The 72,089-nt window shown below is 35.8% G+C and overlaps 3 protein-coding genes and 1 long non-coding RNA gene across 4 annotated transcripts; 2 read left to right on the forward strand and 2 right to left on the reverse strand.

Moving 5' to 3' along the window:
- Positions 1 to 28,291: 28,291 nt before the first annotated feature.
- On the reverse strand, positions 28,292 to 30,363 carry LOC113345347. The gene is made up of 4 exons (XM_026589129.1): positions 30,242 to 30,363; positions 30,027 to 30,145; positions 29,771 to 29,932; positions 28,292 to 28,666 (listed from the first exon to the last, which is right to left on the reverse strand). The coding sequence occupies exons 2-4, from the start codon at positions 30,141 to 30,143 to the stop codon at positions 28,598 to 28,600; spliced, it is 348 nt and encodes a 115-aa protein (XP_026444914.1). The 5' UTR covers positions 30,144 to 30,145; positions 30,242 to 30,363; the 3' UTR covers positions 28,292 to 28,597.
- A 962-nt stretch (positions 30,364 to 31,325) lies between these two features.
- On the forward strand, positions 31,326 to 34,893 carry LOC113345462. The gene is made up of 4 exons (XM_026589240.1): positions 31,326 to 31,358; positions 32,571 to 34,137; positions 34,269 to 34,390; positions 34,543 to 34,893. Exons 1-4 carry the CDS (start codon positions 31,326 to 31,328, stop codon positions 34,891 to 34,893), a joined length of 2,073 nt encoding a protein of 690 aa, XP_026445025.1.
- Positions 34,894 to 58,467: 23,574 nt separating this feature from the next.
- Positions 58,468 to 61,574, forward strand: LOC113345463. Its single transcript, XM_026589241.1, has 6 exons — positions 58,468 to 58,504; positions 58,680 to 58,847; positions 59,874 to 59,987; positions 60,356 to 60,393; positions 60,804 to 60,887; positions 61,554 to 61,574. Exons 1-6 carry the CDS (start codon positions 58,468 to 58,470, stop codon positions 61,572 to 61,574), a joined length of 462 nt encoding a protein of 153 aa, XP_026445026.1.
- A 657-nt stretch (positions 61,575 to 62,231) lies between these two features.
- On the reverse strand, positions 62,232 to 65,260 carry LOC113345340. Its single transcript, XR_003358085.1, has 3 exons — positions 63,719 to 65,260; positions 62,976 to 63,060; positions 62,232 to 62,422 (listed from the first exon to the last, which is right to left on the reverse strand). It is a non-coding gene; the product is annotated as an uncharacterized LOC113345340 (long non-coding RNA).
- Positions 65,261 to 72,089: the final 6,829 nt, after the last annotated feature.

Genomic DNA, 72,089 nt, shown 5'->3' on the forward strand with positions numbered 1-72,089 from the left:
AAACGATCATGACCATCCAACTTTTCCAACCTGGTTGGATGGTATATATTTATTTTTAGAAAACAAACAAAGAAATATTGTGAAGACCAGCCATCCTTCTTCCACATGAGGCGATCAACCAAGTGATGACTTGACCGTAGGGTCCTCAAACGATCACCCAAAGGTGGTCGATCATGCCTCCTTTTAAGACACCAATCCGCGACTTATGCAATCAGGATCTAAAAAAATGATGCTTCATACACATCGATTAGTTTGAGCTACTTAATTGCGATGCTTCACTTACATTGAATACATAGGCCATAAACAACTTAGTTGTTTCATCTAATAGCATCACGCTATTCTACGAGGTGGTCCCACGACCCACTTATTCGAGACATCAAACATGTCACAAACTGGGGAATGCTTACTGGGGTATTGGTCTAGCGGTTTACAGCGTGCGGCGTACAACGCGTCCATTCCGAGAACATGTCAGGAAAGACGGGCGGTTATCAGTAACGAGAGTAGTGGGAGAACGTGTGATCAGTCATTCCTCATAACGAGACACGATGATCACTACCTTCCAAACAAAACCCACTTCTCCACTACTTCACTTCCTCCACTTCCTAAGTGATCAGGGTGTTCTCAGTGACTTGAATAAATAGGTTTTCAACATATTCAAAAAGGAAACAAGTAGCCAGAAACCATTTTCTGATACGCAAGTCATAAACAGCCACACCTGCATAACTCAACATTCTGATCTCAAACACCTTTTCCGCTTCCCTCCCTAAGATCAACCCTTCTCCTTCACCTTGTGACCGAATTGAATCTGGATCGACAATTTCTTGGTTTAGGACACAGTCTTACAGATTGATTTCTTGAACCTAAAATCATTCCTGTGCAGTGCATTTGTTTAGGGTTTAGATTCGTTTCTCATTCAACACACCCCAAATTACCAAAAACAGCAGAATCAGTTTTTTACCCATAAACATCGATTCAATTACATTTCAGTTTGAAGTCTAATAGTAGGCTAGTGTCCTTAGTGATTTAATACGGTGTGGTGTTTAAAGATGGATCAGGTTTCGAGGTTTTTCTACAAATGGAGTTGTCATAGTTAACAAAATTATGATGTCTTGTGTTTTTCATTTCCCGTATTATATTATTTATCTTTATAATAGGAATAACACAAGTAATACGTAATCAGTCTAGATTGTTTAAGTCCTTGTTATTTGAGATAAAAAAAAAGACTTGCTCTTGTTGAAATCATATATTGCAAGTGTAAAAAACTATCTTGATTTCTAGTCAATGAAAGTCAAGTCTCAAACTAGAATTAAAGTATGGTAGTTTAGTATCAAACATCATTGAATGACCCTCAGAGATCAAAGATTGGAGAAAAAATGAAGAAATTTTCGAGAACTTCATCGTCAAAGAGGTATGTGAAGATTGACCCATCCTATTTACTCATGATATATATCATTCTATTTTATTTAACTATATCGTATGATTTAGTAATTTAACATTTCAAAGAAGAAATGTCGTGTTGAAGCTTGTCTTGGTTAACTCTCGAAATGTGATTCAAATAATAGATGTTCATATATCCTTAGCGATCTTAGTCAGATTACTGTGCAAGATCATAGAAGTTTAAGTTTATATGAAAATGTTCCAAAAGATGAGTTGATTGAGTGGAGTTTCCAGGTTGCCGCCACAATATTGGTTAATGAATGGTTAGAGATCCAATATCTAATGCATCTAAATAGTTATTGGAGCTTTCATGTTGTCGTGTTGGAGTCAAAAATTAAGGTATAATCAGATCCAACTTTAGATAAAAGACATACCTTGGTGTCCATAAAAATCTAAATCCATTGGAATGAGATCAATGCTTTGTAAATCCTTTTAAAAATAGTTACTTCTCCTTTTCTATTGTTCGACCATGTAAATGGCGTTCTTCCATGTAAGGCCCAACGAATCTACCATTTATGTAACAACAGATTTATTGCTTGAGCTTTATTTGTTTCCACCTTGATTTAACTCCGGGTCCAGGATGATATTTAAATCTCCTATAAGAACCCGCGGTTTTTGAACCTATTGTACTAGTTAGAGATATGAGACCATTGGGCAATTTTTTCATCAAGTTCAATGGCACCATAAACACATGTAAACATAATTTCCTTTTCACCAATATCGCCTCAAAATGACATATGTTTTAGTTTTTGGCCTTTAAATCCACGACTGAAAGAGAAACCAAGTGTTTTTTACATCTTATCAGTAATGTTTATTTCAGTGAAAATGTATAACATGTCTACTTTTCATTGAAAGTGTGCAAATTAAAAAAAAAAAGGGGGGGGGGGTTATTACTAAATATGTATGTTTCTCTAGAGAACTAATGAAATAATCTAAGAAACATGCTTTTCTAGATACTGAGCTTATCTGCTCTGCTCACTCTACCATTACCATGTCTATTGTGTAATGGTAGTTCAGAGTAACCACCTTCTTCTCATCAAACCAATTTCTTCTTATACATCTAAACTCTTTTCGTCTTGTTGTTCATCAAACCACTTTATTTGTATTCATCAAAACCAAAACCATCATGCTATTCATCAAACTCTTTTCTTCTTCTACTTCAAAACCTTCTTATTTTTCTTGATCAGAACCACATTCTCCTTATTCATGAAAACCAAAACCATCATCTTATTCTTCAAACCCCATTTTTTTTCTTCTTTAAAAACATAACCATGTTACCTAAACGGATGCATTTTTAAAAAGCGGGGGTACAACAACCTCATCCAATATTTCGCTTAGCAATATGTATGGACAAACTCCAATATACTTTTAAGAGAATCAACTAGACTCAATCTTAATAAAGTATATCAAAGAGTTATATCTCTCTTTCTCGATTCAATTCTTACTCAAGCAAATAGGAATTTGCGTTCTAATTAAATACAAGAGAAATAAACTTGCATGGTGCCAAAGACCAATATCCAAGGATCAATAAATTTCCAATTAACAACCAAAGGTTGGATTTCACAATTGATCGATACAACACACAAAATGTGATATTTCAATTATATAACAAAATATAATACAAAATAGAAATAACACGGACACCAGAAATTTTGTTAACGAGGAAACCGCAAATGCAGAAAATCCCCGGAACCTAGTCCAGATTAAACACCACATTGTATTAAGCCGCTACAGACACTAGACTACTACGAACTAACTTCGGTCTGGATTGTAGTTGAACCCCATCCAATCTCACACTGATTCAAAGTACAGTTGCGCTCCTTACCTCTGTGATCTCAGCAGGATACTACGCACTTGATTCTCTTAGCTGATCTCACCCACAACTAAGAGTTGCTATTACCCAAAGTCGAAGACTTTAATAAACAAAATCTGTATTACACAGAAAAGTACAGAGTAATAGATAAATCTGTCTCCCACAGAAATACCTACAAGTTTTGTTCCGTCTTTTGATAAATCAAGGTGAACAGGAACCAATTGATAACCCGGACTTATATTCCCGAAGAACATCCTAGTATTATCAATCACCTCACAATAATCTTAATCGACTCGGCGAAAGAAGATATTTTGGAATCACAAACGATGAGACGAAGATGTTTGTGAGTACTTTTATATCTTGACTATCGGAGATACTAATCTCAAGCCAATTTTTATGATTATACTCAACATGGTATAATCAGCAAGATCATATCACACAACTACGAGAAAGTAGTATCGGTCTGGCTTCACGATCCCAATGAAGTCTTTAAGTCGTTAACCAGGTTTTCAAGAAGAAACTTAAGGTTAAAGGAGAATCGACTCTAGATAATATAACTAGTATCACACAAAAGGTGAGGGATTAGGTTTCCCAGTTTCCAGAGTTCTCCCATTTACATTCTTTCAAATCAGGGTTTGCAATCAATGTTGGCTTAGTAAAAAAGCATTCAATATTCACTGTTAGATGAAAACCTGATTAGATTCAAGCTAATATCTTTCTACCGTTGGATCAGAAACTTAACTTGTTACACACAAATGAAATGCATGATTTTAGGTTTGTGTAACTGTACCCAAACATATACATTTGTTAGTTTAACAATAGTTAACCAAATGGTTAGTCATATGAGAACTTTCATATCAACCATATTCTTCTTCACCATAACTAGTTCAAATGACTCAAATGAACTAGTTAGAGAGTTGTTCAATTGTATAAATATTATATAACTACACAAGAAACAATCGAAGCAAAAACGATTTGATTCACTTGAATCGATTCATGATCTTTATATCCACGGTTTGCATTTTGCATTCCTTAGTTAACATAAATATAAGTTCACAAAAAATCTTCCTTAGAAATAACCAACTTATGTTCGCAGACTTAGTTCGCGGACTTAGTTTCCTGGAAGGAGTTCTCAAACTCCAGTAGATATTCTCGGGATGAGAACTTCCGCCAGTTCGCGGACTGAGTTCACAGCTCTTGTTCTGGTTTTCTTGATCAACAAAGTACGCATACTTCGGTTCAAGGAAAAATGATTTTATACATATATGTGTTGCCACACAATGCTTATATCCAACAATGGTTATATAATCTACACTCTTATTTCAATCATTGAAACATTCTTAGAGTACGTTATTATATATATGCTATTCACAAACTATTTTTCGTCAAAGCAATTTTAAAAGTGATTGAAACATATCATGACTTTCGTCACTAGGTAAAGATGAACTTGTCCAAAGCAAAAGCTTACGAACACATATTTCGAGAAATAGATAGGCGAGATAAACTCGGCTCGAAATAGCAAATGTGTATAATCAAAGTCTATACAGCAAAACAAATTTTTTCTCAAAATAGGAGATAGAGTAGATAGACTTTTGAGTGACAGATAAGTTCAAGTCTTCCACATACCTTTTAGTCGATGAAGCTCCACAAGTTCCTTGAGTAGTTCTTCGTCTTGTATGATGATTTCAATGGAGTTCTTGAGCTCAACTACACTTACTATCATTTTATGAGACTTAGCTATAGTAGACTATAAATCAAGACTTATATTTTTTATCACTAACATTGACAAACATGCTTGAGATAGCAACGCCTGCGAGTTCGACCGAGCAATGCTCTAACACATTTGAATGTGATTCTGAAGATAGCGCATTCAGAGGTCCAAACACTGTAATATTTTTACTTCAAATTTGTACCGGAATTCTTGTCCATATGAGATAATGTCCTATGAAATCATATATAAAACAATAATGTACATTTGTTATAAATTAATATGTTACATAATTTAAACAAAAAGGTAGGATATAAGTTTTTTTTTACATAATCTTAATTAAATTTTGAAAAAGAAAGGCACTTATTTTTTTAAACATGGATGCACACTGTGTGAGCATAAATTACCATGTATATAATTTCCGGTATTGATAGTGTGGATGCAGATACTTTGAATAATAATTCGTATCTAGTTAGTTATATTTCAGATAAAAGATTTAGATATTAGAATCCGATCTATATCTTCATACCATATTTGATATTTAAATGAAAATTCAGAAATATCATACATTTCAAACATCTAATGATACTCTTGTCCGACACTTTCACAATACACGCGATTCTTAGAATGATATTAAGTTGTTTTTTTATTTATATGAGAAAAAACGTTAACATATATAAAAAAAAACTATGGAAGGAATTACATTCCAAAAACTTATGTTTAATGAAAGATTTTTAACTAAAAAGGACATGAATCAGTAAGATATTTTTTAACACATCTAACTTGGGACACCATGAAACAACGATAATTAATGGTTTCGTCCCTAATCTTAAATTAGCCGCCAAAACCAATCTTATTTGATTTTCCAAAATAATAAATGCCAAAACCAAATAAAACTATGGTCCCGTATTTGTCATATAGGCATTTTATTTTTGGTACTCAGGTTTTGTCCAAGTTTTGAGTTTGGTCTAACATTTGTCCAGCTTGGTGTTTGGTATCTGGAAAAGACGTTTATTTGCATTGACTCATTTTAATTTTGAATTCCGTTTAATAATTATTAAAAATCTAAATAAAATATAATTATTAGAATAACATACTGTTATACCCTTTCACTTTACCAAATAGTCTCTAAAAACCTAATTTATTTCTACTTCATCTTCTTACGATTTGTGCAGACAAAGATTGGATGAACTGAAGTCTGTATAGGGGGTTTGATAAAATTAGATCTAGAAATAGAAGATTAGGATGAACTGAAGTCTGTAGAGGGGGTCGTTTTGTGCAGAAAAGATTGAATCTAAAGGTTGCTGAGATGGGAATTAGTTTGAGATGCTGCTACTGATGAAATTGATTCGATGAGGTTCTGAAATTGGTTAGGGTTTTGTTGCGAACAAGAAATCACTGTCGAAACTGAAGTTGTTGTTAGTCGATGTTGTGGATTTGTGATGGGATTTCAGCCCTGGAAGGTTGAGGAGAAGAATTAGGGTTCTAAACTCCAAGAGCTTGCTTCTGTTAGCAGTAGAGATTGATGATACGGAAGAATAAGGATACAATTACAGAGAAGGAGAATTGAAGATAGGTTTGCCTCAGATTTGAATTCTAAGTGAAATTGAAGTGTTCGTAGTGGGTTTTATATTAATCAGTTTGGATTGACATTTGGTCTTGATTGAGATGCAATTGGCATTTGTTGATATCAATTTTGGGGATTTCTAGCAGTGGATTGAAATTAGGGTTTACATCAATGAAAGATAAATTTGGGGGTTTTGTCAATTGATTCTGATTTCACAACAAGGAAGTGAAGATGCTCTTGTGATTTTAGGGTTTTCGATGTATGAATAATCTTATGGTTGAATGGCAGTGAAAAATTGATGTTCGTTTGGTTTGAAAATGGGTGAGATGAATCTGAATTTGGTGAAATTGATTCAACAAATCAATTAGGAGAAGGTTGGTACCTAGATTATATTCTCAGAGACTTGATATCAATGGTGGTTCGATCTGTAACAGTTGAAGACTGATTTCATGTGTAGTATTTCATAGAGCTTATGCGTAATTGGTGTGTGAGGTTTGATTAAACATGGGTATCGACCGAATTACTGAGATTTCGTTTCTTGAAATGTTAGTCGAACAGAGAGAAGAAAATTTGGACGGTTGAGAAGTTGGTGAAGGAAAGTTAGTTCTTTGGCCGGAGATAGGGAAGATGGTGAACGGGAGTTATATAATTCTGTAAATATGTGTGAAGATAAGGGTACATTGGTATATTTGTTTAGTTATTAGATTTTATTTAATGATTTTTATAATTACCAAACTGAAGTCAATATTTAACGTGGTCAACCGGTGTCAACGTTTTTTCCAAGTACCAAACACCAAGATGGACAATGTTAAAACAAAATCAAAACTTGGACAAAACCTAAGTATCAAAAACAAAATAATCCTTGTCATATTGAAGCAATGGTGTTTATAGTTTTATATTTTGTAATGGTTTTAAAAAGGTCATACAACAAGAATACGATTATTAAAATGCTTATATTAAAATAAAATAAAAAGGATTAACACAACTAATTGATAAAATTAACCGTTTTAATTATATGTCATGTTTTCACTCAATAAAGCATGATATGAGCTTGGTTATCGGAATCTTGACAGTTTTTCAGTTATATAAACTTCTGCTTCTCTTGTAGCAAAAAGAAAAAACTTCTACTTCTCTTATAGAATTTTTTTTATCATGATAATATTACTCATTCTCTTTTTTCTTTCTTTTTTTCTAATTTCAGTCCAAAATAAATTTTGAGACCTGAATAATGGGTTGATCATACCAGAATTCTCGAATGAGCGAATAATACTGGTGTTTTTAAAAGCTAGCTTGTACTTTTTTTCGGCTGCAACAATTTATAATACATTTAGGTTTTATATCGATTTTCTTTCTTGTGTGACATTAAATTAGATTTTTGTTAACATATTTGTGGATTTTTGTGGGAGAGCAAAACTGGATTTGAGGAGAGAGAAAATTGACTCGATAACTAGGACCTAGTTAACATATTATTCCAACTCGGACCAAAAGATCCCCAATAACCCATATGAGCCGCATGCCCATCTCCCACACAAATCCACCACCACCACCATCGCCCCATCTCCCATACAACTCCACCTCCATCACGTATGAGTCTACGATGGTCAATTAAATCTGCATTGGTAATCTTGTTCCTCCATTCATATTCTTGTTCCTTGGTCCTGGTACTGGTTCTTCACAAAAATATAGTCCTCCATCGATTCATATTCGTATCTGACGCAGTGTGTTGGTTTTGAGCCAACATAAATCATAGCTAATGAAAACGATTGAAAATCATGGGGAAGTACGAAGACCATCGAAAAACGAAAGAGACTTTTGGGGGAAAATGGAGAATTTTTATAGTAGTCGCAAACCCTTGTTTCAATTTTTTTTTTCTTTTTGGAGATGATTCTGTTTGACGATTTAATTTACTATCTATTTAATCTCGTATGCCAATATAGTTTATGATGAATCTTGTCTGTCTGACATACACATAGAGAAGTTGATTAATTTTAGTTTTTGGTTCGTTCTTTCACAAACAAAAAAAGAGAGAGGATGTTTTATCGCAAGAAGGTGGTTGTTGTGATGAGTTGTTCCTTATGTTTTCGGTGGAGTGAATGGTGGTGGTGGAATGACTTGGGAAAATGGGTGTCTTTTGTGTGGTCGGTGTATTAGCAGGGGTAACTTATACAGAGTTGGAAAGATATATTGACCGGGCCTTAACTAGCTACGCGCTCTTCTCGGATCTATTTTTGCTCTCCCTCTAATAAAAATCTTAAATTATGTGTAACTAAAATGCTTGCATGAATGCTACATTTTAATGGACGTTATCATTTTCTATTTTCTTGCGCGTTCTTCCATTGCTTTATATACTGGCGGTGTGGCATACTACCGAACTATCTTTTGATAGTGTTACAGTTTTCCAATTTTCCCAAGATAGGTACTAGACCAGAGTTTTAATTTTTTTTTCCAATTTTCTAATGTTGATAAACCCATTTCTAGGCCTGCACATCGGCCGGTCGGCCCGGTTTTTTGCCAGAACCGTCCACCGAGCCGACCATAGGTCGGTTTTGGAATTTGAAACCGTCACCGAGCCGACTACCCCTCCGCTCGGGTTTTAAATCACTCCCAGTCGGATCGTCCGGTCTCGTGTTTCCAGCCGGTTTCTGTCCAACAGATTCAACTCAACACAAAGAAATTTATCTCTTGATTTCATCTCCTCAATTAGTTTACTCAAATTATCTCATCAAACAAACCCAATAGAGATTCATCAATCAGTTTACATCTCAATTTACTTAACACGCAAATTCATCTATTCAATTAGAAAACACGTTAAAATTATTTTTTTTTTTAAAAAAACTATTTTCTTAACAACCCTAAATCAACACCGAAAAAATCATTTTCATCTAAAGAACAGTGATTCATCAATACAATTAGAAAAGAATGTAAGATTAAAAAATGAAGAATTTTCTAAGAACCCTAAATTGCAGTCTTCAAATATCAATCTCTAATTTTGCCCAATCAAAAGGTGGTGGTGCTCACGATGGTGGTGTAACAGCTGTTGTTGGTGTAGAAGGTGGTGGTGCAGACGCTGTTGATGTTGGGAAACATGAAGAAGAAAAAGCAGTAATTGAAGAAGGAGAAGGTGGTGATTGTAGTGCTAGCCATAATGGGGAGTGGTGGTGGGTGACAGAAAGAAGAAGAAAAAAAAAGAGAAAAGAGAAAAAAAAAGAGGCATTGAGTTCCGGTAATCTAGGGTTTTTATATGTATATGTGAGAAAGTGGAGGGAAGGGATTAAAACATATTATGAAATTAATGGTCAATACTACAGACGGCTTATTCGACTCGGCTCGGCGGGCTCTTTGACTGATACCGTGCGCCGAGCCGACCATCACTGGGTTATGACTTTCAATATCGTTTCCGGCCATAGGACATTCGGTACACCTCGGTTCGGCGCCGGTTCTGGCGGTTCCGGAACGGTTCCTCGGCACGGTCGGTTTCCTGTGCAGGCCTACCCATTTCTGGTATATTACAATAATAAAAGTAAGCTTTCGAATAAACATCTAATTCGTTGACACAAATGAATATTGAAAAGTTTTAAACTACCCCATTTCATTAACTCGAACTTATTATTATTATTATTATTCAGAATTGTACGAGTCACAATTCAACTCGTATTATTCGATTCAAATTCATACAAATCGATCTGACTCATATTAATTGTTGAATCGAATCTCATGTGAGTCGTGAATATTCTTTTTTTATGCGATTCCTAAGTGATTTACTCGGTGATTTATTACTGAAATATTACCTAATATAAAAAATAAGTTGCAGGTAATCGAACCACAACCATCCTTGTATAAGTTAGTGATAAGTGCTCTCTTTACATGTTTTGAGTATCAATTCTATATTTGTTTTAGTTATAGTTCTTGCATATTATGCTATATAATACTTACAAGTGGATGATGTATGGTGGCCAATTTCTGAAGTATATATATTTACGTAATTTTTATGTGATGATGCATGAAATGGAACTCTTCAATCAAACGAAACTGCAACTATAAGCTTTTTTATCCATTTGAATCTTAGAATTCACTTTTTTTTATTTGTTTAGTGCACAATGAAGTTTAATTTAAACATATATTACAACAGGGATGTTTTTGTCTCACCATACCACCATGCCCAAACCTTAGTGGGAATCAGATATATTTACTTTTAATGATCAGTGAAAAGGATTCAGATTCAGATATAAAGATACTTGTATTTAAGTGCACTTCCATTTCAGATACACTTGATCTATGAGTATAAATATCCTTCTCCAAGCTCAATGAATTAGCACCCATATCATTTTCTTATAAAACTATTGAAAAAGCGGGGGTCTAACAACCTCACCAAATATTCTGTTTAGGAAATTTGTATGGACAAACTCCAATATAATTCCAGTAGAATAAACTAGACAGTCAGACTCAATCAATGGATATATATCCAAGAGTTGTATCTATGTTTCACAATGTAATCAGCAAACCAAACAGATAGAAATCCTCGAGCCTGATTATTATGTGAAACAACTTGAACGATACTAAAGACAAATGTTCAAGTGTCAATCAATTTATATCAATAACAAAAGTTTTGATTATCTAATTGATTGAACTACGCACAATTTGTGATATTTCAATTATATATAAAATATAATGCGGAAAAGAAATAACACAGACACCAGAAATTTTTTTAACGAGGAAACAACAAATACATAAAAACCCTGAAACCTAGTCCAGATTTGAACACCACATTGTATTAATCCGTTACAGACACTAGCCTACTACAAGTTAACTTCGTATTGGAATATAGTTGAGACCTAACCAATCTCACACTGATTAAGGTACAGTCGCGTTCCTTGTGCCTATGAATACCAACAGGACTTTATGCATTTAATTCCCTTAGCTGATCCTACCCACAATTAAGAGTTGCTATGACCCAAAGTCGAAGACCTGATAAACCAATCTGTCTCACACAAAAAAGTCTATTGAATAGATAAATCTGTCTCCCAAAGAAATACATATGAGTTTTTTTACGTCTTTTGATAAATCAAGGTGAACATGAACCAATTGATACACCAGACTTATATTCCCGAAGAAAAACTTAGTAATATTAATCACCTCACAATAATCTTAATCGTATGGTAGCGAAACAAGATATTGTGAAATCACTAACGATGAGATGAAGATATTTGTGACTACTTTTATCTTGCCTATTGGAGATTAAATCTCGAGCAAATCTTAGTGAAGATATTACTCAATACGATGGAATAAATCAAGATCAAAACACGCAACTACAGAGAAAATAGTTGGGTATGGCTTCCCAATCCCAATGAAGTTCTTAAGTCGTTAACCTATAATGGTTTTAGGAAAAACTTAGGTTAAAGTAGACTCGACTCTAGTTAAAACTAGTATCACACATGAGGTGTGGGGATTAGGTTTCCCAGTTGCTATAGTTCTCCCTTATATAGTCTTCAAATCAGGATTTGCAATCAATGGTACCTTGGTAACAAAGCATTCAATATTCATCGTTAGATGAAAACCTGATTATACTCAAGCTAATATCTTTTAACCGTTAGATCGAACTTAGATTGTTACACACAAATGAAAAGTGACTTCATTTAGATATAGGTAACCGTACCTAAAAATTTACACCTTGTTGGCTCAACAATAGTTAACCGAGATTATCCATATGAACACTTTCATATCAACCTTGTTCATCTTAACACAACTAGTTCAAATGACTCAAATGAAACTAGTTATATAGTTGTTCAATTCTTTATCTTCTCATAGAAATATACAAGACACAATTTAAACAATATAGATTTTAATTCACTTGAATTAATACTTGAGCGTTATAGCCACGGTTTGCAAAGTATTTCTTAATTTATAAATGTATTAGTTCATGAACAAACCGATTTTATAACATAACCTACTCAAGTATGCAAACAGGCACACATACCTAAGTGGCCGGACTTGGTCCGGGTTCGTCGGTGTGCCAACGGGCAAACTTATGCTGGTACGCATACGTGTATGCATACTAAGTTTCCGTACTTTCAACCAACCAACCAGTACGCATACAAGTACTATGGTTCTAGGTCTTGTAATAACTTGCAACAATTAGCATACAAGTACGCATACTGTGCTATATCCAATCATGGTTAATTGTTCTTGTTAGAGCACTGCTCGGTCGAACTCGCAAGCGTTGCTATCTCAAGCTTGTTGTCAAGTTTAGTTTCCAAAACTATAAGTCTTGATTTCTGGTCTACTTATAGCTAAGTCTCGGATTAGAATAGAAAGTGCAGTTGAGCATTATACTTCACGAAGTTTATCGATTGAAGACGGAGAACTACTAAGCGGAGCTTGTGGAACTCCATCATCAAAAGGTATGCGGAGACTTGAACTCATCTATCACTCAAAAGTCTATCTACTTTATCTCCAATTTGAAACAAAAGTCAATATAGACTTCAATTATACACATTTGATATTTCGAGCTGAGTTTAACTCACTTATATATTTCTCGAAATATGTGTTGGTAAGCTTTCGCTTTAACCAGTTAATGTAAAGTGAAACTTCTACTTGCAATAATAATGTAAACTTGAATCAAAAACACCATGAAACAGAATTACTAACCTTTCAATTTAAGCTTCTTCTACCCTTAGAATAAGGAAGAAACAAAAATCAAAGTTCTTCTCTATAATACTTACCACTTCTACCCAAAATCAATTGGAAGTTAGAAGCTTATTGGGGCATCTCCTAACATCAATTCCACTCAAAGAGAAAGATTGAAGGAAAGAGGAAAACAAGGATTCTCTCCTAGTTTTTGTTAAAACAAAACTTGGGGGAGTAGAACTAGGGTTTTCAAACGTATAGTAGAGATGATGGATAGAGCAAGAAATAAAGCTAAAGAAAGGGGGAAAAAGAGAGAAATAGGTTAACAAGGGTAGAAGTGGTATTTTAGATATACCACTATGCATCATCCTCCCCTACACAAGAGAAATTCTCCCTCGAATTTTCAATATCGTCTTCCATAGCATTGTCACCCCAATATGGAACCAAATGCTTTACGTTAAACACATCGGGTGTGCGAATGGAGCTTGGTAAGTTGAGGCGATAAGCATTGTCGTTAATCTTTTCTTCAATTGGAAATGATCCAATCTTCATTGCCTTAAGCTTGTTGTATTCACCTACGGGAAAACGTTCTTTAGTAAGAAACGCATAAACAAGATCTCCTCCTTCAAACTCAACCACACGGCGCCTTTGATAAACCTTGTTCTTGTATTTCCTTGATGAAGCTTCTAAATCCTTACGAGTACTTTCATGTATAAGGTGGATTTGGGAAACAAATTCTTCCGCCTTAGCATTTGGCATTTTCAAATCCGGTACTAAAGATTAGTCAAGTGGTACTCTTGGATTGAACCCGTATACTACCATGAATGGTGAATACCCACTACTCCGGTTCACCGCATGGTTGTAAGCAAATTCCTCCTTACATAAAACTTGGTCCCATGTCTTCAAATTCTCCTCAACCAAGCAACGAAGAAGATTACCTAGGGAACGACTTACCACTTCGGTTTGTCCATCCGTTTGAGGGTAATAAGCGGTGCTAAAACTTAAATTGGTCTTGACCAACTTCCATAAGGTACGCCAAAAGTTTCCCACAAAACGACTATCTCTATCCGAGACGACGGAAGAAGGAATACCATGTAAACGGTAAATCTCTTTAAAAAAGAGTTGATCTACCATCACCGCATCCATTGTCTTTTTACAAGAAATGAAATGAGACATTTTGGAAAAACGATCTACCACTATAAATATTGAATCCATACTTCTTTGAGTACGTGGTAATCCCAAGATGAAATTCATGCCCAAATCTTCCCATGGACGAGAAGGAATAGGAAGTGGCATGTATAATCCCGCATTAGTGGCTGTTCCTTTAGATACTTGACATATATGACATCTCTTCACATATCGATTAATATCCTTCCACATTCCCGTCCAAAAGTATGAGCTTGAAACCAAGTTCCAAGTACGAGTAGTCCCTATATGCCCCTCATCATGAAGCTCCTTAATAATTTTCAACCTCAAGCTTGATTCCGGAATGCAAAGACAATTTTTACGGTAAAGGTACCCATTGAAATAACATAATCACTATTACATATTATCCCTTCATCAACCATAAGAGGACCATAATAAGTATCAACTTTTAAAAGCTCTCGGATGTCATCGAATCCCAAAATACGAGCCTGCATTTGTGTAAAAAGAGAAGTACGTCGACTCAAGGCATACGCTACCTTGTTTTGTACACCCGACTTATGATTGATGGAACAAGTGAATTGTTGCAATAAGAATCCCATTTACCATGTCTAGTGGAAAGCTTGTCTTGAGAATTAATATGCTTCAATGCCATGTGTTCCGAAAATAAGATGATCTGCTTGTGAATAAGATACGCCAATGTTTGAGTGCTTGGACAATAGCATATAACTCAACATCGTAAGTGCTATATGCAAGTGTTTCCCCATTTAAATTTTTACTATAAAATGCCACAGGTTTCCCTTCTTGACTAAGAACCGCCCGAATGCGTAGTTCAGAAGCATCACAATGAAGTTCCAATGGTTTATCAAAATTTGGTAATATTAAGATTGGAGATGTACTTAAATTTATTTTCATCAATTCAAAGGCTTCTTCACATCTTGAGTCCATGAATACTTTTCAACCTTCATGCATTCGATTATTAGAGCCATGATTCCGCTAAAGTTTGCAATGAATCAACGATAAAAATAAGCTAACCCATGAAAACTTCGAATATCAAACAAAGTTTTTGGCTTGGGACAATTCCTTATGCATTCCACTTTATCTTCATCTACCGAAATCCCATCCTTACTAACCACATAACCAAGGAACAAACTTTTTTCGTTCATGAATGCACACTTCTTCAAGGTAGCATAAAATTATTGCTCCCTCAAAATCATGAGAACCTCACGAAGCTGACGTATATGAGATTCCATATCGGGACTATAAACAAGTATGTAATCAAAGTAAACAACCACAAACTTCCCAATCAACGGCCGAAGTGCTTAATTCATTACTCGCATAAATGTGCTCGGAGCATTTGAGAGCCCAAATGGCATAACCATCCATTCATACAAACCGTCTTTAGTCTTGAAAGCGGTCTTCCATTCATCTCCCACCTTGATATGGATTTGATAATATCCATTTTTAAAATCAAGTTTGCTAAAAACACATGCTCCACTTAATTGATCAAGTAAGTCATCCAAACGAGGAATTGGAAATCAGTACTTCAATGTGATTCTATTGATTTCCCTACTATCCACACACATACGCCATGAACCATCTTTCTTTGGTACTAACAAGGCCGGTACCACACAAGGGCTAAGACTTGGTGTTATAAAACCTTTGGCTATAAGCTCTTCAACTTGGCGACGTAATTCTTCATGTTCTTTGGGACTCATCCGGTAGTGGGCTTTGTTGGGAAGACTTGAACTGGGTACTAGCTCAATTTGGTGTTGCACATCTCTTAATGGTGGTAATGCATCCGTTAAGTCGGTCGGAAAAATATCTTGAAATTCTTCGATAATTGTCTTGACTAGCGGTGGTACGAAATCATATGATGGAGATTCTTTAACATGAAGTATATAGAAAACCTCTGAATCATCCAACTCTTCTATGAACTTGTAATAAGTAAATAGATTTTTACAATCACCATTTTGTGGATTAGGTATAAGCTCATGATTAGGTACAAGAGTCAACTTCTTATTAGTCCACATGAACGAATAGTTGTTTTTTCTCCCATCATGATTCACAAACCGATCATATTGCCAAGGTCTCCCAGGAAGTAAATGACATGCATCCATCAAAACAACATCACACCAAACTTTTTCTACATATGTGTTACCAATAGAAAAATTAATAAGACAACGTTTAGTGACTTTTACCTCGCTTCCTTGGTTAAGCCAAGATAAAGAATATGGAGAAGGATGGTCTTTGGTCTCTAACTTCAACTTTCGAACCACTTCTTTGGAAACAATATTTTCACAACTCCCCGAATCAATCACAAACTTGCAAACTTTCCCACCAATTGTGCAAGTGGTTTGAAAAATATTTTGGCGTAGCCATCGATCACCTTCGTCGAGTTTTGGAGTAAAATAGTTACGCAACACAACCAAACATGGTCCTTGGTCACCGGTGATAAACTCCTCTTCCACTTCTTCGTCGGGTTCTTTATCAAATATTGGTGGCTCCATAAGATACAAATATACATCATCTTCATCATCACCATGAACAAGTAAGTTTTTTCCCGAGCGATCACTCTTCCTACATTCATATGCTTTATGGCCTTCGTCTCCACACTTGTTACATTTACCTTGATAGACTTGTTGAGAAGTATTGGATTTTGATGGAATGTTAGTAGTTGGAGCTCGACTACTTGGCATTAGATAAGTAGTAGTTTTAGCACCTCCTTGAGTGTGAGTACTCCAATTGGCATGAGAAACCCTCCTTGCATATTGCTTATCCAAAGATAATTCCCTTTGATATGCTTCCGACACCGAATAAATATCAAATAAATTTAAAGTATCTTGATATTGCACTCTCAAACCTCCTATATACCTTGCTACAAGTTGTTCTTCCGTTTCGTTAATATCGTTCCTTGCAATCAATTGAAAGAACTCTTTGGTTTAGTCATTAATCGACTTGGACCCTTGCCTAAGATTTTGAAGTTGTTGATAAATAAGTCTTGTATAATTATGAGGTAGAAATACAAGTCTCATGTGTTTCTTAAGTTTCTCCCAAGATTCAATTTTAGCTTGACCTCTTCTCAACCTCATTTGTTTAAGTTGTTTCCACCAAGCGCCGGATCTTTCTCGAAGTCTTGTTGCAACCAACCCAACTTTCTTATTTTCGAGCACTTCCTTGAAATCCAAGATTTCTTCAACCGTTGCTAACCAATCAACAAATTCTTCCGGAGCTAAACCCCCATGGAATTCCGGAATATCAATTTTGAGTCCACCTTCCCATCGGTTTGAAGTAGTAACATTGTGGTATCTCGGTCTTTCTTTAAACATTTGGCGTCTGCCTTGTTGATGAAAATGACTATCAAAAGGAGTGGTCTCCTCATCCGTTACTTCTTCTTCATAATGATGATGTTGAGTTCTACATTGATCTTGATGGATATTTAAGTTACCAAATATTAAAAAAAAATTCTTCAAATTTTGTATCCATTCTTTGTTGCATTTCATCAAACACTTCATGCTTAAAGACCTCTAATTTTTCTTTTATAGAAATTTCACCTTGATTAAATCTATTCCTTGGAGCCACAATGAAATCACAAGGAGAATGAACCCAATTTGACAATAGCACACTATAGATGGTGGATTTTCGACAAAGTCTAAAATCGTAAACCCGTAATTATACGAACTTCTGATCCAGCAATCAGATGTGAGTATTGAGACACGGGTCTCTCATCGAATCTCTGACTGAGAATACTTTCTCTCATAGTACATGCAGATATGTAGTCTCTCCGCTGGATAACGAGATATCTCATGGATACTGAACACTTCAGTAATTATTTCTATATAAAATCACGAGATTGACGGCTCCTAGAAAGCTTGCTCTGCTAGTTTAGAGCGATAACGTCTTCAGGATACAAACAACAGTTTTCCCTGACTATATAAAGGATATGAAGCTCTAGCAAGCTTATGTCAGAATAATTAATGCTCATAGACAGCTTTCTCTGCTAGTATAGATCCATCAGTTAATTATTCTTAGAATTCTTGTATTCATCCACTGAATTTCTGAAAATATTCAAATATTTTCGTAATATTTCGTTACTTCAATTTATGGTTCTCCCCAGCAGAATTACATGGGTTAGTAATAAATATTCAACGCACGGGCATCTGAGCTACCTCCGAGTAAGCCCCGACTCAAATGGTGAAAGTGTACTCAACGATGATGCACTAACAATCACCGCACAAACGAGTATTTCAAAATACGACGAAACGATGAACCTATGCAAAATAGGAAGGAAAATAATAAATAATTAAATATTGACCAAGGCGCTGGCGAATTGGGCTCACTGGATGTCCGGCCATGCCGTGGCTGATCCCACGCCAGTTTTATATTTTATCATATTTTTTGTTATTTTCCTTAATCTTATGAAAATCCTTTCATTTGAACGAATATCCTTCGTTTTAAGGAAACTCCTCAGTTTCATGGTGTTTCCTCCGCACCAAGGAAATAATATAAAATTGGGAAAAATATTGTGGGGCCGTGATTATTGGCCAACCGGCCATGCCTTGATCCCGGACGGCCCCACACCTCATGGTTCCTCATTATTTTATTATTATTTCCCTAATCTCATGAAAACTCCTTAATCTCATGGTATTTTCATAAAACCATGAAAAATATAATATAAAATTAGGGAAACTCGTGGGACCGGGCCCCAGACGACCGTCCATGCCTCAGCCAGTCCCACATCCCTTTTATTTTATTATTATTATTTTAGGTTTCCTTAATCCCATGGAATTCCTTGATTTCATTGTATTTCTCTCAAATTATGAAAATTCCTTCAAATCATGGAAAAATACAAGAAAATACATAAAATTAAGGAAAACGCACGGGACCGGTCCCAAGCCGGCCGGCCATGCCCTAACCGGTCCCACACGCCCTTATTTTTATTATTTTAATATTATTTGCTTCCTTGATCCCATGGAAACTCCTTCACTTTAAGGAAACTCCTTAATTTCAACAAACTCTTTGATTTCATGATATTTTCATAAAATCATGAAAATAATATAAAATTAGGAAAAAGCACCACGGGACCGTGGTCACTGGCCGACCGACCATGCCTTGGCCTCAGCGGTCCCACGCTTCGTCTAACCTTCATTTTCTAATTATTTTCCTTCATCTCATGAAGTTTCCTCAATTTCAGCGAAACCCTGATTTTGTCATATTTTCTCAAATGGTTGCTCAAACGCACACCCGAAAATATCGAAATTCTCAGGACTGAGACATGGACACCCTGGCGATGTGAGCATGTTACCTTGACCGACCAAATTGTCTCTTTGGATCGCAATGAGGCGGTCCCACGTATTTTCATGATTTGACCTAATTTGCGCAATTGCACGTATTAGGTCCAAAACTCTTCTAATAAATCTTGGAATTTTCATGGAGTGATCGTCATTCGATCCCGTGACCATCCAGGGACGGTTTCATGACCCCTTGGTCAGTCTCTCCCCTCTTCATAAATTAATTAGTTTTTATCACCTAAGGCTCACACGAGCATTATATGAAAAATGATTGAACCAACATTTGATCATCTTTTCACCAATCCTTCAAGAGGTCTTGGTATTTTCTAATGTGAGCATATGGGCGCTACATGGTCGACCCATGGTCTCATGTAGCTGGTCCCTCCTTCATCCCATGGTTGAATTTTCAATAAACCATCAATTGGTCATCAATTAATCAAATTAGGGTTTCTGAGTCCAAGGATCATAATTCCAGATTCGAACACTAATAATTTTACGACGATCTCATGATCACCATTTTATTATAATCGGTTCAACTACTAGTATTCTAATTAAGTTTTATCTGGGTCACGCTACCGATAATTCATCAGATGAGCAACACTTGCTCAAACCAAGGAATATTGGTTCAACTATCAATATTCAACAATTCATCGAATGTGCAATACTTCCTCATCTCAACGTGAGAATTATACTTATGTCTCAACAGACATGTTCAATTCATGCGTCTCAGAACATTTTTCAAAATCATGTTCAACTCAGCAAATACATGGACTCATCGTCCCATGAAGTCAGCAACTGACTAACTAAATACACGTATGCCTTGCACACTCTACAACCACAAGACATCAATCGTGTCACATTGGGGGATATTAACTAGGGTTTTGGTCTGGCGGTCTACGACACGTGTGTTCGTACACACGATGGAATGTGAGCTAGTCGTGCAATCAATTGAAGGATTTAACAAAGTAGTGGATGGAAAATCAACCAAGTCTCCAAATGATGAGAAACAGGTTTCCAACACGATTTCCATTTCCCCACTCTTTGATTCCATCAACTGTCACACTTCATGGCATCATGGTGTCTGCAATTCCAACAATATAAATAAGTCTCTGAATCATGATTGACACAACAAGAATCTCACGTCAAACTGACAACAAGAGATCAACAACTCAACATCTGAGTAATCACTTTCAATTGAGCAGACTCAATCATTCAAAACTTATCTTATTCAGAATACACAACACACCTACAATCTTTGATTACCATTGATTTCACACATTTCTCATCTTCCCTCCTACAGATCAACCCATCCTATCTTGTGACTGAATTTACTCTGGAACGACCATTTTCTTGGTTTAGGCCGGAGTACTACAGATTGTTCTCTCGAATTCAAAGCACTCCATTCTTGCAGTACATTTGTGTGAGGTTGAACATTTCGCTCGGTTCAAGGAGTCTCCTCTGTACGGTCGTCTCCTCAATTCCGTAAAAACCATCAAATCATTTTGCCCCATCCATAGATCGGTGACCACAGTGGGAGATCATTCTCTAGGTTGCAATCTAACAATTTCACAAGATGGTTGGTCTTAGGAATAGTTCAAAAAATCCAGAACCGATCCAGAATCATTCAAATGGCAATTTTCTTCACGTTCCACCCGATGGCGCGGAAGGCAGAGGAATCCCGACTCTGGCAGAGTTGGCTCGAATCCTGGAGGTCCTCACCAGGAACATGGATCTGATGAAGGATACGATACATTACATACTCGATTTCCTCATTAAACTGACGTCCGAGTCGGGAGGCGTCTCCACTTCATAAGTCCCAACACTGGAGATTGATCCGTCACCTGACCCTCAAACAAACAGTTACACTACTTACGAGAAGACGGTGGACCAGGAAGTTACACACTTGATCGAGAGTTTATGTGAACTTCTACACTTCTCCAGAGATCAACGTACGAGCACGTTTGCTGCACTTACCAAATATCATCTGACATGCAACTAATTCCGCCGTCTCCAGTCATTGAGGTATCCGTGGTGTCTGAATATTCAATCGACAACATCATATTCGGGGAACAAGACCGCCTGGAAGATAAAGTACATAACCGAGCTCTATACGTGACCGGTTTTATCAAAGACTCTGAATTTAAGAGATCTCTCGTCGACACAGGTGCTTCTACAAATATCGTCACTATGAAGACTCTCAAGGTGGCCAAGTTCCCATAGAACATATTGTCCGGAACCCTATCCTGATGACAAGATTTGAAGGAAGTCAGATCCATATATATGGGTATGCATACATAGATTTGAAGGTAGAGCCTATTCAGTCAAAAGTCGAGTTCCACGTGATCGAACAAGAGCCCGACTATCACATGATACTTGGACGCCCATGGCTCCATGATAACAAGGTGGTTCCTTAGACGTACCATCAATACATGAAGGTTCTACTCAACAACAATATCGTCCGCATCCCAGCTTCATCATCTCCTTATGCTCCCGTCTACGATACTGAATTCCTTGAATCTCAAAAGAGCATCCCTGAGCCTCCAAGCAAGGTTTACAGCATTCCACTCCCACGTTGGGAAACTATCGAAAAGGTTGCTGACAAGCCATCATCCTCAGACGCTAAAGTGATTAAGCCATCTACTACACCGGTTCGAGCCCAAATAATGCCAAAACCCTAGCTTTTGGGCGCGCCCAAACTCTCCCATATTAAATCCACGCCATGCTTTCATGTCACTGGCTACCAAACGAAGGGTTGCAATAATCAACAGCTACTCTTCCTCGCATGATGCAAAATCTCGACCGTCGAAGGTCACCACCGAGTCGGCAAGTCTCCCAAGCTCAACTTGCCAAACAACAGTAACATGCTATATGTTTCCACGAAAACACTCGAGACATCAACACATGTCACAAACTGGGGGATGCTCATTGGGTATTGATTTGGTGGTTTACAGCGTGCGGCGTACACTGCGCCCATTACAAGACAGTGTCATAAGGATGAGGCGGTTAGTAAATACATAGAGTAATGGTGAAACGCTTTTTTTAATGGAACATCAATTGTAGGAGTTACCGGTTACCACCTTCTCCCATTTACTCATCCGTTTTCCATTTCTTACGAGACCAGAGTACGTTTCAATTTGACTTGTATAAATAGGTCTTACCTATTTCCACCGAACAACAAGTTCAAGTCAGGATCATACAACACTCAGAAAACATTTGCTAGCTTTCCATCTGTTAGCTTCCCACTTTCTGATACAAATCATAAAACAACTACCCTTCTAGAATAACCTACTCTGGTCTCAACACTCTCTTCGCTTCCCTCCCAAAACCAACCATTCTCCTTCACTTTTGTGACTGAAGCAAGTCTGGAACGGCCATTTCTTGGTTTAGGCCGGATTCGTACAGATTGATCTCTCGAATCTATAGTACTCCCTTGCAGTACATTGGTTAGGGTTTAAACTCGTTTCTCACCCACATACCCGAAATTACCAAAATCATCAGAAATCATTTTCACCCTCAAACAGCCATGTGTCAAATATTGCAATCAATATATTAATTATTATTTCCAACCATAAAGAATAATATTCTTTCCCAGATATTAATATATTCCATTACTCCACATCATAAACAAATATTTTCTTCATTAAACAAAATATCTTCAAATATCCTTTATCATAATTAATATCTTGCACATGGTCCCCACATGCCGTGGCACACTTCTATAAACGCCATGGAGCATCTCCACACAGGCCCAATTGCAAATAACCGGCTCAATGATTCTTCATCTTTCCTTTTCGTCTTAACCCATCAAATGACATCATTTCTCCAGCATAATTCCGCACTTTAGTCCATAGAACTTTATTTTCTAAAAACTGCAAAAATAAATGAAATCATCAAATATGCACAAAATAAAGAACTAAACAAATATTAATTTGAGTAGTAAATATGTAAAAATTATGCACTTATCAATGGCATGTTTCTTAGAATCGTATTTGGCTGGTAACGATCTGAGAATTTTCATCACAATGTCCTTTTCAGGAATAGTCTTACCCAACGCAAAAGATGGATTAACAATTTCAGATACTTTGTGATTAAACTCATCAAATGAATATTCATAAGCCATACGAAGGTTTTCCCAATCGAAATTTAAGTTTTGAAGCCTAGCTTCTTTTTCAGAGGTATTCTCTTCGAATAAAGTTTCTAAGATATCCCAGGCTTCTTTAGACTAAGTGTGCATAGTCAGATGGTGCTGAAATTTTGGGTAATGGCATGGATGATAGCATTTAATCCATTAGAATTTTTCTTTGCAGCATGAATCTCGGCAGCATCATATTTACCAATATCCTTTAGAACGGTATGCCTTCTCCTGAGGAGATTTGGGATGTGGTGAAAACAATGAAGCCAAATAAATCACCTGGGCCAGATGGGCTCCCAGTTTGTTTTTTCAAACATAACTAAGGTTGCACGAATAATCCGGTGTACCGGACTTGAACCGGCCAAAAAAACCGGCACCGGACAGTACCGGTGTAGCCGGTACAGGGAACGGGACTGGGAATTAAGAACCGGTCAACACCTGGTACAGGAACCGGTTCTGCTAGAATTCCCGAGATGTACCGGACCAAATTACCTTTTTAGTTTTGACCCTTGGATTAATTGAATCACATCCGTTCACATTAGGTTTTTTTGTTATACTTCAGTCTTCAACTCACTAATCTCATTCTCCGTCACATAATCTCGATCTTTCCTCCTCCTTTTTCTTTTTCTTCACTTCTTTAGAGAACTAAATCACCAGTTTCACCACCATCACTCTAGCAGATCAGTCAACACCACCACCACCAACACATTCTTATTCACTGCTTTTTCTTTATCATCACTCTATCAGAGCAGTCAACACCACCACCACCACCACCTTATTCTCCATTGTTCTTTTTTTTCAGTTACTTTAGAAACTAATTGCATGTTTGATTTCGGGTTTTTTCGATTTGGTGGAGAAATTGAATATGAAGATTTTGTGTTTTACAGCATTTGGACCTTGGGTTGGAGTCGAATTTGTTGTTATGAGATAAGAAGAGAAAGACTAAATCTGATAAGGGTTTGATGTGAGGATCTCAGAGAAGAATTAAGTGAAGAAATTTAAGCTACTGTTGTTGAATCGAAGATTGGTTATGATGAATTTGGTTTTACAACAAGGAATTAAACTTGATAAATGGAATTCGAGATGATCTTGATGATTCTGAGAAGACGGATTTGATGACGTTGTTGGCTTGTTGTTGATGAATGATTACATAAAAGATGCTTTGAGTTGTTATCTTACAGAGAAACAATGGGTTGGAATTAATAATGGATTTACATGGATCTTGTATGTGTATGAATGGGTAAGAAGATCAGCATAGCAAATAGTTGGGAGAATAAATTGAATAGATGGGGTTTACAAAAAACTGGGATTGATTCATGTTGCTTTGATTTGTAATACTGAACCTGACCCTAATGATATTCACGTCAATTGATTTCAATAGGGGAAAATTCTGTTTGTTTTTGTTGATTTTGGAAGTTGATTTTGATGTTGTAATCGTTGATTTTGGAAATTATTTTTGTTAATTGTGTTGTTGTTGTAATAGGTAAAAACACGGAACCGGTCTTGTACCGGACCGGTACCGAATGTACATATACAACACCAGGTACAAGTACAGGTACGGGTCCTCAAAATGAGGTACAGGTCAACACCAAGTACAGGGACCGGTTTCATAAGAAAATTGGGCCGTACCGGACCATGTGCAGCCCTAAACATAACTGGTCTCTAGTAGGAGATTAACTGATAGGCTTAATCCGGATCTGAATAAAACCTTTATTTTCTTAATTCCAAAAACAAAAGAACCAAAATCTCCCTCTACTTTAGACCAATTAGTCTACGCAATATCCCTTATAAGTTATATGTAAACTATTAGCTAACAGAATGAAAATCTTACTTGGAAAACTAATTTCTCCTTTTCAGACAGTTTTCTTGTCTAACAGGCAAGTTTCTGATAACATCTTAGTGTCTCATGAACTGATTTATCCTATTAATCATAAGAAATCAAGAATTTGGGGGGGGGGGGGGGGGGGGGGGGGGTGTTAAGATAGACATGTCGAAAGCTTTCAACATGGTAAGTTGGGATTTTTTTGTTAAAAGGAATGGAAAACCTGGGTTTCTGCAAAGATTGGTGCAATCTAATCCAACAATGTATCTCAACTGCATCCATTGCAGTTTTATTAAATGGAAATGACAGAGTTTTTTTAAGCCATATAGAGGACTAAGATAGGGGGATCCACAGTCCTCCTATTTATTCCAAATTTGCATGGAAGTTTTTTCAAGATACTAATATCTAAACTAAAAACAAAAGAAATACAGGGCATAAAAATTAGTAGGAACAACACTCCAATCAATCATTTATTTTCGCAGATGATTGCATCATTTTTACAAAACAAATTTGCAAAGCTGCAAACATTTGTTGAATGTCTTGCATGAGTTTAATTTAGCCTCAGGACAAATGGTAAATTTTAAAAATCATGTATTTTTTTTGGGAAAAAAAACTCATCCAAAACTTACAAGAATGATGTCAAAATTTGTAAAAATAAAGAAAATTGACATAAAAAACCAATATCTGGGAGCTCCCTTCTTCATTGACAAATCAAAACTAAAAACTTTTGATTTTATTTTCAGTAAGATGGAAGAAATAGTAAAAGGATGGAAGAGTAAAGTTCTTATCCAACAAAGTAAACTGATTCTTAACAAATAAGTTCTTTCTAGCTTGCCAATTTACCAGATGGGATGCTTTAAAATGGCAAAGAAAATAACAGCTAAAATCAATTCCATCTAAAGAGACTTTTAGTGGAAAAAGAAAGTAAATGCCAAGGGCCACTATATGAAGTCTTGGAAATATATGTGTAAATCTACAGCCATGGGGGGATTAGGTTTTAAAAACGCTGAAAAAATGAACCAGGCAATGATAGCTAGGCTTTCCTGAAGATTACTCACCCAACCAAATTCTTGGTGGGTTAAGCCATTTAAGAAAAAATATTTTAAAAATAAATCAATATTTTACATCAAGAAATCTGCTAATTCGTCTTGGATATGGAAATATGATTCACAAATTTATTTGTTGGGAGGTTAGAGACGGTCAGCCCATTAATATTTGGACTGACCAATGGATCCGTAATCTCGAATTTACTCTTGATCACTTTGTTCTGAAAAGAGCAATGAGTTAAGACTTGTATCAGATCTGATTAATCCTGATACACATAAGTGGAACCAAAAACTAATCAATGAATCCTTTCCTCACATAATTGCACAATCTATTTTGAATATCAATCTGTTTTTAGATAGGGGTGAAAACTTAGAACAAGATAAACCTAGATGGAAATTAACTAGGAATGACAACTTCACAGTTAAATCCCTTTATGATAGACTATCTGGAATGCATGATATTAACAGAGATAAGGGATTATTTTGGAAAAGATTCTGAAAAGCAGGAATGTCGCAAAGAATAAAATTGTTTATATGGAAATGTATGAACAGTGTCCTACCAATGAATCAGATTCTTTCATGTTATATGCCTGATGTAGATGAAAATTGCATATTCTGTCATGATCATATTAAAACTTTAGAGCATCTTCTCTTTGAATGTGTGTATGCTAAATCAGTATGGAACCTCCCTCCTTTCTCAGGGGGAGTTAATAAAAACACTATGCTTTTGTCATCTAAGGAACATTATAACCAATGGCAGGTAGGAGGAGACATTTCGACTAAGACAAGTGCAACTAAGTGCTGGTTCATATGGAAGGAAAGGTGCAACAGAGTATTTGAAGCAAAAGCTACATCCTCGCTACAACTTTTCAATCATAAATCAAAGACACATGAACTATTGGAGCACTACTCAAGGAAATATGGACCAGCAAACAAGTTGTACCAACTCAGTAGCACAACAAAGTGTCCCCTGGAAGTTACCAGATTCTAAGTGCGACAAGATTAATTATGATGCCTCTTGGGTATCAGATGTTAATAATGCTAGTTATGGACTAATTACGAGGAATGATGCAGGTGATGGAAATGCAGGAAAGTCTAGAATCATTGAAGCTTCAAACCCTGAAAAAGCTGAAGCTCTAGCTCTTCTACAGGGTGCTAGAGGGCCAAAAATGAAGACATGTCTAGTTTCTGATTGGAGGATGACCGTGAAAGATCGGTAAATTTCATCTGTGGAAAGGAGATTATAATGGAATGGAGGAATCACAGAATTCTGAAGGAGGCTATGAAGACATTGGAAGCATTTAATAGCGTTCTGGGTTCCAAATTCATCCATAGAACTGACAATTTAATGGATGACAGATTAGCGGTGGAAGCTGAGTAATCTTCAGTTTTTAGTTTTTGGAAAGAAGATATGCTTCCTTCTTTGATAATCTTATTAGTTTGAAAGAAGGTAGTAGTACCAATGTATCAGGCAGAATTGTAGGTTTGTTGTCAAATGATCACAACAGGGCATTTCCTGTAGTGATAACTTGACAACATTACACCTACTTCTCTGCTCTTTCGCTTTTATTTCTGTGTACTTTGTTTCAGTTTTCTTTTGGTAATATATTTTCATCTGTACTATCAAAAAAAAACGAGTAAAAAAATTTATTTGGCAATCAGCTCTACCAGTGAAAAAAACAAAAATAAAATGAATCGACACTAGAAGAGAAATTAAATGGTTCAGATGAGATTGAGTTTCAAGATCTGCGCATCAATCATATAAATATAAGTTCCCAGTTTAGATTATATTAGATTAGACAAATATATATAGAGAGAGAGAAGTTGTGAAATCATAATTTAACAAAGCTATACTTTAAGCACTCTGGCAATATCAAAAGGAGATTTCCATATCTTCTTGGCTCTCATCTAATAGGGGATGCACCGGACCATGATAATGTCAAGTTCTTATTTAGTACGTACTTCCCTAAAAGAACCATCAGAGAGCTTGAGAGTTCCATGTCTCCATCACAGCCTAACGCTTAAACTTGGGTTGAACCTGCAACGCATCGTTTCCATAATCTTTGCCTCGCCCAGGAGTATCCTGCACATTCCCTTGAAATTAGTCCAAAATATTGGAAAGCTTGTTCGTGCAGATGGAAAATTCATAATTGAATTGAATAGCAGCTTCTCTTGCAGATGGAAAATTCATTTTAGAAGTACAATGACATGTAGATGTCCATAAATGCCACCAGACAACGCAACAAATGTCTTTCCCACTCGAAACGAAATGGAGAAATAATGCACACAAAAATATGAGGATAGCTAGAAAACAAATAATTTTTAGAAATCAAAGGGGTATAGAGGACAGCAATAACCCTGCAGATTTTGTGAAACAGCACCAAGGTTCTAAGCAATTGCATTATTGTTGTAACCATGATTCTAGACACCGTAGCGCCTCTCAACAATTTTCTGTCAAGGCGCCTCCTGCCCATAAAATTGCAAATAACCAACTCCTAGGAGCATTTTTTTTTGAAGGTAAAGGCATTATTTTTTTGGTAACTGTAGAAATACCATTACCACGGAGACCTAAGCTTGAAAGAAAGATATTCTAAATCTTCAACACACAAAAAGGGAGATGATTTTGACAGCTCAGTAAGTAAGAGTGTCTATTGAAGAAGCAGGTACCCAATTTGAGGAAAGCTTTCTTTTCTTACGATTGACACCTCAAGACACTGGAGGGGTGACCACCTCACCTCACTGAACACTTTTAAAAACATAATCAGAAGAAACACAAGAGATGGTATTTGCAGAGAAACGATACATAGTATTTCTATTATTGAAAGGGGGAAAATCAGATGCAAGGAAAAAAAAGAAACCATGCGAAGTCATTCAGCCTAGGACAGGATTTAATAGTCCCAAAGTTGAGACCAAAAACGATCAAAGGATTGAATAACTATGAGTAGTGACTTCCTAATAAGCTAATTTTCAGTAGTGACTGCCATTTGAGAATCCCATGATCATCTTCCCAACTAGTGTGTTTCAACCTAAACATATCAGCCTCACATGTGTTAGCGATATCAAATAGTTGATAAAGCAGAAAGGTATAAAAAAAATGGTGAAGCTTCAACATAAATTCTACTGGGTAGGATCTAACATTCAAACAAAACAAGGAGAAACAGGATAAAAGATGGTGCGGTATATATACCTCAAAAGGGTTCCACCCACGTGCGAAGTAGCGGTAAAGACAACCAAGAACTATACCACCTGCTACACCAGCAGATAATGCCTTAATCATTTCAATATCAACCTCTCTATTGATAGCTTTTGTCATTTGTGCAAGTTCAAGTTTATCAAGACCTACATCACCCTAGAGACAAACAAATAAAGATGATCCAAATCAAAATCAGAAATAAATAAACAAAATTGATTTTTAAAATAAAATGAAGGGAATAAAAAAAAACCTGTTTTTCTGTGGATTTCTCAGCAAAAGAAGAAAACGTCCTACTAAAACCCTCTTTTCTGGTGGAATTCTTAGCAGTAGTCAACATCCTAGCGAAACCCCTAAGTTTGTTTGCCATTTCTGCAAGACAAATTAGAAAAAGAAAAATCAATTTTGTTTCTTTTAACCCTAAATTATTCATGAAACAGAGATGATGAGAGACGAAGAGAAAATTACCTGGCAGTCGATGGGAAAAACTATTAGATAAGAAGAAGAGGGAGATTTCTGAAACGATTTTGACGATCGAATTAAAAACCCTAAGAGCGTCCACAGAGGTCCGAGTATAACCAAAGACTAAAAAAAAGATCAAATTAGGGTTTAGTCCGTCGTGTGACGTAGGGGTGTAAATTCGGGCAGGCCGGGCCGCCCGATCCAAAAACTAAGACAGGCCGGGCAGGCCAGGCTTAATATTTGTGAGTCCATAAACAAATTCAGGCCGGACAGGCCGGGCACAAATAGATAATTTGCTACTCAAAGACCGCCCAAAGCCCGCTTTTTATACGGGCAGGCCAGATCGGGCCGGACAGACCACTATTTTGATTTTTTTTTTAAGTTTAAATTTTCAAATGAACGGTATTAAATACAATATCCTTTCCTTTCCAACATCGCATATCGTAAGTGATAGTATTATTTTATATTTAAATTACACTGACAAATTTTTAATTTTAGCCTATAATAAATAATTAATTAGAGTACAATAAACTTTCTAATAAGAAAATATATTACCGTTAATGTTTTGAAAAGGTTAATTATAAGTAAAAACAATTATATATTTTATTTTTCTTGACATAAAATCGACAATTATAAAATTGTAACTTTTAAGTCTTTTTAAGAGGATATTAAATGATTAATGGCACATAGAAGGCTTTCAGGCCGGGTATCAGGCCGGGCATCATGATTAATCTCAAAGCCCGAGACCGCCCAATAAATTAATCCAGGCCAGGCCGGGTGGTCCATGACGGGCCATAACAGGCTTTGGACTACTTCGGGTACAAGCGGGCTCGGGCGGATACATGCAGGCCGAGTATTTTCGGGTATTATTTACACCCCTAGTGTGACGCAGTGGAGAAAGAGTAAATTTGGTCGCGCCTAAAATGGGGCGTTTGTAAAGATCCCGTCTGAGTTTGGGCGGAGAGATTAAAAAAAAAAAAAAAGTGGGGCATTGATAAAGATAACGCCCCAAAGAAAATTTTCAAAAACTTGCAATGAGGCGTACATTATATGAACGCCTGAAGAGAGGCGTTACGTATACCAACGCGCGATGAAAGATGGAGATTATATTAACGCCCGTACTGTAGGCGGACATTATATAAACGCCCGACTATATTTGGGTTTGGTCTTGATCGCCGACCAAATTTGTTCTGGGTTTTACTCTTTGATCAAATTTTGTGGTCTGTCCCACTACGCCAATCCACTCGACCAAAAATTTGGATTTATTCGTCCACTGCAGTTGCTCTAAGAGAGAAGAACCAGCCTCTATTTTAGATCTAGTCTGAAACTAATCCCTTCCTTTATATATAAACAGATAGGCACACATGGTATCGAATATGATACCATGCACTCCATCTAATCACGTTAAGTTACTTTTTTCTATATAACCGTCGGATCATGACATTAACCACACTACTTAATGATTGAACAAAATCCATAGATGATGCCACATCTGATTTGCTGCACCATGCAATCAATTTAGCACCGTTGTATATTGCTAGCTTGCTTACCTAGCATCAGGATTCTAAACCGTCAAACTATGTGTTTGGTCTTTCGATCTACTTCCGACCAGTGTAGTCAATATCGGCCATATCGGCCGATATATCGCCGATATTTCGGATATCGGTCTAGCACGATACGATATGAAGGATATCGGGGATACAATATTTACCCGATAAAATCGGCCGATACTGACGAAACGAGATTTTCCGAAATTAACCGGTACCGGTCATTTTGTGTAAAGTGTAAGGGTAATCTTGGTTTTTCAGTTCCGGTATAGGTTAAATCCCTAAAATTTCATTCGATTGTTTTCAGTCGAACTGTGGAAGAGAAAAGAAGAGGAGATGAAGTGAAAAACAGATCGTGTTCTTCAAATACCTGATTCAGCAAGGAAGGAACTTTTGATTAGCTGATGTTCTTCATCTAAAAATCTCAGAGACTATTGATTAATTGAAGGTTAGGGTTTTGAACCTTTTGATAATTAGTCTTTTTTTTTTTGCTTTGATTAATTAAATTCGTCAACATCTTCAAAACCCACTTATTTTTGAGGGTTCATTCTTATTAATAACTTGTACCCACAAATTTCATCTTCAAAACCTATATCAGAAAGAAAAAAAACCCAGTTTTTTCTTCATCAATTAAAGAATTTGAGGTAATAGACCTTCCTAATAGACAATGGAAATTGACAGTTAATGGTCAAATATGGTAATAGACCTTTTTTATTATTGTTTTTTTTTTTATTTTGGTTGATTTATTAGTTATTTATGTTTTAGGTTATGGCTATGAATTCTTCTAGTGCATCCAAGCAAACACCACAAACAATATATGTGGTTCATTGCCTTCTTCTACGCAAGCTAGGGATCCGGCATGGGAATGGGGTGAACGCAAAGACCCAGAAAATCCAAATATTATTACCTGTTTGTTATGTAACAAATTAATCCGTGGTGGTGGAATCACAAGGCTTAAGGAGCATCTCGTAGGAAAGTCAGGGAATACTTCACCATGTCTGAATGCAACCACTTCTGTTATCAACAAAGTAAATCAGTTGTTTGATGTAAAGAAGACCAAAAATGCTCATAGGGCTAACATTGATTTAGCGTACCAGCGTACATTCAACTCTGATGAAGGCTCTGATGTTGACACAGATGTTGGGGAACAAGAAGTTGAAATTGATGGCAATGTTGGCAGTGGTAGTGGTGTTGATTTACATGTTCAAAATCAGACGAAGAGAAAGCGAATAACCCAAAGTAATACAAGAGGTCCTATTGATTTATATATGAGGACAGATCACAAGAAAACTCAAAAGGTCACCGCTAAAAGGAACTGTGCAGTGAAAGAGAAGTTATTAAAGACTGCATGGAAATGCATATCATCTTGGATGACTGAGAATTCAGTGGCATTTAACTTTTTGGTGAATTTTCCTAAAGGTTCAGTATTTTTGAAGTCTGTGGATGCCTCAGATAGAACCAATGATGCTGATTTCATTCGTAAGCTTGTAAAGGAGGTAATTGCTGATGTTGGTGCAGAAAATGTGGTTCATTTCATTACTGATAATGGTTCTAACTTCAAAAAGGCAGGGAAGGACTTAATGCTTGAATACCCACATATATTTTGGACTCCTTGTGGTGCTCATTGTGTTCAGTTGATGCTAGAAGAACTTGGTTCCAAGCTTCCAAGAATCAAGACAGCCGTCATACTAGGTAAGAGACTAGTTACATATATTTATGCTCATTTTCAAGTATTGAGATTAATGAGGGAGTTGACTGGTGCAGACTTACATAGGTCTACAAAAACTAGATTTGCAACTCAATATTACACACTAGAGAGTCTTCAAAAGTATAAAACTCCTCTGCAAATGGTGTTTGTGAATGATAGGTGGGTAAAAACTAGGTTTGCAAGAGAAAATGTGGGAGTAAATGCACTTAAAATTGTTACAAGTATCAAATTTTGGGAAGATGTTGATTACTCTTGTAGGGTGCTAAAGCCTTTAGTTAAGGTAGTAAGATTAGTGGATATCGAACGCAAACCTACAATGCCTTCTTTTTATGAGGCAATGAGAATAGCAAGGAATCAACTTGAGAAGAATTTGGGTGAAGATAATGATACTTGGGTTATAGTTAAGGCTGTTTTTGATAAGAGATGGAAGAATAACTTTAATCATCCTCTACATTGTGCGGCTTATTATCTAAATCCTTCCATATTCTATAAGATTCCTGCTCGTTTGATGGATCATGGTCCAAAGTACATAGAAATCAAAAGGGGACTTCATACAGCTATGGAAAAGCTTATAACCAATGAAGATGAACTTGAGATGGCAATAACTGAATTGAGAATGTACATCGATGTTTATGGAATCCTAGGAAGTCAGACTTGCAAAAAAAGAAGAGACAAAGATCAACCTCATAAGTTTTCCTGTACTGTAAGTTTAAAATTTGGTTACGTTTGTGTTAAATAGGTTTGTATTGATTAGCTACTTTGTTCATGATTATGACAGATGATTGGTGGATTACATATGGAGGAATCGATGTCCCAAACCTACAAAAATTTGCAATCAGGGTATTGAGTCTTACTTCTCCTGCTTCCCCATGTGAGCGAAACTGGAGCACATTTCAAAATGTGAGTCTTACTTGTTCTATCTTTACAGTTGCATTATGTTCTTTGCAAAGTCATAAATTTCAACAATGCATGAAACAACAATGTATGTTCTTATCACAACAAACTGGAATGCATGAAACAATCAGTTTAGCTATTTATTTTTTGTATTTCAGTTGCACACCAAGAAGCGGAATCGCATAAAACAACAAAAATCGAATGATAGTGTATTTATCCAATATAACAAAAAATTGCAGCGTCGTTATAAAGAAATTGCAGAATATAATGATGATGGGAAAGCTCGTGACCCTATTTTTCTTGATGAGCATGATGAAAATGATGAATGGTTGGATCCACAGAACTTACATGACTTGGCTGTAGAAGGTGATAATGTGACTTTGGATGATTTGCAAGATATTCTTGGCGAAGAAAGTCGTCCAGTTGATAGTAGAGGTGCATGTAGCTCTCGAAGCAAGTCTACTTACCCAACCGATTCTGAATATGATGGCTATGATACTGATCATTGATGTTAGACACTGATAATGGACTACTTGATGGAGCTAATGGAGCTACTGAAGATGATGATATCTATTATTTAGAATAAAATTGTATTATCTCTGTTTAGTTACCATTTTAGTTTGTAAACTTTAAAGTTGGTGAAGTTACTCTCTTGTTTCCGGTTTGAACTTTAAACTTGTTTAATTATCCTTTTAAGTATTGAACTTTAAAGTTATTGAAGTTACTCTTTTGTTTTTTTTTTGATAAAATTGATGGTATCTAATATATTTTATCCGTAAATGTGTGGAGAAAATGTTTAATATAAAAGTATAGTCTCTAAATTTAGAACCGATATTATACTGATATTTCAACTATAATATCCCCGATATAAAATCGTACCAGTGTATCGGTCGCGGCCGAGATGAACCGATATCCGATATTAACTACATTGCTTCCGACCAGGGACGAATCCAAAGTCAGGGAACTAAGTATGCACACCCGTACACATACCTCCAAATTCAGTAGAAATCACGGAACTATAGGTATGCGTATCCGTTTGCGTACCATAAAGTCTTTGGTATGGATCAAGAGCTTGTTTTGCACACAACTTCTTCGTCTGAACTCGAAATGACCTCATTCTTTTTGCATTCTTTTCCTCTTTCAATCCTCTTCAAGATGATGATGAGAAATCTTTAATTTGAATGATTTAATCTTGGTATTTGGCCAGTCTACGATGAATTTCCTTTTCAATGGTGCTTAATCGGTTCTCTGTTTTTGGAGATTCTCCCATCTCGCTAACTCTTCTAACAGTTGATTCGTTCCTTTTATAGAATTGTTGTGCATTTGAGGTCATATTCTCAATAAAACTAGTTGCTTGCGAGATTGTATTCTTAGTGAGTGAACCTCCAGCAGTTGCATCAATCAAATTACGTTACTCTAGAAGTAATCCCTCATAGAAGTATTGAATGATGATTGTTGGGGATATGTTGTGACAGGGACAGCTTGCCACTAACTTTTTGTACCTATCTCAGTATTCATAAAGAGACTCCCAGGTAATCTGAAGAATACTACTAATCTTTTTAAGAACAGATGATGCCTTTGAAGCAGGAAAATATCTGTCTAAAATAGCTTTTTCATCTCAGTCCACGTTGTAATGCTCCGCGTAGGGAGGTAATACAACCTTTTTCTGCTGACTTTATTAAAGAGAATGGGAAAGCTTGCAGCAAAGTTGTATCACTGTTTTCGGTACTTTGCTAAGACTTGTCATCTTTTGTTGAAATTTTTGAAGATGACGATTCGGGTCATGACATTAACCACACCACTTAATGATTGAAAAAAATCCAGAGATGATGCACACATGGTGTCGAATATGATACCATGCACTCCATTTAAACACGTTAAGTTACTTTTTTCTGTATAACCTTCGAATGATGACATCAACCACACCACTTAATGATTGAATAAAATCCAGAGATGATGCCACATCTGATTTGCTGCACCATGCAATCAACTTAGCACCGTTGTATATTTCTAGATTGCTTACCTAGCATCTGGATTCTAGACCGTCCAACTATGTGTTTGGTCTTTCGATCTACTTCCGACTAGGGACGAACCCAAATTCAGGGAACTAAGTTTGCGCACCCATACGCATACCACCAAATCCAGCAGAAATTCACAAAATTATAGGTATGCGAACACGTTTGCATACCATAAAGTCTCTGGTATTGATCAAGAGCTTGTTTTGCACAAAACTTCTTCGTCCGAACTCTAAATGACCTCATTCTCATTATTTTCCTCTTTCAATCCTTTTCAAGATGGTGATGAGAAATCCTTAATTTGAATGAGTTAAGCTTGGTCTTTGGCCCGTCTCTTGATTTTTAGCATCTTTGCTCCTTTCCGTCACACTTCTTCAACTTCTCTTGGACTTTGGCACTTGGATACTTGGAATACTTATCTTCTTAGCTCTTTTTAGCACTTTGTAGCTCCTTTTTGGATGATTCACCTAATAGAGGAAAGTAAGAGAAAACAAGAGTAATAATACGAAAATATGCAAGAATAATACCTAAAAAAAGTATGGAATGGACACTAAAATCATATGAATTATGCACTTATCAGTAACCACTCTAAAAAATCTTGCTAAAGATAAGATGAATTGTTGACAAAGGCTCTTATATTTAATCTAATAAACCCCTTTGTCTGGTCAAATCAATCTATCCAATAACTACTGAAATATTCAAATTTAGATTCACACTCAATCGATACAGATGTCAAAGAGAAACTATAGAGAATTCCGATCTCATGCAACTAATCAATCAGATCTATCAAATTTAAACTGATTCTAGTTGGATCCCAATCGATCAAGGTTTTTGCACTAAATCCACAAGATACAAAAACTAATAAGAAGTCTTTTTCGTTTTCAAATATTATATTGCCTTCAAATACCTGCACAACACCACTTGAATCTTCTTGTGATTAATCATACACAAAACAGACTCTGTTAGAAATAGATTATTACAAGATGTCTTTGGATCTAACAACAGTTGTAAAGATCTCGTCGATACTTTGATCTTGTCTGAGTGAATCTTGTCTTTAGATCTAACAACAGTTCTAAAGATCACTCTTTATAAGTGTAAGATAGTTGTCTATGGGGCTTTTATATACTCAACCAATGATTACCTTGCTACAATATCCATGGCAGTATCAGGATCCCACCAAATCACATTAGAGAAACATATAACTACAAAAATAAAAATAAAAGTGATCTGGTAATGATTAATTGCGAGGATGAATCTTTCAAACAACTACCATGCTATTGCAACTGAGTTTCGCATTCAATTATGAACATATATATAAGGATTATAGAATGATGAAGTGGAACTCAATTGATAGTCGTAAGAACTGTTTAAACCTAAAGAGGTTTAGAGTGTCATCCTAAATAGCTCATATTAACTCCAAAAGATGAAATCTCAAGAATGCAAGAAATCAAATAGTATTATTTTTTTTATATGGGTATATCCATAAAGTATGATACGAAATTCTCCCCCACACTTACACTCAACATTATCCTCAATGTTCAAAACCGAAAATTCTGATTTCTGACATAACATCCCTGAAAAACTCAAAAATTGTACCAATGGGTAGGTAACTAGGAAAAACATCCTAAACGAAAGTTGTTCGCCTACACCTTTTATATAACTTGTAAATAGGGAACAATATTAATATAAACGGTCTGACTTTTACGGCCTTCAGATTGATAGACATGCAATTTGAAAAAGTTCTGGAAAAATACCGAAACTCAAATGTCCAGGCCTATCGCTCATACTTTACAGACTCCGAATTCAAATTTTATTTTTGGAAAAGAAAGGTGAGTCTACCATGTTTAAAATTTTGGGTCAACCACTTAAATTGGACTCCGTATGAAGTCTCGAGAGATGTTTTCGTGACAAGTACTCAGTCATAATTTTCTGACGAGAATTCGTCAAACCTTTTATTACAGATTTAGGAATTTGTAAAATCTAAGATGGTAATGCAAGATATGATATGCAAAACTAAGAAAATTAAAAACAAAAGGGATAGATATACAAAACTAATGGGTTGCCTCCCATGTAACGCTTAGTTTAACGTCTCCTGCCCGACTTGGCATTCCTTCAACTAATCCTCCATAGGGAGATAATTTACACATCCATATACACACAAGCAATGCTTTCATAATATATCTTCAACCTATGTCCATTCACCTTTAAATTTGTTCCATCTCTAAGACTAGAAAATTTCAGCGCCATGAGAATAAACATTAGTAATAACATACGGTCCAATCCATCTAGACCTTAGCTTACCAGGAAATAGTTTAAGACAAGATTAAAATAAAATAACTTTTTGCCCTCACAACATAATTATTTCTAGAAATCATATTTTCGTGGAAGAGTTTTGTCTTCTCCTTGTATATACGAGAACTCTTGTAAGCATCATTACGTATCTCCTCTAGATCGTTAAGATCCATGTTGCACATCTTTATCCCCCAATATGCCTTATGTACAAGTTCGACCGGAAGATGACAAGCTTTGCCATGGACCAACCAATATGGAGACATATTAATCGGTGTTTTGTACGTCGTTTTATATGCCCATAATGCATCATTAAGCCTCTAAATCCAATATTTCCTTGTAGTACTAACGGTTTTCTCAATAATGGATTTAATCTCACAGTTTGAGATTTCGGCTTGCGCACTAGTTTGTGGGTGATACGGTGTACCAACCTTGTGTGTATGTTGTACTTCTCGAGTAGAGCATGGAAGGATTTCTGAAAATATAAGCCTCCATCACTAATAACCACTCTTGGTGTACCATGTCTGGAAAAAATATATTCCTTCACAAACTCACAAACAACTTGAGAATCATTAGTAAGGGTGGCTTTAGCTTCCACCCATTTCGAGAAATAATCCACGGCAAGAAGTATACAAAAATTTTCGTTGAAATTGACAAAAGGAACCATAAAATAAATTCTCACACATAAAATACTTCAACAACAAGAATTTGTGTGAGTGGTGTTTGATTTCGAACACCTAGATTTCCCGTTCTTTGAAATTTATCACAAGATTTGCAAAAAAATGTATGCATCCTCAAATAGGGTAGGCCAATAAAATCCACTTTAAAGTACTTTGAAAGCGGTAGTTTAGAACCAAAGTGACCAGCATATACATAAGTATGACAAAAAGTAAGAGTATATTGAAATTCTGAATTATGTATGCACCTGCGGATGATTTGATTAGAACCGTATTTCCACAAGTAGGGCTCATTACACACATACCGCCTGGCTATTTTCTTAATCTTAAGCTTTTGCAAATTAGACATTGTACTAGGTACTTGTCTTGTAACCAAGTAGTTCACTATATCCGCGTACCAAGGTGTTGAATCTTCAATTTGAGAAAAGTTGTTCGTCTGGAAACGATCTTGTAAATGAAGTTCTTCTTCGGAAACAACAAGTTTGCTGAGGTGATCAGCAACAGTATTTTCAACACCTCTTTTATCATTGATTTCATAATCAAATAATTGCAGTAGTAGTATCCACCGTATGAGTCTTGGCTTAGCTTCTTTCTTCTTTAGTAGGTACCTAAGTGTTGCAGGATCATAATACACAACCACTTTTAAACCCACCAAGTATGATCTAAATTTTTCTAGTGCAAACATTATAGCCAGAAATTCTTTCTCGGTGGTAGAATAATTGACTTGTGCATTGTTTAGGGTCCTAGATGCATAATAAATCACATGAGACAACTTATAAACTCTTTGACCCAAAACAGATCCAAGTGCACAGTCACTTGCATCACACATTAATTCAAATGGAAAACTCCAATCCAGTGATTTAATAATTGGTGCAGTTGTCAACAATTCTTTCAATTTATCAAAGGCATCCTTGCAATCCTTGTTGAAGTCGAATATAATCTTTTTTGCAATAATTTGCACATCGGCATTGAGATTTTGGAGAAATCCTTGATAAACCACCTGTAAAAACCTGCATGACCAAGAAAAGAACGAATCTCCATCACCGAAGTGGGATATTGTGATTTTCTTATTAAGTCTATCTTTGCTTTGTCAACTTCAAACCCTCGAGAGGATACAATATGACCAAGCATTATGCCATGGTTTAAAGTGGCACTTCTCCCAATTTAGAATAAGATTAGTGTTTATACATCTTTTAAGCACAAGTTCAAGATTTTGTAAACAAATATCAAATGAATTGCCATAAACACTAAAATCATCCATAAATACCTCAATGATGTGTTCCACGTAGTCAGAAAATATACTAACCATACACCTATGCAAAGTGGCAGGCACATTGCAAAGACCAAACGACATCCGTCTATGGGAGAATGTACCAAAAGGACAAATAAAGGTAGTCTTCTCTTGATATTCTAGTGCAATAACAATCTGATTGTATCTCGAATAATCGTTCAAAAACAATAATGTGAATGTCCCGCTAACCTCTTTAACATCAGATCAATGAAAGGAAAAGGAAAGTGATCCTTTCGGGTTGCGGCATTAAGCTTTCTGTAGTCTATTCTCACTCTCCATATTGTTTGAACTCTTGTAGGAACGAGTTCATCATCTTGATTTCTGACAACAGTGACACCTGATTTCTTAGGAACCACTTGAACCGGGCTAACCCATTTGCTTTCAGAATTGGGTAAATCACCCCCACACTTAGTAATTTTAGGATCTCTTTCTTCACGACCTCCATCATTGTGGTGTTAAGTCTACGTTGAGCATAACTTACAGGATTAAAATACTCTTACATTAGGATTATATGCATGCACATGGATGGACTAATTCCTTTGATATCATCAATTTTCCAACCAATAGCCGTTTTGTGCTCTTTCAGAATCCTAAGTAGACGTTCTTATTGTATTGGGTTGAGGTTCTTTTTAATAATCACCGGAAGTTCTTCTTTATCACCCAAGTACGCGTACTTTAGGTGGTCTATAATTGGCTTAAATTCTAGTTTCGGTGCCTGCACAATAGAAGGTAACGGAACCTCATTAGTTATGGGTAAATAAATATAAGAAATATTACCTGGTTTAGCTTCTTGTAGTGATGTTAAAGCACCACACATCTCCACCAATTCTTTGGATAACTCAACATCCATGTATGGTTGTCCATGAACGTCCAAAGTAATTTTGTTACGTAATACAACTCCAAGTTCATCTTCACTGTTCAGTTCAAACATTTGTTGTGTTAACGAACCAATAACATCAGTAGAGAAAGCTGAGTGAACATCACTAGGATAACGCATAGTTTCAAAGATATTGAACCATATGATCTCCTTATCAAATCCCATAATGAGTGAACCACTATCAACATCAATCTTCGTCTTTTCATTTTTCATGAACGGTCTCCCAAGAAGTAACGAAGTAGATGAACAATTATCTCCATTGTGCATATCCACAATGTAGAAATCAACTGGAAAGATTAACCGATTCGCTTGAACTAAGACGTCCTCCACTGCTCCCTTAGGATATATATTGGATTTTTTATCCAATTGAATATTGATCTTTGTCTCTTTTAAAGGTCCAAGATTCAAAGAATCATATACATCGGCTAACATAACACTTATGGAAACTGCAAAATCAAGCAAAGCACACTCAAATCATTGGTTACCAATGGTAACTGGTACTGTGAAACCGCCAAGATCTTCATACTTTGTAGGCATCTTCTTAAGTAACATAGCTGTAGCACTTTCTCCCACTTGAGAGATCTCATTAGCAATCAACCTATCTTTCCTTATACACAGATCCTTCAAACCTTAGCATACCTCGGTACGGTTTTTATGGCCTCAATAAATTGAATGTTGATGTGTATATTGCTGAAAATATCCATGATCTCCTTATCTTGAGCTTCCTTTTTCGACTTGTCAAAACGACTAGGAAAAGAAGGTGGTATAGTAAAATTGGGAACTGTGTCCTTAGGTTGGCCTATTAGGATTGGCTTTTCCTTAGGTACGACTTCTAACTCTACTCCTTCTCAACATCACCACTGGGTACACGTACTTCCCCCGTATCCATATTTGAATCTACTATTTTTTTCCACTTCTTAAGGTTATTGCCTTGACGTGCTCTTTTGGATTCACAAAAGGTTTTGATGAGAGCGTTGTCGACACATGATCCTTCATAAGATTCATATTAGTTTCCAATTTCCCCTCTTAAGTCTGCAAATTTCTAATAGCGTTATCAGTTTTTAACTGATTTTTGTTCGGCTTTCTGTATGAATTGATCAGTTTTCTGCTGACTTTGTTGAAATATATATGAAAGACCTTGCATCATGGTAATCATCTTCTCAGGGGCGTCTTCTTTTGGAGATTGTGGTTGCGGTTTTGGTTGGAATTGTTGTTGAAAACCACCTTGTCTCGCATATGGACTAGGAGCAGTAGCTTGCTTGTTAGCATAACTAGAATTAGGATGATCTTTCCAACCAGGATTATAAGTATTAGAATGTGGATCATACCTTGGCATTTGATTAGGGAATAAAACATTAACCTCGTCCTCTTCTTCGTATGGTGGAGCTACTGCCGAACCTATACGATGGATTTCCTTTTCAATGGTACTTAACCAGTTGTCTGTATTTGGAGATTCTCCCATCTCGCTAACTCTTCTAAAAATTTGAGTCGTGCCTTGTATAAAATTGTTGTGAATTTTAGGTCATACTCTTAATAAAACTAGTTGCTTGCGAGATTGTCTTCTCAGTGAGTGAACCACCATCAGTTGCATTAATAAAATTTCGTTGCTCTAGAAGTAAATGATAAAATTTAATGCTCATGTTTACAGTATTTGACATCTTTACATAGCAAACTTTAATTCTGAAACTACACAAGTTCATGATGAAAATACGTAATTCATGAAAAATCGAATTTGCATCTTGGAATCGGTTCTAACAAACTTACATGCAAGTTTAGCATTGGTTTTACCAATAATCCAAGACTACTATGTGATCGTTCATACTGGTTAGTTGTGATCGGTTCTACCAAGTCACATACACGGGTTCATATCAGTTATACCAATCACATGGATCGTTTCTACCTAACCATGGTACCTACTTGTGATTGGTCATACTTGTCACTAAGATCGGTCATACCAATAACAAGGATCAGTTACACAACCTCTTATGATCGGTCACACAAATTACCAGAATCAAGCACACAAATTACAAGAAACGGTCATACCATCTCATGGTGATTACTTAGGATCAATTACACCAATTACCAAAGCCAGTCATACCAAATCATAATTTTAGGTATTATGATCGGTTATACCAAGATACATAACCTGAGTTAAGATATGTTTTGCCAACTTACACATACTGAACATCCAAAGAAAATGCAATGAATAGTCAGACCAATATACCTATTGATTTCCCTTTCAATTCATGAAACAAGTTCACAAACTTACTTCCTTTAAAAAAATGTAAAACATTGTTTCCTAGAATGAAATATTCACCGTAAACCTATACACATAATTATAAAACTATATACAAGATTATGTTGATGTCATATCTACGAAGTTCAAAAGATAAGTGTTATACTTCGTAATATAATTTATCATAAAACTATATAAAAGATTATGTTGATGTCATATCTACGAAATTCAAAATATAAGTGTTATACTTCATAATTAATTTCTTAATATTATGACCATACTATTATGATCATGTCTATCCACTATAGTATTATTTATATACAATCTTAGCACGTTATGTTTTCAATATAGCACGACTTGAAAGATACGTTAGAAACTGAAACAAGTTCCAGTGAATATTACTAACCTCAAGTGGAAGGATTATATTGTCATTGTATTCGTTACTTCTTCTCATTCTTCAGGTCTTCGGAGTAATACTTCTATGTATCAACATTCCTAGACTTTCTAGTCTAACCTAAAGGAAGTCGACTCTAGTATTTAATCAAGCGACTCTAGATGATTTTTGATACGAAAATATGACAACCAAACTTGACATACCAACCTTGGTGAGTTCAACCGAGCTATTGATGCAATTTTTACAGTGGTAAGAAATGGGTTTGATTCTCGGATTTGGGAAGATATTGATTTTAGACTTAATAAAAGAATATATTAAAACTAGCAAAAATATGCAAAAGAAGGTAACAAGATTAAGAGTTACTAGGACTCAGGATTCCACCAAACTCATGTTCTTATGGTTCAATTATTAATTCTTTGAAAATTATAGCTCCAAAATTAATAACTATTAACTCTAAATTTTTGCCAAGGTAGATTTTATAAAATATTAATTGTAAATGGTAAGCATGGGTTATCAAAACAATAAATCTAAGCATAATCCATCAAACTAAATGACAACTAATTAGTCTAAAATCACAATTCAATTTATATTAATGCAAAATTCATAAAAAGAATTTAATAAAATTACCACATTAATGAACATTGGCTTCCTCCGTCCTCCCAGTAATGAGATTTAGCTCCTCATGCTGTAAATGAACGTTATAGAAAAAATAGGTAGCATCATATTTATTGATCCAATGTGAAAAGGATACAAAATTTATTGATTCCCACTCACTAATATTGCTCGATTACAAGAAATATGAAAAATACTCTCACTATTTTTCTCAATCTCTCCAGAAAATCCTCCCCCAAGATGATTCCATATGACTCCTTTTATAGTGGGGATTCCAAAATCCTTCCATAATTTTCTACATGAAATGATGTATCTTCATGTTTGTTTTTGGGCCTAGCCCACTTCATTTACTTCTTTTTGCGGGTAGAATTCCACATTTTGGTCCATCGAGCTTTATTTCCCAAAAATACCTACAAATACACAAAATAACAAAATAAGCACAAAATCGAGTACTAACATTACAGGGAATTGAGAACAAAATAGACACATAAATGCATCTATCAAATACCCCCAAACTTATTATTTGCTAGTCCCGAACAAACAAAATAAAATCCTAACTCACTTTCGCAGGCATCGTGGTTTCACTTAGCGTGTGTAACAAGCCTTTAAACCCCTAGGTGGTCCTAGTGGACGAGTTATAGTCTCGGAAGTGTTTATAAGAGGTGTACCCACAAAACCTTTACTCCAGACCCTAGGCACATGTGTATAATTTAGGAACGACGCTAAATAATCTCTTTGGCTGGCATACACTCATTGACTACAGGAGAAAGTATCCTGATGCGAATCATATTCATATATATAAGTGACATAGTTCTACTCAGATAATCGCAGTATGGACATCAATAATTGGAATCATACAAATGAGTAGATTAAGAAGATGGACTCGGAGATAGATAATTTAAAACAATGTTGACTAAGGTGAACGGTGTTTCCTATATCTGTCTGAAGGCCTCCACCAAGATGAACCCATGGATCTTAATGGATTGAGATACTGGTCTGGACTAATATCAACATAGCTTGGCATATACAAGGGAACCAACGGTCGATAATCTTAATTCTAGATCAACTCAACTGACATATACAAGGGAACCAACGATCGATTTTATTGCACAATAATAAACTTTTCATTTTACATTTTTTTAACTACAAGATTTGATCTTTTGGATCCAAGCGCATGCTTTTTGTCAGCAGATTAAATGATAGTTCCCATGGATCCTGCATTCCGCGCTTGTTTATGCCACGGAGTCGGGGAAAACACAAACATATTACTATCTAAGTGTTAATATCTTTATTATTATTATTATAAAGTTATTATTATTATTGTATAACGATGATTACATGACTAGTTGGAAGCCTAACAAGCTAAGCTCCAACGGCGTACTACTACATGAATTAACAGGTTGCTGATGCTAGCCTACCAGCGGGACTCATGGGTAACCTTGCCAAGTGGAGCCGAAACGGCGGACTGGGGGGGCGAGATTGTGTCACAAGGGGGGCAAGCGAACTCTAGCGTCCATAATAATTCCTGGAATTATTATTATTATTATTATTATTTTATTATTATTATTTTTGGATATTATTACATGAAACTAGTTGGAAGCCTAACAAGCTAAGCTCCAACGACATACTATTATTATTATTATTATTTTTTTTTTTTTTATGAAAACGTACCTCTGAGGGCTTTTATTGAAAATAGGGAAAAGAGTATTATTACATGAAAAGTGTTGGTAACCTAGCTACAAGCTGGGAACCAACACCCTTTTTTTTTTTACATGAAGAGTATTATTATTATTATTTTAAATTTTTTCATTAATGGGAGAACGATGATTACATGAAACTAGTTGGAAGCCTAACAAGCTAGGCTCCAACGACATACTACTACATTAATTGAACAGGTTATTGTGCTAGCCTACCAGCGGGCCTCATGGGTAACCTTGCCAAGGGGAGCCGAAACAGCGGACTGGGGGGCGAGATTGTGGCACAAGGGGGGCAATCTAACAACACCTACCTTGTTAATTCCTGCAATGTTACGCCATCGAAGACTCGAACCTAGGACCTCCTGAAACGCATCACTTTTGGAGAAAGGGGTTGACCAGCTGAGCTAGGGCATACTACTACATTAATTGCAATGTTATTATTATTATTATTATTATTATTATTACATGAAACTAGTTGGAAGCCTAACAAGCTAAGATCCAACGACATACTACTACATTAATTGAACAGGTTGATGCGCTAACCTACCAGCGAGCCTCATGGGTAACCTAGCCAAGGTAGCCGAAACGGCGGGAGGGGGGCTGAGATTGTTTCACAAGGGGGGAAATCTAACACTACCTTCCATGTTAATTCCTGCAACATTACGCCATTAGGAACTCGAACCTGGGACCTCCTGGAGCGCATTAAACTTTGGGGAACGGGGATGACCAGCTGATCTATGGCCAGTTATTATTATTATTACTTTTTATTTTATTTTATTTTATTATGAAAGGATGCCACATGGAATTTTATTATTATTATTATTACTAAAGGATTTTGTTATTAAAGAAAAACAAAGTGAAATTACATGGAGTTGGTTGGTAACCTAGCAACAATCTGGGCACCAACCCCTTTCTGAATAGTAATACCTACTCTATGGAACAAAGACCCTCCTACTTTACAATTAGCGTCTTGACTAGCAAGACAATTTTTCAGTCTTCTCAACAATACACAAGCATCTTCACTAAACTCTCCAAAAGTTGAAAAATCTAGAACACCGAACTCATACCCATGTCCTAAACATTTATCCAAATACTTACTACGTTTGTGAGTGACTGCAGCAGAAACAACTTGGCTTGGTGCGAAAAAAGTGGTTTGAGCACTAGTGAAGGGAAAAGCACCGGTAACATCAAACAAACATCTCGACCGTTATCCCAGTTGTAAACAAGCAAATATGCGGGCCTGGAGGCATGCGTTGTATTATTTTTATTTTTTATTTTTTTTTATTAAAAGGCACCCTGAGGGCATATTACTAAATCATGTCAACATCGAAATCAATATTACAAGAAATGAGGGCATAATACCTATGTTATTATTATTATTATTATTATTATTATTATTATTATTATTATATAAACAGCGTCGCCTAGGCTTTTATTAAATAGCAAAAGTATTTACACATGGTTAGTTGGGAGACAGGAAAAAAGTTGCGCCCCAACACCTTTTTGGATAGCTAAGCCTATCCTTTGAAAAAGGAGCTCCCTATTTTACAATTAACATCATAGTTAGCAAGGCAGTTTCTTAATCTATTCAGAAAAACAACAAAGTCTTCACACAATTCTCCTAGGGTCGAGAAGACTAAGACGCCAAAAGAGTAACCTTGGGATGTGCATATGTCCAAGTATTTCGTTCGCTTGCGATGAATGGATGTAGAGATAGCTCTTACCGAAGTGAAGCTTCGGAGGCCATCACCAGAAAAGGGTGAAACACCGGTGACGTCAAAACACGTATCTCGACCGGAATCCCATGTATACACCATAATGTTTGCAGGTTTAAGTTCTCGTACACCTGCAATAAGACCTAAAGAAGCTTCCTTTCGAGCAACAACTGTTGTTTTAATGCATATATCAAATATTATATCCCGCACTAAGTCGTGTCGGAATTTGAGGCCCACCTCGTTAGCGCAGTTAATGGCATGGTCCCCGAATTTGTCTATAATGCCTCCATAACATTGACAGCTATATTCATCAGGAAAGAGAGGCACACCCAAACGATACTGTAAAACCGCTCTGAAGGATCGCGGACCAATGGTTTGGTTTAATCCAGGGATTGGGACTGCCTGCAAGAAATCCAAAGCATGTTCCCTTTTGTTACACTGCCAAAGAACGGCATCTCGGGTTGTTAGAGAAAACTTAGACGGTATTTCCCTCTTGATAACATCAAAGTAACGGGCTGCCAAGGCTTCATAGGCTTTCTCGGGTTATTATTATTATTATTATTATTATTATAAAGGAAGCCACTCAGGCATTTATTATTATTATTATTACATGAAACTAGTTGGAAGCCTAACAAGCTAGGCTCCAACGACATACTACTACATTAATCGAACAGGTTGATGTGTTATCCTACCAGCGGGTCTCATGGGTAACCTTGCCAAGGGGAGCCGAAACGGCGGGCTGGGGGCGAGATTTTGTCACAAGGGGGGCATGCCAACACTACATTCCATGTTAATTCCTGCAATATTACGCCATTAGAGACTCGAACCTGGGACCTCCTGGAGAGCATCAAACTTTGAGGAACGGGGATGACCAGCTAAGCTAGGGACCGTTCTTAAAAGAATTAAAACTTGCAAAAATATGCAAAAGAAAGTAACAAGATTAAGAGTTACTAGGACTCAGGATTCCACCAAACTCATGTTCTTATGGTTCAATTATTAATTCTTTGACAATTATAGCTCCAAAAATAATAACACTTGACTCTGAATCTTTGCCAAGGTAAATTTTATAAAATATTAATTGTAAATGATAAGTATGGATTATCAAAGCACTAAAGCTAAGCATAACCCATCAAACTAAATGACAACTAATTAATTTAAAATTATAATTCAGTTTATATTAATGCAAAAGCCATAAAAAGAATTTAATAAAATTACCACATTAATGAACATTGGCTTCCTCCGTCACCCCGGTGATGAGGTTTAGCTCCTCATGTTGTAAATGAACGCTATTGAAAAAATAGGTAGCATCATATTTATTGATTAAATGTGAAAAGGATACAAAATTTATTTATTTCCACTCATTAATATTGCTCGATTACAAGAAATATGAAATAATACTGTCACTATTTTTCTCAATCTTTCCAGAAAAACCTTCCCCAAGATGATTCCATATGACTCCTTTTAGAGTGGGGATTCTGAAATCCTTCCATAATTTTCTACATGAAATGATGTATCTTCATGTTTCTTTTTGGGCCTAGCCCACTTCATTTACTTCTTTTTGCGAGTACAATCCTACATTTTGGTCCATCGAGCTTTATTTCCCAAAAATACCTGCAAATATACAAAATAGCAAAATAAGCACAAAATCGAATATTAACATTACAGAATATTGAGAATAAAATAGACACATAAATGCGTATATCACTATTCTCTAACAATAACTATCCTTCAAACCAATTTGGTAATTTCAATATGGGTCATCCCTTAATACACTGCACCAAATATCTGAATCAACCCTAAAATTGGTAAAGCCCCTCAAAACCCAAATGTCTTTGTAGGGGAATGCTCAAACACTTCCAAGGGTAAAACCCATTTCATTGAAAATCCTCTCTCCTTTTGGGAAGTTCTCTTATGTTAATATCTTTGTTGATGGAAGAAAACAAAACATTGTAGATGATCACACCTATCCTCCAGGTTTTGGTCCAATTCTTCTTTTCAAAAACTTAATTAAGGAAAACTCAATCCATCAATCCAAAATCAAGATCCTGGATCATGAAACCCTATGTTGCATACCCTTACACCCCTTATTTGGCTAAACTCTTTGTGGGAAGAGGCAAAATAAAATTTCATGAACGAAGTTTGGGACAATTGGAGAAGAAAGTCATAGCAGTGGAGATTGACTCAACACCTCTCAACAAAATTGCTCTTTTATTGCCCTCCGTTCCAATCTTTAATTGAGGAAAAATAAATCTGGGGTCCTTGGATGCTGAGCTGAAGGTGAAGATAGTCTTTTCCACGGTTGAAAAGAAGGACATGGAGCTCATCCAGGTTCCTCCTAATCTTCATTTCATCAATTTTTTTCCGGCCATGTATTTCTTGTTTCCTTATGAATATATCTTTGTTGTTTACTTTTTTCTCATACTTTCTCATCATGCGTGTTAATTTCCTATATTTATCTTATCCATCTATGTCTTATTTATGGATAATCATTAATATTCTCATAAGAAACTACTTGTTTGTTATTCACGGACAGCAACTCAAGATCATGATTCGAAGAACCAATAAACCGAACAGTAACAATTTTCTTAATATTTTTTCTGATTAATTATTAATACATGAAAAAGCCTATTTATAGGCTACATTACTTGGAAAATATATAAGAAAACAAACCCTAAAAATATTACTTTTAATATAAATCCTAATTCTAATAAAATACTTATATTTCATAATAAAAACTTTTAATAAATAAAATAACTAAATACTAAACTATAAAACTTGTTGTTGTCACGCTTCGCAGTGGCTAGCCAAGGTGACTTCCATAACTTGGATAGGCTTGACCCATATAAGGGACTAACAAGACCACATATGCTCCAGTGCCGTATCGGGTCAACAACGTTGACATGACCGATAAGACGTGGTCTTATCATATTCTTTCCTAGAATTTCCAGGGGATATGCCCAAAAAATACTAGTCAATAATTCTGCAAACTCATAAACTCCAATGACCTTAACAAAGTATTATTATTTGAAACTAAACAACATCATAAATTTGTTAAAAATACTTTTATAATTGTAGATATTATAATCATCCATGTTTAAACTCTACCAGAATTGTTGGTGGGATTGCGGTTGCCCAGGATTATTAAGATGACAACCAGATAAATTGTAGTGTGTTGGATGAACAAACTAAGGATGGAAACATTCTAGCTTGCATGTATGGGAGTCCATACAACGACTCTAGAAAAGATATTTCGTAAAATGTTATGACACAGATGGGAGGCGCTATGAATAGTCCTTGTTTAATAATATGTGACCTAGATGTCACTCTTAGTCCTAAAGAGAAAATAGGAGGAAACAAAGCCAACACCTCAGAAATACGAAAGTATAACTATGTTTTCAATAACATAGGATTCAAATACTTAGGCTACATTGGTTTTCCCTTTACTAGGTCTAACCATCACTTAGCGGTGACTCATGTAGAATAAATTGGATAGGGGTATGGCCAATGGAAATTGGATCACCATTTTCCCAAATTCAAACACCGGGTACTTGAATACATGGGTTCTGACCACTCTCAGATCCTGTTAAATATTGATATCCCGTCTCACAAAGGATATAAACCCTTTAATTACTTTGGTTTAATTCAGGAAGAGAAAAAGCACAGAGACATCATATAGAACAACTGGAACAACAATTTTGATGGCTCTCATTCTTTTGTCATGGTGAATAAATCGATTGTATTAAAAAGGACACTAGTCATTTGAATATAAATGTCTTAGGTAATATTCAAAATATGTTATAAATCAGAAAATCGACTGCATCACGGTTTCTCTTAACACTAAGTTAAATGACCCTCATCTCCTAGCTACCAAATGGGATATTAAAAATATGTATGATTATGAGGATCTATGTAAAACTAAAGGCTCGTATAATATTATTTACTAGGATATCGAAACACTCAGTGTTTTCACCATGATGCTTTGATCAGAAAAAGAAAAAATAATATTGTTGGTCTTTATGATAGTAGTAATAAGTGGATAGAAGGTAGAGACAATATATTTAATTGTTTAAATGTCCATTTTGAAAATCTGCTCAGCACTTGACTATAAGAGATTATAGAAACACTTGTAATTTTCATTTAGTAAGTAATATAGTGATAGGAGACGATTGGAATCTTCAAATCTTGCAAAAAAATCTTTGATTGAAAGATTATCAAAAAAATCATGACCATTAGACCAAACCCAAATATTGAGGATACTATTAGATGGAATGACAATAAACAAGGCAACTTTACTAGTAAATATTTATATGATCTGCTAGATAATAAAGTTTCTCAATGAAATGACCCTCTTACTGGTAAAATTTGGAATATGAATATTCTGCGAAGAATACAATATTTCATCTGGAAAATGAGGAACAACATTTTTCTTTTTAGTGATTTTTTTTAATAAAGCATATTGACCCAATCTGTGTAATATGCGAGAACAACATAAAAACTGGAGAACACTCCCTCAAGCATTGCACTTTTTCAAGGGAAATGTGGCCCCAGTGCTCTCTTACTTTGGATAATGCCATTAATGGCTTCTGTAACCTAACTGAATGGTGTTCTAATTGGTTTAGAAATGATATCCCTCGTATTCAATTTGGTCCCTGGAAAATCTTTCTGCCACCATCTGATGGTATATATGGAAATCCAGATATGAAACAGTCTTCCAGAAGAAGCAAAAAACCCTTACCCTAGGAAAATAGGAAAACAAATCATAAACCATTTCCAGAAATGTAATGAGGCAAATACCCCCCTGAAAACGTTGAACATGGAAAAATACATGAAAATTTCTTTTGCTTGTCTATCTATTTTTAACTACTGCACAAATTTAATTGGAATTGGTATGTATATAATAGTTGTCATATGAGAAACCCTCAAGAGGAGAACCAAGGGAGTTAGATCTTCAGGAAAACAAGCAGGAGATTGTATAGTTGTTCACGATGCTTTGGAGTGGGCTTCTCGACTAAAGTGCAAAAAGTTCAACTTGCTTGTACATAACTAGCACTTCCAAGGGAGGGATAAGAAAAGGTGAAAAATATTAGAACCCCCTACTATATGGGTTCAATATATAGAAACCCCACTAAATGGATCCTCACCTATCAACTCCATACTTTCACTTTTTAATATTTCTACGCCCAAAACTTTAGATTTCATGGCTTGGTTATAAAGTTTAGGGTTTGGGGAAAAATCGTAATAGCAAAAATGCCCTTTACTATATATACCTAGTGAAACAGGTTATATGTTTCATTTTCAAATTCATTTTGATTTTCACTTTCTCTCACTTCTCTCTCGTCTCTGCTTGAAGAATTTTAGGGTTTTCAAATCAAACAGGAGAAAACGATTACAAAGAGGAATAATTTCAGCTTTATCGATCTCTGCTGATGACTACAAACCGATGAACAAAATCAATCTTTCATTTTTAGTTTTTAGATTGAATCTAAGCACAAACCTACACATATTTTCTAGGATTTTCTTTCTTCTCATTTGGTGTATAGATTAGTTTATCGATTTAGCAGCTCAATCATCCAACCGATTTGATATGTGTCCTTTAATCTGGATTTTTCAGTTGATTCGAAGACATATCAACTTGATTCAAATAGGTTTAAAAACTACGAATTCAAATCAAACAGCTGATTCCAATTTGTTGTTTCGAAGCTACTTCAGGTAAGGTGTGAACCGATTAATTCAATGTTTCTTTTGTTTTTCATAGCATGATATTAACGTTGTTGTTGTACCAATTTGTTCCTCGTTTATTCTTTGAAATAAGAAAGATCCAAAGATTTGAACGAGTGTTCTCATCGATAGCGATGATAGAGATCATAAATCGAGTAGCAGCAATTGTAGTAGAAAATAATCATATAGACAGATTTCAATTAACTGATCTGCAGATTCAACGTTAACTCATTAGCAATCTAAATATACAGATAAGTATCATAGTGTCTTTGTCATGATGCTTCAATTAAGAGATTTCATTTGTTTAATTTTAAAATAAAACCCGAAAAGCATGTTAGGGTTTTCTAACATCAATTTTAGCTTATCTGAATCAATGTCAAGGCTTAGATTTACAATCATCCACTCACGCGTACCTATGTTTTATTTCTGATTAGAAATATTCATCACTGAAAATCATTTCAGGAGGATTCCAATAGCTCCAAAGTAATTTCAATTTGTATCCTAGTTTTCAACATAACATAAGAATTAAATCTGCTGAAATTAGAATTCATATTGGTTGGCATGCTTGAATTCTATATGCTTATTTACTCATTAGGTTATTGCAAATGTGGGATTTTAGTGTAGGAGCTCTTTTATATATGGAGGCACTTAGAATCCTTTCGTGCAATTATGATTTTTTTCTCTCAGAAAATAGTGATTCCTCTCTGCAGCGAAATTTTGTATTGTTACATTGTCTAATTTATGCACTTTGCTTTGAATTTGAATGCGACCATCTACATTGTTGTCATTGATTGTAAGCAATTGTATTTGTTGACTTTGAAGAATCACAGACAAAAAATTCAGATATGTTCTTCGTCTAAATCGTCGTAACTCCCAATTTCTAGATGAGATCCATAAATTGATTTTAGATTCAGTAACAGCTAATTATCATCTTCGTTACCCATGGTTTGATTTCAGTTTCATCCATTATTAAATGAAGTAAAGAAGTTGCTATTGTTGTTCGTGGTGGGATTATTCTTGCTAAGTTGGTTGGTGTACTTAGGGCTGCACATTGGGTAGGGTGGGTAAGATATGGCCTATTTCACCACCCTACCCGCTAAATGACGGGTAAGAAAAACTTTACCCGCCACCCTACCCGCTAAATGACGGGTAAAAAAAACTTTACCCGCCACCCTACCCGTCGTTTAACGGGTAAGACCCTACCCGACCCATTAAACAGAGGGTCGGGTCGGGTAGGGTGGCGGGTATATCCGTGTTGTGTTTTTTTTTGTGTTTGTTGATGATGATGATATTCGGGTTCCTACCTTGTACATTTTATATACAGAATTTTCTAACACAAAAAAATAAAAGCCAATCCATCCACATGTACCCAATGGTACTGTCAGTTCTGTTCTTTTCAAAATCAGGAGGTAGTAAAGCAGAAACCAAACCAACGACAGAGAAAATACACTATGACCAGACAAAAAGTAACTCAGAGGCATCATCAAAGATGAACCATTGCAGTCCTTGGTCCTCAGCAAAATAGATAGAGAGGATCCATAATCAGATGTCAAGTATAAACCGGCTCGGTCATCAACTACCTTATTTCCCTCTGTACTGTTATGCACTAAAAAAGTTGCAAAGTTCTGATATGGAAAATTATTCCAAAGGTCGAAATCTCTCCGTAGGGACTTGAATCCCATCATAATTCAATGTTCTTCATGTAACCTTCTTATTCAGTTGTCATCTACGATGATGGGATGAGCACTAAGATCACCAAACAACTCTGCAACACAGCAAAATTTAGTCAAATATCAATAACCATTGGCACCAAAATTAGTCATGTCTCAATAACCCATTGGTAGCAAAATAGATCACAACATGATTTTTGTCTTATGCACAAAAGTTCACAACCATCTAAATGAGGAAGACAAGGGGAATTTAGCAGTATGTAGAAAGAGAAATGTCTTAGATACAAGTAACGGGACAAAATACGTATGATTATGTTAATTTCTACATGATTATTATGTTGATTTCCACGTTGTCATGTATATTGTAATAGAGTAGTCAATCCTTGGATGTTTCATATCATCCAAAACATATTTGAATCAAGGCAGACATTCGGAAAAACGGCATTTCCGGACATTCGGACAAACTGAACAGGACACAACAAGGTACGTGTACATCATCTTTCTAAAATGAAATCTATCGAGTACTTATCGACACCAACGAACAGCAAGAGAAATATAAAGATAAGCAATATTCAGAAAAATGATAAAAATGAGTTCATATTTCAAAAAAAAAATCTATAGAAAGAAACAAAAATTAGTTACTAATTGAAGCATCTATAGGGCTTACTGCTTATACAGCATGCTCCATCTCTCACTGTTCTGCATTTATTCCAAAGATGCGGACTTTTCGAATGTTCGGGAATTTGGCAACCACCAAGACAAACACCACCAAAGTGTTGATGAAGAACATTGATTTTGATAGTCAGTCATGTGGTACGCTATCAAATACATGCCGCCATGAAAATACAAAAATTGGATAAGGTAATATTCAGCAAGCTCTCCTACAACAGATTTCAGAAAAATTAAACATGTTTATAACACAAAGAAAACAAGACTTCAGGTGTCAGATGCATATAGAGGGATATTTAAACATGAGGTGGAGTTTTCAACCCAAGACGTTCACCCCCGTTATAAAGGAAACAATTCATAGAAATGCAAAACCTCCATGCAACAGACATCAGACTCGGTTCAACTGCAGGATTTTAGTGACCACAACAATGAGTCAATCTAATATGTGTTCCCGATATAGCCATCCTACTCCATCTATCTCTATTCTCTTCTTTACCCAACCGCACTCCAAATCAATAATATCCCAAGCTAAACATTTCACACCTTGTTCATTAATTCCTACCGCTACAATAAAAAAAATGAATTTTAAAACATAAAGAGGGATTTTTACACATGGGATGGAGTTTTGAACTCACCTACTCAAGACATCCACCCCCATGATGGAGGAATTCAGGAAACGATTCATAGGAAATATGATTTCGAAGATGCTAAGCAAGTAATCCTAGTTTTTTTTAATCATTTCGTGCACTAACTTTGATGAAAAATGTTTTGGCAAGTAAGTATTATGAAGCACTTTATACATCATAATTATGGTAACATGTTTGCCAACGTATCAATTTTGCACCTTGATACCAATTTCCCGATATTTCCTTGCAACCATACTTAAGGAAGCAAGGAGCTACACCTTGTGCAGAAAGTAATCTTAGTTGAGGTTATCTAATCCAAAAAACATGTAGGCTGTTCAGCAGTTAATAAGACCGACTACAAAGGTTTAATAACAGCTTCAGAACATAAAGTTGGCCACGATAAAGTGTTTCGCACAATAACATTATCTTATTGAGGAAATTTCCATGCTCTAAAACAGGAAATCCAAACTGGGAAACTAATTGGTTGGTAGCAGCTTATCAATGAAACAGGAAATTCGAATTGAGAAAGTAATTGGCAAAATCAAAATTTTGGTTCAAAGCATAACTAATAAAAAGAGGTTCAGTGTACTCACGAGACGACGAATACACAAGTGAGAAACTTTCTATGTTCTATCATCTTACAAAGATTCGGATGCAGGATAAGTTCACTTACTCTCGTTTTTTGTTGGTTTAACCTCCACGTTGCAATAAGCAGAGATCCCTTCGTCTCGCGCTCACTTACAAAACCTAAATTCATACCAAAAGTCCAAAATGTGAATACAAAAATACTAAACAACTGAAGAGCAGCAATTTCCTTTTAAGGCATGGGTTCAGAATCAAATAATCAAAATCTCACTGAAATTGTTTGAAATATTGAAAATATATACATTTAAAGACATGGGTTTTAGCTAGAAATCATGAAGATCCAATTTATCAATCAGTTTGCATATGACCAAATCCCTAATTTTTGATTGAGAGAAACAACTAATTCAATCATAGAACTAAAAGAAAATATTTAATGATATTTTCAAGTGAGAATATGAAAACTATAAGAACTTCAGAAATGGGTTTCTAGATTTATACCTTGACAAGAAGTTTCAAGTAGATATCATCGGATTTTGGTGTTGTCCTTTTGGTTCTCTTGCTTTTTCCTCCTGCGATTAAATCGATACTTTACAAAACAGAAAAACCATTGAAATGATGTTAGCAGTGAAGATGCAGATACTAGAAGGGTAGTGTGGCGAGAGGGAGACTATAAATCAACTCAAATGAGATGATTTTATAAACAAGCAGAGTATGAAATTAATAGACAGATCATAGTTACCAATAAAAACAAAATCCAATTCACCTGTTGTATTCCTCTTTAGACGGAGATAAAGCAATAACAGGAGTAAGGGGTTTCGTTAAAAATACAATCGAATGAGTACTCCACTTCTTATGATAGATTTGGGAGGAAGTATTTTGTGTGTTCCATTAGGTATGGGGTGCGTTTGATTTGGGAAAAGATGAAAGATGAGGAGGAAGAGCAAAAACATGTTCCTTAGCTTTTTACCCCTGATATCGATGAAAAGAACAAAAATATACGCATGAGAAAAAAATGAAAGGACTATTTGGTCTTTTCAGATATAAGGAGGGTAACCGGGTAGGGTAGTATAATTTCGAGTTTTACCCGTCACCCTACCCATTTAATAGCGGGTAAGAAAATCTTTAACCGTCACCCTACCCGTTGTTTGACGGGTAGGATAGGGTACGGTTAAAACAGCGACGAGTAGGGTAGAGCGGTTAAGGGTAGGATATGTGCACCCCTAGGTGTACCTGTTAGAAGAGGTTATCGGAGTAACCAGATTGGTAAACCATATGTTGTTCCTTGTAAGGTTACTGGGAAATGTGGTTCTGTTACTGTAAGAATGGTTCCTGCTCCTCTTGGTGCTGGTATTGTTGCTGCTAGAGTTCCTAAGAAGGTTTTGCAGTTTTCCAGTACTGACGATGTTTTCACTTCTTCTCGTGGATCTACCAAAACCCTTGGAAACTTCGTCTTGCATCTCTATCATACATTATTTTGTATTAGTTTGATGTATAAGTTTTCTTTGCATAGAGAATGAATTCCTACTTTGTATGTTGATTTAATATTGGATGTGTAACTGCGAGTTATACATTCCAATTGGATATGTAACTTATAGTTACGTATTCTAATTGGTTACTGATTTTGAAGTTTGACCGCCTCTATATGCCCTCGTTATATACTTTTTGTAGTTAATTTTGATTGATATTATGCCACTAAGTGTGTTTGGTGCGCATTGTATGTTAATTTTGTTTTTCAAATGATCCAGTACTGTCAGAGGAGTCTCTAAGACAACAATGAGTCCCTATAACTTTAGACTGGCCTTTAAGAGTCTTGTTTGAGAAGTGCTACAGGTTTTTTTTGAATGAAGAAGTTTACATTGTTTTTAGGTTTCAAATGCTACTGACTGAAGCTGTTGTATAGCATGATAGTGCTAAGTGAAACAAAAAAAATCTTAAACTCATCTTCTAGCAAGCAGTTATCACCTAAGCTCACTTAGGGTTAGTTTCATGTTATGAACACATATTTTTAGGAATGTAAAACAGCTACGTCCGGGTATTAGCCTTATATTGAAGAAAATACAACATGTTTCTTCCTCTATTTTATGCTTTCTCTTGTTTTAGCTAGTTCGATATAACTAAGTTGCAAGAGTCTCAAACTTTGAGTACCAAGTAATAATATGGGGAAGCGTTGAAAAGTTTAAGTGCATGAATTCTTTGAGCAGAGCCAAGAAAGCATGTCTGGTACTAGTGGTACAGAAGCTTGAATTGAGAAGATGTCATGTAACTACGGCTTACACATGTCATATGCATGTGTAACTGCCTATTAAACATGCCTATGACATATGTAACTGTGACTTACACATGATATATGAATGTGTAACTACCAATTACATGTAATATAGTTTGCTTGTGTGTGAAATTTTTCCAAGTTCTTTTTAGCTGTTTTTACTTCTTTTAAAATGCTTGCTCACATCCCCGAAATAGAATCAAGTGCTATGGCTCATGTTCGGTTCACTGATGTTTCAGATACTATTCCAAACATGCAGGACCTCAGTAAGCTATTGCATTCAATGATAATAATTTGATGATTGTTCATTTTCAATTTGATGATTTTTTTCACTGTTTTCTAAATTCTGCAGGGTAATGGCTTATGGTTCCAGTTTAAGGACTTAAAATGTACCGTACTATGGTGGGTAAATCTATTGTGTGCTTAATTATCCATCCCTTGAAAATTTATTTATTTCTTGTTAACTTTTACCCCACAGATTTAGAGAAGAAATGAGACCTGTAAAGTTGACCACCAGATTATTCAATATAGGCGACCACTTCAGTTTGATGCTCTTAATGTGCATGTATTATGAGGCTTTATGCTTTCTGAACTATATCAATATTTTTATTTGTTTCCCCTTGTTTTTGTGCAGGTGACCCTCCAGCAAAAAACTATTTCTTGTTTGAACTGGTAATTGCTGAATCCCATCATATATTTGATTGTACTTTTTACTGTTTGGAGAACTGTAACGTATCTCTTGTGATTATACAGGAATATTTCGAACCATTATGGGTGAATATGTAACTCACAATCACACATACCGTATGCATATGTAACTCCAAGTTACATATGCCATATGCATGTGTAACTCCCAATTACACATGCATTGTGTATGTATACCAGCTGATTACACATGTTTTGTTTTTTGGAATGTTTAGACTATGGCATCTTAATATTTTTGTGACATAATTTCTAAATAGTTGTAACCTTTTTTGGATCAATTGATGTCTATGCAGGTATCGACGTTTTTTGTGCACACTGACAAGACACTAGCCTTTTTTGGATCAATTGATTGTTGATTAGATTGATTTTGTTACTAGGTTGATGGCTTCGGTGAGGAAAATTATGATGAGGAGCCTGAGGGAGATGATTTTGATGTAGAACATATAATGGTTTGGGTGCAAGTAATTAAATTATTTCTTTAGCGGGAAGGTAATTAAAGTTTGTGTTATTGTTATATGCGTAACTTTCAAAACTAAATTATTGTATGATAGGTTGTTTAAATTCATAAAATGTCTAGCTATAAGACGTACAATATCATTGAGAAGTTAGCTTTCTTCTTTATATATAGTTTACAGCAAGATTCGAAAACGGTACTATCAAAATTGGTGTGTTTTTGTTTATAGCTGTTATAATGTTCGAAAACTCAAAAATATTGATGTTGCTGTAGCAGGCAAGTCGGAAGTGCAAGTTTTATTAACTCATTTCTCAAAGTCTTGCCAAGAGCATTCTTGGTAAGGAATCAACTCTACTCTCCTTGTCATGTATGGTTCCACCTGCAACAGTGGTGGTGTTGTTGGAGTAGATAGTTAGCTCTTTTGATTAGTGACTTCAAAGTTATATAGTTAACATAGTGTACATGCCGGGTATACGAGTCATAAGCATGTGTAGCTGTTAACTACACATGATATATGCATGTGTAACTCCGAATTACATTAAACAGATGCATGTGTGACACCCAGTTACACTAGACAAATGCATATGTAATTTCTATTTACACACGTTAAGAAAAGTTATCAAGCGTTTTTTTGTGATCTTTGTTAATTGTTAAATAATTTTGTTTGTTGCAGATATACAAGCATTTGGAATAGGGGAAGATAAGAAATACGAAAAGGGAGGGGAACATTTGTATTATTGGATGTCGCTTATTTCTAGTGTTTTAACTCTATATCGTATTTAATAATACTTGATTATCATAGTTGATAAACAGGGAAATTGTTGTAACTACATGCTAAGAAAATTATGCGTTCTTTTTTTATGTCTATTTCTTTGATGTGTAACTTCTCATTACACATGCCATATGGATGTGTAACTTCCCGATACACATGCCATGTGCATGTGTAACTTTTGATTACACTTGTTTAGCCGTTTCATGACATACCATGTGAAAAGGCGAGGATACCCAAATATACCTCAAACCAAAACTTTTAGTACATATAAGTGCTTTCCCAAAAAGTGATTTTTTATGGATGCGATATCGAGACAATACAACAAATCAATTCACACTCTGTGTGATCGTCTATGGATACGAGATCGATACAATACAACAACAAAGTGTGTTACTTGATAAAAGGTTCAGACTTAACCAAACACAACAAAATTCACTTATCAAGTAATAAGATATTAACGTTTGTGTGTGTAGCGCCCCCTAAACTAGCAGCTGACTAATCCAAGAGATTAACTAAATAAAGAGGCACTAACGAATCTAAATCAAATAATAAAATATTCAATTACGAAATCTGCTACAAAAACATAACACAAAACTAACCCGCTCTGGAATATACATATATGTATATAAAATCTCCTCTCAAATGATACATATAGAATAGTCATTTGGTTTACAAATAAAATATAAACACAAAATAAACATAGTGGAAGCAATCTAAATAACGTAGTTAACTTCCCGAGCTTTCGCTGCGCCATTCTGATATCTCTGAAACTGAAAGTGGGAAAGGAGTGAGCACAACAACCAAAGGAGTGAGCACAACAACCGTGCCCAGTAGGAATAACAACTAGCTTCCATACAGACATTAATATGAACAGAAAACGATGCAGGTTATATTTAAAGGCAATAAAACTCCGAAAGATAGTAAAATACATTATAAAAACTTCTTCATAGAAGTTCATAAATAACATTAAACAATCATGTATGAGATATCATAAATAACAGTAAACAATCATGTATGAGATGTTGCCGCACTAAGGGAAGAATAATATTGAAGCCCGCTTCCACTCCGATTAAGTAATATTGCAGTGTATCGCTCTAGCCATCGAATACTGGATATATATATGGAAGAGTAATATTGGGTGCATCGCCCTACACCCTATCTGTAATAATATTGCGGTGTATCGCCCTAGCCATAGAATACTAATATTGTGTCGGCCCACATCTCATACCACATAGAGCACACAAGTATATGCATGAATTTCACAACACCAAGAATAATTTGTAAAACAATAATGAATACAGAAAGTTCGTTATCGATTCCCACCTCTTTTGATGACAAGCCTCGCATACCTTGAGATTCATCATCCACTGGTTCATCCTTTGGATCGATCGTTGTTGATAAAGAGTAACTGTTAATCATAAAAGAACTCTATGAACTAGCCAGAATCGCTCACACAAGAAATCATACAAGTTTATCTAATTCTAAGACCATTTATATTCTAAGCATCTTCATTATAAATCTCTTGCATATTTAAAGGTTTACTAATTCAATTAGGTTGCTTCTATAGTCCATTAGATAAGTCTTATGAATATCAGAAGAAGTAAAAGTCTAATTCGGACCACAAGAGGTCCAAAACATTTAACTAAGATTGATGTCCCTAAGCCCAAGCACATGTGCCTGACCCCGCACGGCCCACTAGTCCGGCCCACTACACAAGGCCAGGCCCAACTGATCATCTAACGGTCAAGGGTCAATCAATAGTCGACGTTAGTCAAAGGTCAAGGTCCAGGGGTTAATGGTCAACTTTAGTCAAACACGAATCGGTCAACTGAGTCAAAACTAGTGACTCAGTGGGTCAATACGATTCGACTCAGTCAGATGGACTGAGTCAGCTAAGTCAGACACTGACTAGGCTGAATGGCACAAGGCCAAACACTAGCATAGGCCAAGGAATGCTAATGCACAATCATTGTGCAACACACTAAGACTCTAAACTATATTCCAAATTCAAGCAATTAATCCTAAATAAACTTCAGAATCAAATTACAATCACAACTAAAGCCTACCTGCAGTTTAGCAGTAGCTGCAACATTCTTTCTACAACTTCACTATCTCATTCTTCTTACATCAGTTCAATTCAACACCTGCTACTCTCTAATCACCAACAACACTTCCAACATCACATCTTTGTAATTCTAATTCATCAGACTCAACCCAAAACAACCACCTAGGCAACATCACCACCAGCACTTGTAATATTTACTACCCATGGGTTTGTCTCATACATCTCATATCCAGGTCAAATCATAAACTTAGAATTTAGAAGATCCATACACACCACTGCCTCAAACCACCACCACCACTAATTTGCAACTGAAGCTCTTTAACTTCTCAATAACATCCATCTCATTACCTCCAGTACAACCACAATCTTACAGGCAAACAACTCATAATTCACATTCATTAGTTCAATCCCAATTTCCTTTACATCACATAATCTCAACAGCTAACAACCAAATCAAATTGCATAAGCCATCTCACCTCTGTCTCTTCTTGCACAACCTGTATACCTCATTCACTTCAACTGGCAGTCAAAACACAACAGCACCACCCCAGTTGCAATACAACACCTCCACATCACTTATATCCCCTGCAACTTCAATACACAAACAAACAACATTCTCAACATCTCATTGCCAACAACACATCTTCATAATCAATCCCATCTTACTGAATTCAGTTCATATATGTAATTCTTATCAAAACCATACTACCTGCATCACCATTCCGTTCATGCCTCCATCTCTGCTACCACAGTTATTCCCACACACTACTTGAACTCAACTAACAACCAACACCAATTCAGAAACTTCATTGCAGACATCATTGCTCCTCTGTACAGCCTTAAGTCTTCACAGCACCTCATATTTACTCTGCCATTACCTCTATCAATTCTTCCTGGTCCATTAACAGCAACATCTCTGTCTCATCCTGACCAGCACAACTCTACAATCTACTGTGTCTTCTAGTTCACCACCACCTCTACTCGTAACTCTTCACATCTAACTACAAACCCTATGTCATACTCCCAACTGCTACTGCAACTACCCATGTTCAACTCGATTCAAATAAACATCAATATCCAACTACCATTTATCCTTGAACTACAACTCAATCATCTTCTGATTCTTCTTTGCAAAACCCTGAACCAATATCTTACCCTCTATCCAATTCATCTTATTCATCTTCAGAATCCAACTTAAATAACCTAATTCGCAAGAACCCTAACTTCTGGTAGACTTAGGGAAATAGCAGAAATCAAAATTAAATTTCATGCAACATCTCTATACTCGATTAACAACAAACCCACTCTATGATTAATCCAAACAGAACGAATTCATACAGAGACGTCAATCAATTTGTAATATGAATTACCTATTTTAGATTCATCAACAAAACCATCTTCTTCTTCAAAGATTCACAGAGAAATCATCGTTTCATCTATCAAACTAGATAATTGATCTCCCTAACTTTCTATTTGATTTCACGGTTTCAGAAATGTCTCTCAGAATCGGCAGAGAGATAACGAAGAAGAATCGAAGAAGCAGAATGAGAGAAGAAGGAATAAGAAGATTAAGAGAAGCGATTTCTCTTCGACACATGGGATGGTGATAAAGCAAACGGGATTTATTAACGGGACCCAAAGAACGGATAAGGGGAGGCGCATTCGGTTTAGATGTAAAATGGTTATTTTCGCTCCTCGTACAATTATGATGTTATCTTCTTCGTCCGGTATCCGAATGACACGTTCGAGTAGCCCATTTCGCATAACTTTCCGATATCTATCTGACGATACTAATTTCGTATATAAATTGTTGTTAGATTAATACCTATTAATTAACATTCAAGTTAGACTAATCGAGTTAATATCGGCTAAGACGTCTCTTGACTATCACTAGACCAGTCAAATAGTGTTGACGTGCTTGAGGGTCTCTACAGTGTGATTTACTTTACTTATAATAAAACAATAATAATGCGGAAATATAAAGTAAATGACACAACAAGATTTTGTTAACGAGGAAACCGAAAATGCAGAAAAACCCCAAGACCTAGTCCAAAATTGAATACTCTCAGGATTAAACCGCCACACAAAATTACACTAACTTCGTATAGTTGAGACCAAGTACCTAACTCTATAGTATACCTAGTTTCGTCTGTATTCCAACGCCTCCGACCTCAGTCCCGTACTTGGAACAATCCCTTTGGTTCATATTCCAAACAGTAAAGGAACAAGAAATCTGTCTGGTAACAACTCTATTCAACCAAATGATATGAGTCGGACAAAGGCTCTTCCATTTATCTTAACATAAACTCCTTCGCCAGGTCTAGATATATCTTATGTTCAATCACCCGAAGGTAATCGGTTAAGATTAAGCCAACAACACCTTTAATCTCAAGGAATCGTGTTGATGCCGATCAACTTCAATCAATCAATCAAATCTACCACAAGGATAAACCGATTATCAATTGGATCCTCTTTTACCAAACAAGTATTGTGCACATCAAAGATTATAAACCCAAGTCAGATCTTCAATATCTTCTTTGTCTTGATCTTCAATAAACACCTGCACACAATCACTTGAATCTTCTTGTGATCAATCACACACAAAACGGAGTCTGTTAACAAAGGATTATCACAAGATCGTCTTTAGAACTAACAACAATATAAAGATCCATGTCGAAACTCTGAACTAGTTTGAGTGAATCTTATATCAGAAGAGAAGATTCTCAAGCATAAACAAACTAGGTGCAATCATATTTCAACCACAGTTAGTCAATCAAATCAATCGAAAACAAAGATAAACCGAAATTATCTAGTTTCTCACAAACAAGTCGCGCTAGAGATTCTCAATCCCAAAGAAGACTTTAAAATGAGCGGTCATAAGAGATTTCACGTAATTAGATTACTCCCCTCTCCGATAGGCAGCTACACTAATAACAATGACAAAAGAGGAATCCAAATTGTTACGAAGGATTAGTTTGCTAGTGAAGGCAAACTTCGGTATTTATAGACAAGGAAGTTCGGACACCAAGAAATTTCCAAAACCGAAAATATTCTCAAGATGTTCATAAATACACAGATTCGGTTTTCATAATCCCTGGAAATGCTCTGTCAAAAAATACAATCGAAATCTCTTGGAAAATATAATTAGTAAATACACATTACCAATTCCATAAGTTTCCTTCCAAGATAAATTAATAACCTTAATTAAAATATTCTTAACTTATATGTTTCGATCCTGGGATTCTCTTTCATTTAGCCTTTAAGGAATATCTTTGAACAATTATAGTAATACGCATTCATCATGTGTTCAAAGTTTGTCGACATCTTTACTTTGTAAGTTCTCTTTCACACTTAAAATCTTGAAACCGATTTACCACACTTCCAAACAAGTTTAGAATTGGTTCATCTGAATTTCAAGAACTATGTGATTGATCAAACCAAACAATCAATCACAATCATGGGCTTGCAGTTCTACCAAAACAAGTTTCGGTTCTACCTCCACGAGAGTACTAAGCATAGTCACACTAGCTTACCAAAGATATGGTTGGCTACGTACTAGGATCGGTTCCCCACATATATATGGTATCTAACTCATATGTGTTGCACCCCTTCACAGGATCGGTTCACCTTTCTTCTATAAATTTGTTGCACCCCATACAAGGATCGGTTCCTCTTAGATGTACTGCACCCTAACAAGGATCGGTTCCCCTTCACCCCTTACTAGGATCGGTTCCCTTCACCCCCTTATAAGGATCGGTTCCCTTTCCCATGGAAGTTAATATCCAACCATACCAAGGTGATTACTTAAACACCTGCACACAATCACTTGAATCTTCTTGTGATCAATCACACACAGAACGGAGTCTGCTAACAATAGATTATCACAAGATCGTCTTTAAAACTAATAACAGTCTAAAGATCCATGTCGAAACTCTGAACTAGTTTGAGTAAATCTTATATCAGAAGAGAAATTCTAAAGCATAAACAAACTAGGTGCAATCAGATTTCAACCACAGTTAGTCAATCAAATCAATCGAAAACAAAGATAAATCGCAATTATCTAGTTCTCACCAACGGGTCGCGTTAAAGCTTCTCAATCCCAAAGAAGACTTTAAAACGAGCAGTCGTAAGAGATTTCACTTAATTAGATTACTCTCCTCTCCGATAGGCGGCTACACCAGTAAAAATTGTTACGAAATCAAATCGTTACGAAGGATTAGTTTACTAATGAAGGCAAACTTCGGTATTTATAGACAAGGAAGTTTGGACACCAAGGAATTTCCAAAACCGAAAATATTCTCAAGATATTCATAAATGCACATATTCGGTTTTCATAATTCCTGGAAATGCTTTGTCCAAAAATACAATCGAACTCTCTTGGAAAATATAATTAGTAAATGCACATTACCAATTCCATAAGTTTCCTTCCAAGATAAATTAATAACCTTAATTAAAATATTCTTACCTTATATGTTTCGATCCTGGGATTCTCTTCCATTTAGCCTTTTAAGGAATATCTTTGAACAATTATAGTAATACGCATTCAGCACGTGTTCAAAGTTTGTCGACATCTTTACTTTGTAAGTTCTCTTTCACACTTACAATCTTGAAACCGAATTACCACACTTCCAAACAAGTTTAGAATTGGTTCATCTGACTTGCAAGAACTATGTGATTGATCAAACCAAACATTCAATCGCAATCATGGGCTTGCGGTTCTACCAAAACAAGTTTCGGTGCTACCTCCATGAGAGTACTAAGAATAGTCACACTAGATTACAAGAGATATGGTTGACTAGGTACTAGGATCGGTTCCCCACATATATATGGTATCTAACTCATATGTGTTGCACCCCTTCACAGGATCGGTTCCCCTTTCTTCTATAAATGTGTTGCACCCCATACAAGGATTGGTTCCTCTTAGATGTACTGCACCCTAACAAGGATCGGTTCCCTTCACCCCTTACTAGGATCGGTTCCCTTCACCCCCTTATAAGGATCGGTTCCCTTTCCCATGGCAGTTAATATCCGATCATACCAAGGTGATTACTTAAGATTGTTTTTACTAATAAAATTTCTACCAATGCAAAAGTCAGGCCTTTGTGAATTAGTTCTAACAAGAACACAACAAGTTGTGAGCGGTTCTAGTCTATCACACATATTGGTTGCTCATAAGATATGCAATGAATAACAAAACCAATAACGCCCGACAATTTCCTTTTGGGTTCACAAAACAAGTCTATGAACTTACTTCCTTAGAACACATGTAAACATTTTTCCCTAGGATGAAATCCTCACCTTATACCCATACATAATCACAATAGCATTCGAATGATTATGGCGATGTCTTATCTACAAAGTTTAATGGTTAAGCAATAAACCTCGTATTGTATTCCTTAATACTATGTCTATCTAGAGTTCAAACATGCCTCGTAGTTATGTTTTCAATATGCACGACTTGAAAGATGTGTTAGCGAATGAAACAATTCAAGTCAAATATCACTTACCTCAAGTGGAAGGATGATTGTTGTTGTTGTAGCTCTGTACTTCTTCACATCTTCAAGACTTCGCAATACTTGTAATGTATCATATCCTAAAGCTTTCAATCCAACGTATACGAAGTAACTGTAGTATATAATCAAGCGACTCTTAATATGAGTTTTGGTTCACTAAAATATGACAACGACACTTGACTTACCAACGCATGGTGGGTTCAACCGAGCAATGCTCTAACAATCTCCCCCTTTGTCAATTTTAGTGACAAAACTCTTACATCAATATGGATAAACAAATTACATCTGCTTGACTCCTGATTCAACATCACATAAAACCTGCTTACATTCAATCCTTGAAAATGTCGCTGTTGACATCATAATAACAAAGAAAATACTCCCCCTAAGGAAGATAGGTAGATATTCAATCCGCACGGCTTTGTTATACTAATCAATATGACATGTTACTCCCCCTTAGTCCGTGCTTTCACTCTTTCGTTAGATAATAACATTCAAGCACCAATGTTCTTTTCCCTAGTGATACCAATCAATATAAATATCAATGTCAGTATCACCTGTTTACTCCATATATTTCCCCTCTTTTTTGTCACAAAAATGACAAAGAAACGAAAAAATAAAGGACAACACGAAAAGAATCTTACAAATCTCAGAAATAGACTTGCAAACCTATAGAGTTAGGCACGAGGGTTCCAAACATCACGTTCTGATAACCACTATCAAAACCGAAAATACAAGTAGTTTTATTTTGATATGTTACCAAGTAAAAAATTGCCCGAAACAATTTTTCCCATTTAGTTTAGCAAACAAAAAACAACTAATCAAATTAGCTCTTTTGCTATAACGATTGTTCAAGAACAACCGCTTAATTCGATAAGACCAAAATAAAGTATAAAACTCCATCTTTCTCATCAGGTTCTAATTATCCGCAACTTAGACCTTTCAATTTCAAACAAACCAAATACTAGGTTAGTTAACTAGCATTTCTTTGTTTAGGCATTCGATTAGATTTGAATAACCGAAACCTCCTTTCGATAAGACAAACTAAGATCAGAATTAACTCAGTTTCTTATCTGGAATAGAATTGATCTAAACAACGCGTCCCATCCATAAGTTATTTCGTTAAACCATAAATAATTCATACAAACCAATAAAAATCAACTTACAAAATTATTCACCTCAACCGGAAGCAATTGAATCAACATAAGACGTTATAAGCACCGTAATTTTGTAAGCCTAAACCAGTGATACACTACTAAAGAAAAATACCAAAGGTTTTTCTTAACCGGAACCAATTGATCACAACATATCAATTGTACCGCACTTTTGTAAGTCTAAACCATCGATACCAAACAAAAGCAAGACAACAATGGTTTTCCTTAACTGGAACCAATTGAATCACAAACATATCAATTGTACCGCACTTTCGTAAGCCTAAACGATTGATACCACACAATAAAGCAAGATAACAATAGTTTTTCTTAACATGAATCAATTGAAACACACATTCACACACATATCATGGAATAAAAATCAATTGCACCTAAATTTCGTTAAGCAAAAGCAATACATATATATAATATAAACTCAGGATTTTCTTAATCAGGAAAACAATTAACTAACAACATTGTTACCTCAATTTCGCATCCACTCCTCCAATATGATTGCATCTTCGTTCGGGGAGGATCTATAACGAAATATCACCTCTCATTGTCATCCTTATGCGAAAGAAAAAAGAATAACAACACACCTCAACCTTTACCAAAGAAAGGTTGAAAACCGGTTTTGAACTATTGTAAGCAAAAGTCGAAAACCGTCGAAACACATATGTTTTTATGCTAAACTAAAAACCGATTCAACATATTATGACTTTTTGACATACTGTTTCTGAACCCCTCATAATCCTTTGATGAAGCCTACCTACTTGGGTTGGAACTTAATCCCGCTAAATCAAAAAGTCACCCAAACCATGAGGGTTCACACATGAGATCGAACATTAAAGTAGTAAAACTGAAAACATACATCTCATAAATTACTTTGCAATACACCATAAATATTCAGCATAAAATCAAGTATTGCAATTACCTCAGTCCTGTAGGAAATTGAATTGCGAAAACGACGCAAAACCGAGTTCGGACGAAGAAATTATGTGCAAAACAGTTTTTAAACTTCTTCGTAAGGGGACCTCTCACTAGGATCGGTTCCCCCAAAGTGTTCTTGTGACGGATCACAACACTAAATTGTTTTCGACATAACTTTTGCATACGATGTCTGAATTCAGTGATTTTTGGCTCGTCTTGACCACAAAAGCAAGAGCTACACATATATGATCAGTAGATATCAACATCATTAACTCAAAATTACCATTTCTATAAAAATCTCAAATATAGATAGATAAGGTATGAGTATAGAAGATAAATCTCCCTAAAGATGCTAATTAGTCATATAATAATCAAGATCATGTGCTTCCTCACCTTTAAAAGATTGAGCACTAAGGTGAGCATGCACATTCTAACACAACTAGGTTGTGTTTTGTTGATCCTTGTCTTGTTCGTCACGAGTGACTAAGATGAATCATCATTCTTGACCTCTTGCTTGGTTTGTTTTCTCTTGTTCCATCTCTTGTTTTTCTTCTTTGACTTGTGATGTAGAGTGTTATTATCACAACCTTTACTGGTACAAGAGTTTTCAGACATAATGTCTTTCTTTAGCCTTTCAAGAAGACTTTTGCAATTATTGTCACCAATAATTAATAGCTGAGAGTCATTCTTATGACTAACTTTTGGTTCCTTCTTGGCTATGGAGGACTTAGAAACCCATTTAGAGTTGGGTCTCGCTGGAGAAACTTTCTCCTTCACAATA

The sequence above is a fragment of the Papaver somniferum genome, unplaced genomic scaffold (genome assembly GCF_003573695.1).
Source record: "Papaver somniferum cultivar HN1 unplaced genomic scaffold, ASM357369v1 unplaced-scaffold_81, whole genome shotgun sequence".
Taxonomy (NCBI): domain Eukaryota; kingdom Viridiplantae; phylum Streptophyta; class Magnoliopsida; order Ranunculales; family Papaveraceae; genus Papaver; species Papaver somniferum.

Coding starts and splice junctions, on each gene's coding strand:
- LOC113345347 (XM_026589129.1), bottom strand. CDS start 30,143: ATGGCAAACAAACTTAGGGGTTTCGCTAGGATGTTGACTACTGCTAAG. Junction 29,933..30,026: donor AGAAATCCACAGAAAAACAG/GTTTTTTTTTAT, acceptor GTTTGTCTCTAG/GGTGATGTAGGTCTTGATAA. Junction 28,667..29,770: donor GTGGGTGGAACCCTTTTGAG/GTATATATACCG, acceptor GGGAATGTGCAG/GATACTCCTGGGCGAGGCAA.
- LOC113345463 (XM_026589241.1), top strand. CDS start 58,468: ATGAAAGGACTATTTGGTCTTTTCAGATATAAGGAGG. Junction 58,505..58,679: donor TCTTTTCAGATATAAGGAGG/GTAACCGGGTAG, acceptor GTGCACCCCTAG/GTGTACCTGTTAGAAGAGGT. Junction 60,888..61,553: donor ATATAATGGTTTGGGTGCAA/GTAATTAAATTA, acceptor TGTTTGTTGCAG/ATATACAAGCATTTGGAATA.
- LOC113345462 (XM_026589240.1), top strand. CDS start 31,326: ATGAAAGATGGAGATTATATTAACGCCCGTACT. Junction 34,138..34,268: donor TGTTTATGGAATCCTAGGAA/GTCAGACTTGCA, acceptor TGATTATGACAG/ATGATTGGTGGATTACATAT. Junction 34,391..34,542: donor ACTGGAGCACATTTCAAAAT/GTGAGTCTTACT, acceptor TTTGTATTTCAG/TTGCACACCAAGAAGCGGAA.